This window comes from Leuciscus leuciscus (genome assembly GCF_965113295.1).
Source record: "Leuciscus leuciscus genome assembly, chromosome: 16".
NCBI lineage: Eukaryota > Metazoa > Chordata > Actinopteri > Cypriniformes > Leuciscidae > Leuciscus > Leuciscus leuciscus.
This window is the reverse complement of record NC_138740.1, coordinates 8,275,043-8,347,131: the sequence shown is the minus strand read 5'-3', so window position 1 is coordinate 8,347,131 and position 72,089 is coordinate 8,275,043. Positions and strand designations below refer to the sequence as shown.

The following is a 72,089-nucleotide window of genomic DNA, read 5'->3' as shown; positions in this document are numbered from 1 at the left end:
TAGCGTAGATGCCATTCTTCTTATGATGTAACGAGTACATCAGGTCAGGTCATCATAGTCAGTTAAACAGCTGAGAAAGAAAACACACATGTACAGTATAAGTAGGCTATATTGCATCAGTGCATTAGGTCTTAAAGTGACAGCAGCCTAATAATCCTGCTGCTCTCTCAAAGGACAAAGGGGAAAAAAACGTACTGCTCTCGACTGAATACCTTTTGTGACTTTAATGAAGATTAATCTGTTTAATTTAGTAATTAATGCAGTGTTATTTTACATTTGATAATTGTGATTAATTTATAATGGCCCTTTTGCAACTTTTCTCTGTATTTATTTCAGATATCTGTCAACAGGAGACTCATTCCGATCAATAGCTTTTAGCTACAGGGTGGGTTACTGCACAGTGGCAAGGGTGGTAAAAGAAGTGTGTGAGGCAATATCGTCTCTCTTGGTCCAGGAATACATGCTTGGTGTCTCACCAAAAGTGGCAGATGCAGTGGTGTGAAGGCCACTTGCATCCTTCACAATTTCCTACGTTATGAGGATGCTGATGCAGAGGAAGGAAGTTGTGCCCCCCTGCCATCAGAGCCACAGTTTGCCATGCAGCCCATCCAGCGAGCTGGCAGCAACAATGCCTCTAGGGAAGCACTGGAAATAAGCCAAAGGTACACCACCTACTTCTCTTCTCCAGCAGGTGAAGTTGCATGGAGGTATTCTGTCATCTAATGCCTCATAATTACTCCCACCACCATCAGGACCACTGCCATCAGTGCCATCCAGGATCACCACCAATAAAAAAAAATTAAAAAGGCTCTTTTAAAGCGTAACTCTCTCCAAAATGCAACCTAGGCTCTTTTTGTTAATCTACCCGAGGCAAACTTTCGTTTAAAAGCATAATTAGAATGGAAACGCCACTTTAAGTTTTACCGTATTTTCGCTTTAGGTTAAAATGCCTTGTGAATGGGAGTGAATGGAGCACTTTTATGATAGCATCAAAGCCCGTCTACGGAAAGCCTGTTCACTCCAACGCCCTATTAAGTCCTATTGGTTGTAGTTCCAATCTGAGTTCCACTGGGGGCGCTCGCCATGAGTGCAAAATGAATGGGAGTCTATGGGGCTAGACGGCTTATGTCCTTTCGATTTCTTACAGGTTGAGTTGTTGTTGCCCATAACACACTAGCATTCTGCTAATGAACGCTGATTGGTCAGTGAAGGACTGATTACGACCAGAGATGCCGCTTGATGGCATCGTGGCATCCGAAGCGGGACCAGAAACAAACAAAACAAAAACTCATCTAGCACGTGTATTTACCTGTGTCAGCTGTGTTGTGTGTTTACCTGTGTCAGCTGTGTTGTCGATGCCTCGAGAGAAAAGAAAGTGCAGAGCGCGAAAGCACCAAAGTGACTGAAGGATTGCCGTGAAGCAGTATCTCTGGTCGTACGATGTGTATGACGTCATTGACATTTTGAAAGACTTTTTAAAGCAAATAAGTGACTCTAAAAAATCTAAGACCAAGCAATGTGTAATTTCTTTGCATCCCCTTTCGAAAACAACATTCAAATTACTAGACAAAAAATTATATTCTGAGAAAAGTGGATTTTGATGTGTATAGCGCCATAGACCTCCATTCATTCTGCACTCGTCCTGTGAGCGCCCTCATATGGAACAAAAGTGGAACTGCAACCGGAAGTTTATTGAGTGGCACTTCTCCCCTCATTAGACTTTCTCTGATAGCATCCAAAATCACTATTTTTAAAACACTAAGGAGGCTCGATACGACATGAAACTTTGCTCAAAGTATCACCAGGGGCTCTACACATGAACTCGAGCATTGAGAACATTGTTTGTGTACACAGAGTTTACTGAAAAGAAAGATTTTGAACAACTCACTGTAGCTGTGTCCACCGGGATTTTGACAGTCAAAAATAGTCGATTTCCGAATGCGAATGAACGGACTCTGAATTTTAGTATTGTTTCTTATATGAGGATCCTTTTTCAAATACAAGGTCAATATTAATTTTCACTAACGAGAAAACAACAAATTGTCCGTGAATTTATATTGAAGTAAGCTTTAGGAGCTTTCCTCCCTGTTACGGAGATTGACTATTTTTGACTGACAAAATGTCGGCGGACGGAAACACAGCGAGTTGTTCAAAATCTTTCTTTTTAGTAAACTCTTTGTAATTCCAGTTTACATCCGGTGTTTTAATCCGTCTCTTTTGTCCACTTCCAACCACTTCTGTCCTGATCTCTTCGAGGGGAAAGTCTATGGGTGGGTAAATGTATGGGGTTTATTCAGATCTTTCAATCTAATGGACAAAATAAGCCCACACAATTTACATATGAACGCGACCGGAGCCGACAGAAAACACAAGCAGAGCATCAGCTTTAGTTTCTGATCTGACAGATGCAAGCCCAGCCGAACTACTGTGAGTGTGTGTTAGAAATCAGGGGTCCGTTCTTCGCTTAATACATCCGCACTGTTTTTCTCCACAGCAGAGCAAGAGCTACACTTATGTTACCTGTTTAAAATGTGCTTCCACTCGATCCAGCCCGATCTCATGAAAGTGTATAGCACGAATTTGATTTCTCATACCATTTATAATCTCTAACCACGACGCTCCGACTTTTAAAAGATCTGCTTCGCACTCCATACTCAGTTGGATAAGCTTTCAGACACCGGTTCACATGGAGGGCTTTCCCCATAGCGTCATCGACACAATGTCTCGTTCCCTGTTCTCAGGAAACATGTTACAGTCGTAACCTGAGACGTTATAGTTATCATCTTTAGATTAATCAAAGACTGAATTTAGTTACCTGAACCTAGATTAATCAAATCTTAACAAAGTGACCTAAACATTTTACTAGTAATCACACGTTTTATGTGTAATTTTACATGTAACGTTACAATAAATCGTATGTATAATTTAATTCTTTTCAATTTGAGTTAATACAGGTGGAGCTGGGAAAGGTGTAGTGTTTCTGAAAGCTGTAACTACAACAAATGCTGACAAAGTAATTGAAGGTTGAGCACGCAAGCTCATTGGCTACTCATACAGCAGGAACCAATCTGCTGTGCCCTACAGAGAATGATGGACCAATCAGCCTGTTTCATGACATCACTTTTTATTTGTTTTTGGGGAACTATTCCTATAAGCTTCAAGATTGACCTAAATCTTTCTAATAATACAAAAATAGCATCTTTAACTTAAATAACCAATGGGGGTGTCAGGCAACAAATTGTATTATTATTATTGCCCACAGACTCTAGTCTCATTTATTGTAGGGTTATGTTTTAGACAGGCTGTGTAAGTTTGCAACCATGTACAGTAGATGGAGATTTTAAACCTTTTTAGGAACTGTACGGTTATCCGGACCACACGTGTGTCTTTTAGTCCCGTATAGTCCGTATAGTCATCCCTGATTGGTCTTAACCCCAGTGACGGGTAGGTTTAGGGGCGGGGTTAGGCCATCGTATGATTGGTCTTAACCCCAGTGAGGGTTAGGTTTAGGGGCGGGGTTAGGGGTAGGCCATCGTATGATTGGTCTTAACCCCAGTGAGGGTTAGGTTTAGGGGCGGGGTTAGGGGTAGGCCATCGTGTGGTCCAGATAACCGTATAATACCCCTTTTTATTTCGGGAAGCACAAAAATAGGCTTTAGCCTTTTCACTTCAAAGTTTTCTCATAGGTTGAGACTTTTTTAAAGCATTTCTTCTTTTGTATTCATTGAAAGCATTTATTCAAAGGGGACATATATACAGATTGGTCATTTATAAAGCACTATATACATAAAGATGACTTGTCTTGACTTTTAAAACAAAGATGACTTGATGACTTCTTTCCAGTCTTCAGTCTCTCATGTTCTGGCTCAGACGTGGACAGGCTCTGATCTCTAGTGTGACGGCTTGAGTTCCTGTCAGGATGGGGTTGGACTTCAGGCTTCAGGTCAAGTCTCGAGCTCGAGCCCTCCACCGAGGACAGCAAGTATGTTATTTCCTGTCCAATACAAAGATTATATAAGCAAGTCATCTCATGAATGTTTTTTTGTTTTGTTTGTTTATTTAAAAAAAAAAGAAGCTGATTTACACAACAGAATTGAATTTTTTCTTTTGAACAATTGAACAACTGATTCTGTTTATTACCATGAAGCTGCTTTGAAACTATGTGTATTGTTTAAAACGCAATATATATATGTTTGTGTGTATATATATATATATATATATATATATATATATATATATATAATAATCTAAGAGAAAACTATATTTTGTTGTTGTTGGCCTGGCTGATGTTCTTACCTTCAATGCCAGGAAACCAGGTCTGGAGCTTTCTTCTGAACTCAGCCTTCTCTTCTTCAGCGTGTTTAAAGTCAGCTACTAGTGAATTAAATGTGCTTCCTGGGGAGGCAGTGGACATGAGTGCTTCCTCTTGGGACGAGTTGGGCACAGGTACTTCCTTAGGGGACACAGTGGTCACTGATGCTTTAGGTACAGGTATTCCCTGTGGGGACCCGTCTGGCATGGGTGCTCCCGCAGGGGACTGGGCAGGCACAGGCTCTCCCTGCTGGTACCTAGCAGGAGTTGGGGCTCCTTGTGGGGCCTCCACTATTCCCCACTGGCCTGAAGTGAGCCCACACCCGTTCTTCTCAAATGATGAGCGTAAACGATCCTCTACCTCCATTATTGCCCAACACCTCCCTGCACGGAGGGCTGTGACGAGCTCATGCTCACCTAAGGGGCTTAAGGGTTCTGTTTCTCTGGAACAGGAGGGCATGGTGGACATGCTCAGTTTGATGGATAAGCATCTTTGATGGCTGTAAGACATGTTGTTAAAAAAAAAAGTGTATAACCGAATGGCTGTTCGTGTGCAACAGTGAACTATCTGTGAAAAACTGTGAGAGAAAGAGAGAGGGAAGAGAAGAGATGACTTAAGTACACCCAGGAGCTCCGGAAGCTGGTTGCCTTAGTTTTATAACATTCATTAAATGTATCAATCTCTTTATTTATTATTATTCTTTACAATAAGCGATATGCCCAGTGGCAGTCCATCAGAGGAAGAAAAGGAGACAAAAATGATAAAAAATTAATATAACAACGAAGTTGATGAAGTTAACTTGTGTTGTATTAAAAAAAATTCTGTATTAAAAGTGTTGTTATTATACTTTTATTTTTAAATATACTAAAGTAATTAATTATACAGTGAAATATTTGTTTAAGAACTTCGGAAACTACCTTGACTATTGACAAGTTGTGTTGGTGCTCGACGTGATTATAACGCGTATCAAGACTTTATCTAGACTTTAATTATCAGCAAATATATACAAATTATTTGTCTTAGTTTTTATTTGTCAATTTATTATTATATAATTGTATAATTAAGTAGGCTATAATTATCCCCAAAAAATTAATAAATATATACATATATAATATATATATATATATATATATAATGTCTTAAATACAAATATTTAGACATTTTATATAGATAATTATAGCCTACTTAACCCTAAAACAGGCAGCGTGACCTGAGAGTCTTTTTTGGGGCATAAGAATTTTTTTCCCCATCAAATCCTTTTTATCATTTATCACAGCCTGGTCTGTCTTGAGTATGCTGGTCACATAATTTGCTTCAAATTTTTTGTGATAAATTAGTCATCCTGACCTAAATCCAACATGGCTACCGGTGATGCAGGACATTCAGATTTTGAGGAAAGTAAATATATATTAAACTTACTTTTCTTCTGGAAAAATAATAATAATACTGCTAACATTAATTTTGAACATTGTCTTAAGGTGCTGAAGAATAAAATTAATTAATATGTTGTTCATGTTGTTATTTAGCACGTTTTGAAATATATGCGACTCCTGAGTCACGTTGCCTTTTTAGGGTATAAAAAAGGGATTCATTTTGACCATCTTTGTATTTTGAGTTTTTAATTCACTATATTACAATTAAATCCTAATCTAATCATGACAAACTATATATCGTTGGAAAGGTCTAAGACTCCTAAATATATATTTTAGCACTGTTTTTTGTTACAAACTATGTAGGAACAGTAATAGATAAATTTATGACAAGTGCACCTCAAAAAATCTACATCATAACAGGAGTTCTGGCGTTTGTCACAAAAAAGTCGACGCACACACTTTTGATAATTGAAACTTTGGTTTTCATGCTAAAAGTTCATAATAAAACAATCTAGTATTTGTCAATAAAAAATGATCAAATAATATTATACTCTATATATATTATCCTCTAAAATATAAAATTATCTTTTTTATCACTTTTTTATTACATCATATTTTAGTAGTTATCATAAATTAGGTATCATTTGAAAGCTTACAAACTCAGAATTCATCCTGTGAAAAACGTTTTGAAATTGGACATTGCGTTACCATAGAAACGGTACTCTAAATTCTATTATCGGGCTCCTCCCCTTTTGGGCGTAATCATGTTTCATAATTTATGATCAAAACCTTTTCTAATCTTGACAAAATATTGTCAGAAAGGTCTGAGTCTCAAGGTTCAATATTTTGTGATAGAAGTGATATTTGGACAGAAGTGTATTAATTTGTTACGGCAGAATGCATACAATTAAATTCAATGGAATGTATGTCACCTGGTGGTTATTTTTGGTATTACGCCTAAACAAAATCTCATGGGAACTTAAAGTTTTGTGATATCAACTTCAAATTTGGAACACAACTTGATTAGATGAGTTCGTAAGCTTTCCAATGATATATAATTTGTCAACATTAGATCAGATAGGCCAGTAACAGTTAACAGATTAATGACTTGGTCCTTACCCTAATCAGGCAACGTGAACTGGGAGTCACAACTCATAAAATCCAAAATATATCAAATATTTCAAAAATTCTTTTGGATATGTTTTACTTAAGTCCAGATGATACAAAAAATGACTCGATCCCCTGGTCAATAAAACAAAATGCATTTGATTATAATTAACATGACAATGTGTACAAAAGTAAAGTAGCCTAAATTCACGTTTATTTTTACGTTTCTGTCAATCTGAGGTCGGTGTCGTTGCCACAACGCGTTGCTATTGGTTGCGTCAAGTTGTGTGTGTCTTTCTTCGGATGAGGGTCTAAAACTCCAGAGTAGTGTGTGTGTGTGTGTGTGTGTGTGTGTGTGTGTGTGTGTGTGTGTGTGTGTGTGTGGACGGCAGGCGGAACCGTAGCAAAAGTTATGCGTTTTAAAATGAAAATGCACTAGTGTAAACGTAGGTATTCCACATTCTGCCCGGGAACCGATGCTCTCGAGCCAAATATAGTTATTTCAGTGGCCTATGTGGCTCGACGGCAGGAAGGAATAACCAAACAATTTTTAAATGTTTTTTTTCCAATAAAAGTGTCGATTCAATTAAAAATCCACATATCACATATTTTAAAATATGACATAATTCAATGAAGCCTGTTTGTCATGTATAATACACCGACCAATCATTATCTGGCACAAGTTAAAATTTCATTGGACAATGTGAAGTGGAGCGGTAATTTTCCAGTCATTCATAAATCGTTTGAAAATTCGATGGACAGACGAATTTACATTTATGAAGCGATCTGAATCTGCGTCAATGGATGCTAAAATCAGTGGCGGAGCTAGACTTTTAAAACAGGGCTGGCAAAGGGGTGGCAAGGTATTCTTTTGGGGGGTCAATATACAAAGTGTTCAATTACACTAAAAATAAATTATTTTCCACAAAATGTATATAGATTAAATTGAAGTTGTTTATTTTCCAAAATGTACACAATTATATATGTATTAAGTATACAGCAAAAATAGAACAAGTATTCAAAGTGCTCCTTGGACTAATCAAGTCCAGTAGTAAACAAAAACTGAGGTAAACTTGGACCTGTCAAAACAAGGCAGGACAAGGCAGTTGTACACATTCAAATATGTACCAAAAGAATAATAATAGAACAACAATACAAAAAAACATAGAGCCCTTTAACACTGACTCTAATGATAAACTTCAATAGTTGTACCAGGTATGACCTGCATCTACCCAGTGGTATGACATCACTAAGTTCACAAAAACAAACATTCAGAACAGCATAATTCTGCGGTTCTGGTGAGATGAAGCAAAATGTTTTACAAAGTCCTCCATATTAATGGAATATGCCCTCCTTGACTCAACACTGAGTATGCACAGGTGACTTAATCTATCATCTGCCATTGTTGTCCTGAGGTGGGTTTTTATTAATTTAAGGGCAGAGAAACTTCTTTCGCAGGATGCAGTGCTAACTGGAATCACAACCGAAATTTTACTAAGCCTAAAAAGTTCATGGAAAACCTCTTCCAAAAACCCCACAAACTCAAGTAGAGAAGCTGGTCTCTCTCCACTTTTCTCCCTTCTTAAAAGAAGCCGTCTCGTTTGATGAAGCTCATGCTTAAGGTCTTCTAAATCTGACTCGAATGTTTTCCCCAAAGCAAGCAGGGGTTCCTCTTTTAAGAATGATGGGCTTTTGGGGTCAAGAGACTGCACTCCTTCCATTATCTCACAGTTAACTAATTACAACTAATTACAAAGCACTGCACAAACCCAGCACCAAAAGTCGCATTAATGGGTATATTATAGCTCATTTATAAAACAATAAGCCGGTCTGTCACAGGCTGAGGGACATTGCGATTTAAGAGACAGATTTTGAGATTGTCTGATTTGAATGTTTTTTTGTTGTTTTTTTTACCACTGATTGATTTGTAAGAATGCCTCATGTGAGATTGACTCTGAGATTGTAGCTGGTTTTCTACTCTCAGAATATGATGTTGATGATGATGATATTATAATAAAGCTAATAAAAGATTTTACAGGATCCACCTCTTAGTTTCTTCAGCTGTTTTAATTCAGTGATGTATAGAAGCTTGTTTCCGCCACAGAATAAAAGGTAATTGCGCCTTTTTAATCTCACAATTCACATTTCGAAACTCCTTATATCCTGCAATTCTGATTTTTTTCTCATAATTTCTAGCCTTGATTAATTTGGACAAAAATCATCCCTGCACAATGTCCATTGCATTGTGATGGTGGGAGTGGTCCTATGTGTGTATATACAATGCAGTTTTCTCTAAGCGGTTCTCAGAATTGCGTCCTTGGGACGAGGGCACGTTAATATATATATGATGTGCATGGATAAATCATTTATAATAAATTATTTCTTTATTGCAATATTCAATAAAAACAAGAATTGTCCATTTCATGGTGACTTTAATATGTTGTTCAGGCAACACGTGCATACTATGATAGTTCCAATACGCAAACCAGGGAAAGATTGCACAAATCCAGGAAATTATAGACCAATTGCTTTGACATCTAACATCTGTAATATAATGGGGGGAAAAAAGGTAAATGAAAGGTTAATGTATTATGTGGAAAATAATACATATTTTTTCAGTGAGATTTTTAAAATGCATGCTTGGTGCCGCCCCTCGAGCTGGCCGATTTTCATTAGTCGACGCCAGACCATTAATCTTTCAGATTTAGGTCTGGATTTCCAGGCTAGAGTGTAGTGGCATTTTTCTTTGATATAGAGAAAGCATACAACATGATGTAGAGAGAGAAGGGCTGTTAATCAAATTAGGCAAGTTAGGAATTAAAGGTCAAATGTATAGATGGATCAAGGATTTTTTTATTAGGGAGAGCAATAAAAGTTAGAATAGGAAACAGATATTCAGAGAAAAGTTTATGATCGAAAATGGAACTCCACAAGGAAGTATAATGAGTCCTTTATTATTTGCTATAATGATAAATGATGTATTTGAGGATTTGGAGAATGGGCTGGGGTTTTCACTTTTTGCTGATGATGGGGCAATCTGGAAGAGGGGAAGGAACATTGATTTTATTGTAAAAAAATAAATAAATACAGGAGGCTATTACAATAGTTGAAGAATGGTCATATTGATGGGGTTTAAAATTCTCAGTTGACAAGACAAAGATAATGTTTTTTTTACAAGGAAAAAAAATTGGAGGTGAGGTAAATCTAAAATTATATAATAAAGAACTGAAAAGAGTGAAACATTACGTTTTTAGGGTTGTGGTTTGACGAAAGAATTACATGGGCGATGCATATCCAGAAAATATTGGACAAATGTAAGAAAGTGATAAATATAATGAGGTGTTTAGTAGGAAGTGGATGGGGAGCAGATAGAATGGCATAAAAGGCCATATATAGTGGGCTGATTAGATCTGTAATAGATTATGGTTGTGTGGTGTATGGATCAGCAGCAGATACGTCTGTCTCTTAGACAGTATACAGCATCAGGTATTGAGACTATGTACAGGAGCTATAAAAACTACACCAATTATAGCACTACAGTAGAAATGGGGGAAATGTCATCAGAAATGAGAAGGATACAGTTATCACTGAATTATTGGGCCATAGTCAAGGCCATAGTCAAGAGCATCCAACACAAGACAAAGCCCTGTTGGGAAAAAGAGAGGAGGAAAACAAAAAGCTTCGGATGGACAGTCATACAGAAAGCAACAGAACTTAAAGTTAATCAGTTAAAAGTTAGTCCAACTAAACCACTACCAGTAATAAAACCTTGGTTACTTTCAGACGCCACAGTAGATTTTACAAAGAAAAAACAAGAAAAGAAAAGAAAAACAAGAATAAGGAATGTAATTCATGTAATGTGCAGACATATATTAATGAGTACCACAGCTATGTTCAGATCTACACAGATGCATCAAAGGAGTGTAAGATAGGAGTTGCTTTTACTGTTCCAGAGTTTCAGTTATCAATAAGGAAAAGGATCAGTGATGAGTTATCTGTTTATACAGGAGAAATGATTGCACTATTATTAGCAACACAGTGGATAGAGGAGAAAAGACCTTTGAAATCAGTTGTTTGTTCAGACTCAAGTTCATCATTGGCTAGCTTACAATACAGTCATTCGGAAAGTAGACCAGACATTTTAATAGAAATACAGCAAACATTATACAGAATTCAAATGATGGGACTTAAAGTGATATTTTTATGGGTACCCGACTACCCGCACATATTGGTATCCAAGGAAATTAAATGGCAGATAAGGCAGCAAAAGAAGCCATAAAAAACAATTACATTAACTAAAGTGTTAGTATAAGTAAGAATGAAATCAAGAGTATTATTAAGGAAAGGTTGAAGGTAAGGTGGCAAAAACAATGGGATATGGAGAAGAAAGGTCGATGGTATTACAGAATTCAAAGGAAAGTGGGAGAGAAGTGCAGGAAAAAACAGGAGAGATGAGATAATATCAAGGATGAGATTTTTTACATGAAATGGGTAAACATGATACGGGAAGGTGTGAATTTTGTGAGCAAGAAGAAACTGTGGAACATGTTATGCCATACTGTCAGAAATACAAGCCTGAAAGAAGGATTCTAATGCAAAATCTAGAAAAAATAAAAATTCAATTCATACTAGGAGATATTTTACAAAATAACTCGGGAAATTAATGTTATAGTTTTATTTTTCAGTATCTTAGAATAACTAATTTGTGGGAGAGGATATAAAAATGTAATTTTGATCCACACTCCATACCAGTCGGTGGCGGTAATACACCATTTTGTTGTTTGTCAACCGCCAATAAAATCTTGAAGAAGAAGAGTGCATGTCAGAGCACAAACCAAGCCATGTAGTACAATAATTGTCTGTAGACCTCCGAGACAGGATTGTATTGAGGCACAGATCTGGGGAAGGGTACAGAACAATTTCTGCAGCATTTAAGGTCCCAATGAGTACATCATCCGTAAATGGAAGAAGTTTGGAACCACCAGGACTCTTCCTAGAGCTGGCCACCCGGCAAAACTGAGCGATCGGGGGAGAAGGGCCTTAGTCAGGGAGCTGACCAAGAACCCGATGGTCAGTCTGACAAATCTCCAGCGTTTCTCTGTGGAGAGAGAAGAACCTTCCACAGGGTTCCCACACCTCGGTTAACCTCAAATTCAAGTACCTTTCAAGGACTTTCCAGGTCCAATACCCTCAAGTTCAAGGACTTAATGTGGGGACACGTTTGTTGTGTCCAACAACAAATGTTGAGGTACCATCGTAGTAGTTTTGTGCACATGAACGTCATGGCAATGTACAACACAAAGTACCTCACGCGGGAAACACTTAACGTAACGCGTAAATGTGCGTAACTAACGCAAATCATGCAAGCTAGAATGCATAAGCCACGAAGTGTTGGCGAAATAACACATAAGCGGACCGGAGGGAATAATATGGAATTTTGCACAAAATAAATTCAAGCACTTTCAAGGACCTGCTTTATCTATGTATGTTTACTTTCAAAAACTTTCCAGGGCCTTGAATTTATTTTATTTTTTCAGATTCACAAACTTTCAAGGATTTCAAGGACCTGTGGGAACCCTGCTTCCAGAAGAACAACCATCTCTGCAGTAATGAATGAATGAATGAGGTATTTATATAGCGCTTTCATATGTACTACTGCTGTACACCCAAAGCGCTTTACAATCATATCAGGGGATCTCTCCTCAACCACCACCAGTGTGCAGCATCCACTTGGATGATGCGACGGCAGCCACAGTACAACGGCGCCAGTGCGCTCACCACACACCAGCTATAGGTGGAGAGAGGAGAGAGAGTGATAGAGCCAATTCAATGTAAGGGGATTATTAGGAGGCCATGATTGGTAAGGGCCAATGGGTGGAATGTGGCCAGGACACCGGGGTTACACCCCTACTCTTTACGAGAAATGCCATGGGATTTTTAATGACCACAGAGCGACAGGACCTCGGTTTTACGTCTCATCCGAAGGACGGTAATCCACCAATCAGGCCTGTATGGTAGAGTGGCCAGACGGAAGCCACTCCTAAGTAAAAGGCACATGACAGCCCACCTGGAGTTTGACAAAAGACACCTGAAGGACTCTCAGACCATGAAAAATAAAATTCTCTGGTCTGATGAAACAAAGATTGACCTCTTTGGCCTGAATGGCAAATGTCATGTCTGGAGGAAACCAGGCACCGCTCATCACCTGGCCAATACCATCCCTACAGTAAAGCATGATGGTGGCAGAATCATTCAGAGGCAAGAACTGGGAGACTAGTCCGGATCGAGGGAAAGATGAATGCAGCAATGTACAGAGACATCCTTGATGAAAACCTGCTCCAGAGCGCTCTGGACCTCAGACTGGAGCGACGGTTCATCTACCAACAGGACAAGGACCCTAAGCACACAGCCAAGATAACAAAGGAGTGGCTACGGGACAACTCTGTGAATGTCCTTGAGTGGCCCAGCCAGAGCCCAGACTTGAACCCGATTGGACATCTCTGGAGAGATCTGAAAATGGCTGTGCACCGATGCTCCCCATCCAACCTGATGGAGCTTGAGAGATTCTTGAGAAGAATTGGAGAAACTGCCCAAAAATAGCTGTGCCAAGCTTGTAGCATCATACTCAAAGACTTGAGGCTGTAATTGGTGACAAAGGTGCTACAACAAAGTATTGAGCAAAGGCTGTGAATACTTATGTAAATGTGATTTTTCTTCTTTTTTTTTTCTTCTTTTTTTTTATAAATTTACAAAGATTTCAAACATACTTCTTTCACGTTGTCATTATAAGGTATTGTTTGTAGAATTTTGAGGACAATAATGAATTGAATCCATTTTGGAATAAGGCTGTAACATAACAAAATGTGGAAAAAGTGAAGTGCCGTGAATACTTTCCGGATGCACTGCATATTGATGATAACAAATGTTAATGTTAGGTGCAATTACTCGTGATTAATTACAGAAGCCTTAACTTTTTTTTTTAAAACCAATCGACAGCCCTAATCCAAATATGTTTGATGCCACCATTACAGATATTGACGTGAGGTCACAAATAAGTAGATCATGATTCAGAAATTAGAACAAGAAAATATTTTTTTAATATTTCAGAAAAAAGGCAACTAAATGTACAAACTAATATTAGTAAAGTTGAATCACATTGTGCCTTTCATGAAACAGAACAATTTTGTGTGTAAATTTTACGCAAAAACATTCTTGTGTAAAATGTTGAGTTAAATTTTTTTACATAAATTCAATTTAACTCGACAATTAATGCAAGTATGGTTTTGTGGACGATTTACTGCTAGGTGCTTAGATTTGGTACATGGAGACTGAGTTTAGATCATGCTAATCAACTGTCTAATAAATTAAACTTTGATTCTATGTCACCTCTGAATATAGACTAACAGTCTTTCTTCTCTCATCTGATCTGAGGCATCAGTGCAGGTAGGAGTTGAGTGTGTTGATACTGCACTTTGTGATTTCTGAGCACTGGTCCTGGTTCTTCCTGATCCTGTAGAAATGCTCCACATAGTTGGATCGTCCCAGGAGCTCGACAAAATCCTCGTCGTGAGTGATAACAAGCAGCTGGAAGTTACGTTGACGAGAACGACTCTTGATTATCCTGCAAAGAAACCAATGGCACATCTTTTAGTGAGTTAAAGTGTCAAAAGGCAAATAAAAGTTCTTGTTTTGTCATTTTGCTCTTGCTGTAAATACATTGTGTTTCCTCTTTAAAAACTGGCTGTATTTATGCAACAACAAAAAAAAGACTCACTCCACCAGTGCATGTGCCAAGGACTCTATATTCTCTCTGTCTAAATTGGTGGTGGGCTCATCCAGCGCCAGAATCCCACAGTTCAGACAGAACGTCTCAGCCAGTGCCAACCGTATTATGAGGGAGGCGAGAACCTACAGACAAACATGCAGAAAACATTTAAATGGGAACCTTGGGTGATTCTAAGAGAGATTTTTTTTTCACTGGAGTGATAGAGAAACACAAGATACACGTAGATGCTTTTTGACCTTTTGTCCAGCACTGCAACGTCCCCGCATGTCCAAAGCCGTGTCTCCTTTGACCATTACCACTCTATAGTTGTAAGTCCTTCTTTTCAGGCCGGCAGAGGCGTTCTCATCCACATCAGAGCGAATCTCTACGTACTCAATGTCTGTGGGAGATCAGGAGACATACTCATGGTAAAAGGTCACTATATATAATAAGTATCAAACAATCAAACAAAGATTTGACACCTTATCAAGCAGGACAAAAGATTCATGAAAACAAAGCCATAATTGCAGACAAACATTTGTGTGTAAAGGCAGACCTTGTCCCCTGTATGTGCTCCGCCATAAATCTCTGATGATTTTATTAATCTCCTCCATCTTCATGCTGTGAAACTTCATTATTGTTCTGTAACAAAAAATAGCTTCATGAATATTCATATATACTAGGAATGCACGATATATCTGTACCATATCTTTTTTTTTTTTTTTGGTATCCGTCGATATTGGTTATTTAATTGTGCATGCTAGCCTTGCTGCAGTATTCTGTGTCATAGGTGTTACTCAGTGTTACGCTAATATTAGTCTCTCTGTTTATCCTGAGGTTTACCACAGTCCCCCGGATCCAGGGCGTATCCGTATCTAATGAAGGACCTGCTCCTGGACACAACGACAACGCAGTCCTGAAGTCTCAACTAGTCTCTCCCCTGTGAAGGCCTCCTTCCCTTCACCTCTGTACAGATAAAACGCTGTCGGGATAATTCCAGTTCATGTGGCTACGCGGAAGCAATACATTTTTTTAATCATTTTTCAAGGCTTGTACCTTGAAACCTATTTCATGGTTTGTGTTCTCGAGTTTTGTGCAAATGTGCGGCCGGATCGCATTGAGGATTTTCTGTTAGAACAGTGTCGTGTTAGCGGCCCCTAAGTAAATAACTAATGATCGTTGCGACAGAAGTGAATCAATCAAAACTAACTTTAGCTGGACAATAACTTTATTCTAGAGCTGCTGTAAAGCCAAAACAGTCTCTGTTACTTTAATTTCCTATTATCACTGTAAAGCTGCTTTGAAACAATCTATATTGTTAAAAGCGCTATATAAATGAAGTTTACTTGACTTGACTGGAGGATTTGGTGCCAACAGATCCTGAGTGTCATTGACAAATATCTTATAAAATGTGCTGCCGCTCCCTATACACAGTAGCCTGGGAAAACCCAGACAACTTCCGGCAAATTCAGATTTGCTCGAGAAGTAGTCTGGCAAAGAGCTCATTTAAGCCCATTTCTAATCCGTCGAAATCGCGGCATCAATCAGAAACGTTGAGGCGGGCTTTACACGATGACGATCGCTCTGATTGGTTTTAGGTCTATCCAATTGCGCCCAAAAAGCATTTGAGTGACGTCGGTTCAACTTTTAAATGCATTATTATATTCAAATTGCAAACACATGAGGACAGTCTCCATGAAAGACCCACTGGCAGATGAACGTGCTGCTACATTTCTCTCCGAAACGGTAGGAAATTAAATTAGATTTAATAGAGGATTTTAACTGTGACACGATGATTAAAGGGATAGTTCACTTTGAAATTAAATTTTGGTATGTTTTAGCTTACCTCAAGGGCATCCAAGATGTAGGTGTCTTTTTTTCCGCAGTAGTTTCAATTTTGATATTTTTAGGTCAAACCGTTCTTGTCTGTCAGTCATATAATGCAGGTCTATGGTCATTATCTCAAAGAGCATGCACAGAGTCCAAATTAAAACAATTCCCCGTCGTCCAAATGAAACAATTCCCCATCGTAAGTACACATTGATGGCCTAAGACACGAAACGAGCGGTTTGTGTGAGAAAACGAACAGTATTTATATCGTTTTTACCTCTTGTACACAGCCGCGTCCAAGTGATCTGAGAGCGCGGGCGGGTATAGATATATACAATAGAAGTCGCCTTGGCTACTGCAGTTCATTGGAACGAAACCGTAGCCAATGCGACATCTAGTGTATATATCTATACCCGCCCGCGCTCTCAGATCACTTGGACGTGGCTGTGTACAAGAGGTAAAAACGATATAAATACTGTAGTGTTATAGTGTTATGACTGTATAAATACTTATCCCCGGATAAGCGGAAGATGATGATGATGATGATGACTTTACAATAAGGTAAATAAACTAATGAGCTGCACTTCTACAGCATTTGTTAATCTTTGTTAATGTTAATTTAAACATTTACGAATACTATTAAAATCAAAAGTTGTATTTGTTAACATTAGTTAATGCACTATAAGGTAACATTAACAAACAATGCACAGCTGTATTTTATATTTACAAATATAAATATAATTTACAAATGTATTGCTCATGGTTAGTTCATGTTAGTTAATAGATGAACTATTGTTAACAAATTAAACCTTATTGTAAAGTGTTACAAATTTATCTTCTTTGTTAGTGCGCATAAAACATTAAAAGTAGTCGACAAACAAAATGGAGATAAAATCTCTTATTTTATGCAATATTTACTGAAATATCCAAATTTACTGAAGTTATTTTATTTTATTCTATTCAATGATAAGCCATATCCGGTGTTTGCTAGAAGCAATGTGACAAACCCTGAAACTTTGAAATAATCTGTTGTGGTTTTAAGAGAGTTGCACAATTTGGCCTAAAAACTGCTATTTCTGGTGCAAACTGAATACAGTCTAAAATAGAGATTATGCAATAAATGCTGTTGATTTATTAATTTATTCACAATGGAGCAGTAATGAGTGACTAATAGACCACTATAGCTACTGTGTCTCAAGTACTGATTATTCAATATTTGGAGTGACATGACTATACTGACAACTGTGATCTTTTATAAAGTAAAGAAAAGTCATTGACAATTTAAACTCGATATCTTAAAGAATAAGAATAAGAAATTGAAGAGTAACGGCTGGAAAGTCAGGATAACGCCTCTGCACTGTAGATAGGCTGATGACGGCAGAACGATTCAGACAACCACAGGCCTGCTGATGTAACTTCTGTGAAGACACAGGACGATACCGATCTAAACCAACGATAATGATTTGTGACTTCCTCTGTATATTCCTCAACAGAAACCATAATTTTTTGTAAATTTGATTTTAAATTTGTGCAGAACAGAGACCAATGAAAATGAGATCAAATTTGGACGAGTCAAATGAATGTAAATTGTACACAGATCTCGTAAACTATAAATGAGTGGTCAGTGCTTGTGCATCGAACCACTTAGCCAGGGTCTTCATGCAGGAGAGAATCAACATTAAAATATGATCTGAACCAGTATAGTTCCACAAGGACCTGAGTTTAGTGTTAGTACTAGTCCCACAATTGTGTGGAAAAATATCATATGCAAGTGTATTTGCCCATGTGACATCACAGACCCTGTAATATCCTAACAAACTGCTTTTGTAGCTCGGTTAAATGCTTTTGTTTTAATGAGGAGGATGTTTTAACAACTTCTAGGGTATTTTAACGGTATAAAGACCTCTTATGTGTCAAAAGGTCAAGGGAAATTTGATTTCTCATGTCATGAGCCCTTTAAAGTACAATAACAATCAAAGGCATTTCCTGCAAATAAAATGATGCTTTCTTTATTACTTTTCTGCAATTTTACCTATGTTGTAGCTTACTCTAACTTTACTGGGTATTGCAGTGATTATTGTTTGTTCTTGTATGAAAAATTGCTTGTTTCTCTTACATAAAGCGCTTTGTATAATATCATCTGCTGAACAATTTCTTAGTATTTTCTGAATAAATATACAAAAATGTGTATAGTGTGTAATATAATGTTTTGGACCAAATTTTGTATACATTACACAATTATTTTACATGGCAAGATCACCATAGCAATGGTTATAACATGTTAAGCGATTTAGCATCTTTCTGTGAAGTCCTTGTGATATTAAGCCCACCAGTTAGTGATGATTCAACTACACCATTAGTGCTAAAAGTTGAGTCAGACTTCCTTCAGTCTAGGTCATCGCACACATGGGCTGTTGCTGATTGTTGATTCTTGTTCTCTGCCGAACCACATCAAAACCAAACCTACACACTCTGACAAACCGCTACTTGAAATTACCCTTCAGAAAACCCCTGATAGCAAAACCTACTTACTGGTCTAGAGCTTTATAGTAGATGTCCAGGTCCTTATTGGCCAACTCTGTTGTTCTCATGACAATCATTTTGTCTCTGTAGAGATCCTCAGCCCGGCTATATTGATCCTCATTGAGCTCTTTACGAAAACGGAGGATCTCGTCCTCGTAGCCTTTCTGCCGACCGACAGCCACACTGCGGTTCTTTTTCAGGTCATCCAACTTTCGCTCGACTTCTCGCCGCTCACTTGACAACAGAAGATACACTCTTTAAGATACACACTCATTTGAACTCTCAGCCTTTGTGAACATTTAAAGCGGCGCTATGCAGTTTTGGCAATTCCTTCGTTGTTTTCTCGCCAGTTTCTCTATAGAGCTCCCCCTACAGCTTCGGAATAGATATTTGACAACACTGTCGTCAAAACTCATTGGTGACTCTCCCCCATCCCATCTTCTAACTCTGGTCATGTACATTTGTTTTCAAAGAAGCCGGCGAACGCATGGAGCCATGTCCACTGAGGTGTGTATGATACATAGAAGGCCAGCATTTAAATGTTTAGATAGTGTATGTGTGCAGTGCCGTAAAGCAATTAATTACATCCCGAGACCTGATATCACACGATACTTCCTGACGCTGAGGTCAGGCCCGCCGGCCCAAAGTTGCAAGGGTGATTTTTTCCGCTCACAGGCGCTAAGGGGGTGCGAGAAGACCACCATTCAACCCGAAAAAAGTCATATAACCATTCCAATGACTCCGAAGCCATTCAGTTATGGTAAATTAAGCTAAAAAAAACTGCATAGTTCCCCTTTAAACAAACTAGGTTTCATTAAAGTAGCAAGGAGTAAAATCTATGAGTTGGTGAGAGAGATTCATTTAGAGTTATGGTAACCAAAGAACATACTCAGCATATAAAGTCTTCTGAGCTTCAGAAAGTGTCAAACATCATCAGGACTTCCTAACTGGCACTTGGTAGTTGTATATAAGAGGTATAAGTTATCTCATACTTGCGCAACTGCACGACTTGCATGTTTCCCATCTCCTTAAGCAAAGCCTCAAGTTTTCTAGATACCCCTTTCAGCTCCTCTGCACGCTTCCGTGAGGTCAAGTTATCTTGTAGGCAGCGTTCTTGAACCTGTTAAAAATCACAAAATCATATATCATTAAAAATGGAAATGAATAGCTATATTGTATAATTAAATTATACTGTAACGCTAAATGCCTATAATTAATGGCTAAAATGGTGAAAAAATCTATTTCATAGAGACATCAATAGCAGTTTTGGTATCGGTGATATTGGCCTTCTTTCATTAAACAAATATTTAAAATATAGGCTACTGTCTTTATGTTGTTTCTGCATTGATTTGGAGAATATGAAATTATTACAAATAAAAAAATATATAAAAAAAATTAACGTTAGGTACGATTAATCCAGTAAATGAACGCACTTATATATACAGTACTGTACAAAAGTCTTAGGCACTTTAGTATTTTCACCCCCCAAAAATTTATTTAAGCCATGCAGTTATTTGGATCTTTTGCTGTAGTATGTCAGTAGGAAATATCCGTTTACATTTCTAAAGATTCCTTTTGCCATTAATTGTAATAATCCAGTGATATTTTAAAATGCACAAGGAGTCTGACAACAGCCGGTGCTCCACACGGAGATCTGATCTCACCATCATCAAGTACATCTGTGATTACATGAATGCAACTTTAAATGACTTCTGCAGTCGCAAAATTATCCAACCACCCGAGTAGCCCTAACCCTAACCCTAAACCCTTGAGTGACCGCAAAAGACCTGCAGCAAGACTTGGTGGCAACAGACACTGAGGTTTCAGCTTGCACAGTAAGGTACGTACTAAACGCATGCGGTTTTCATGCCAGAACTCCAAGACGTACACCACTACTAACCCAAAAGCACAAGAAAAGTCAGCTCCAATTTGCTCAAAATCATATAAATAAGTCACAGAGGTTCTGTGGAGCGATGAAACAAAACTGGAAAAAAAACTCTGCCAACAGTTAAGCATGGTGGGACTCTGTGATGCTCTGCGGCTGCTTTGCATCCTCTAACACTGGAAGCCTGCAGTGTGTGGAAGGAGAGATGGATTCATTAAAGTATCAGGAAATCCTAGTGAGGAAGCTAAAGCTTGGGCGTCATTGGACCTTCCAACAGGAAAATTATCCCAAGCATACCGAAAATTCCACTAAGGCTTGGTTGCAGAAGAAGTCCTGGAAGATTCTATGGTGGCATCACAGTCACCGAACTTCCATAGAAAATATCTGGTGGGATTTGAAGACGACGGTTGCAGCACGCAAACCCAAGAATATTACTGAAAAATATTCTAATATTCAGAATTAATGAATATTACTGGGGTAATATTGCTCATGAGGAATGGGCTAAGATTCCTCAGAAACGCTGCCAGAAGCTGCTGTCTGGTTAAACATCTCGTTTGCAGCAGGTCAAACAGCATAAGGATGTTCTACTAAGTAATGAAGATGCTTGCCATTAAAGGGTTGAATAATTTTAGAACTGCAGAAGTCATTAAAAAGTGGCATTTTCAGTTGAATTTGGGGAAACCACTTGAAAGATTTGTTGTGTTGAGCTATTTAAATTACCTTTGTTTGATTTGTTCATTGCAAACAGCTGAAAGTCTGTAAATATTGCCAATAAATCTGATTTGCAATGGGGGTTGAATAATTTAGATTACAACTGTATATATATAGGCCTATGCAACAACAAAAGCAAAAACACATAAAGCTTTGCTTGACCTTCTGAGTGTCAATATCTTGTCGGATGTTGCCCATGTCTTTATTGGTCTTCTCTCGCTGTTTTTCAGCCTCGTGTAGTTGTTTGTCAACCTCTTGTAGCTCAGTTTCTTTTTGCTAAATAGGAAAAAGTTAAAAAAGAAAATAAATGAGAAAACATACTTGCATTTATTAGGAAACGAGAGCTAAGAGATGCACATTATTTTGTCGTACCTCTTTGTAGCTGTCTTTGCCCTCTTCAATGTACTTGGTGATCTCTCTTTCAAGGAGGGTCAAGTTTTTAACTTTTTCCTTGAGTGAATTTATCTAAAAGAAAGTATAAAGTTTTAGTCAACTCTGATGATAAGCAATGACTTTGGCTTGCATTAAAGTAAAAATCCACAACCTTTCATGTAATACATTGTGGTGAATAATTTCACAGTAAACATAAATAAGTCACATAAAACCTAAAACACAAATGCAAAAACAAATTAACCAACACCTTTTCTTGCCCTTCTTCCCGTTTCTGCATCCTGCGCTTTGCAATGTCCTGTTTCTCCAGCTGGAGCTTCTCCAGAGTTTCAGCTAGAGGAGACATCTGCTCCTTTGCATCCTAATAAACACAAATCATGACACACCAGTAAAAATATGATTACATTATCGTTCAAAAGTCTGGGGTCCGTAAGATTTTATGTTTTTGAAAGAATTATCTTATGCTCTCCACAGCTGCATTTACTCGATAAAAATACAGTAAAAAAAAACTGTTGTGAAAACTGTTTTTCTATTTAAATATTTATTTAAAATGTAAGTTACTCCTGAGATGGCAAAGCTGAATTTTCAGCAGCCATTATACTATTATACTAAAATGTATATTACTGTCATTTTTGATCAGTTTGATGCAATCTTACTGAATAAATACATAAGTAATCTATAGATGTTCCCTTTTATGGGTTCATATAACGCTGAGTCAGGAGCTGAAGCTATGGGAACAGTAAACCACATCACTACACTACGAGATAACTGCTGGTTTATCAGTCTGTGATTGCAAAAACACAAAACACTGACAAACATGAATAAATAACACCCCGCTCAAGCAAAAAGCAAAAAAAACAACAACAACAACAAAACTGGGAACCTGGGGTCAGGTTAATATCAAGATTATAAACTGTTATAAAAGTGTCCAGAGGTGAAGATAACCCACACGCCTCATAAGCTTTACAAATAGCATTTCTCACCCAATGCAACATCAGCTACTCAGACCTACACCATTATGGTCTTGATGGTCAACTTAAACCTTTAACTCTCTGGGGTCGATAAACGAACCGGTGCATTCTGTAACTGTTGGATTTTTTCCACATAGCAGCGAAATCGACTTAAAATACTCTTAACTGGGAAACACCTATGCAATCTTTTACATTATCCCAAGACTCAAAGGGTGGAATAGAAAAGGGCAACACTGCAACCTAGGAACGAAATTAAGCTGATGCAGCCTTGGGTATATATATCCTAACCTAGGTCATAACAAGACCTTTGCCAGGCCTGTAAATCTCTGATTCTCTCAAGAGAGGACAGAGCCAATAACACTGTCTTAAGTGTCAGACTCTTCTCTAAAGCTGATTCCATTGGCTCAAATGGAGAATCTTTTAACCCTTTCAAAAAGATAAATCCAATGAGGGAAATTGTACAGAGCAGAAATGTCTTGGCTGCCTCACACCTTGATAAAGCAGAAAACCAGAGAGTCAATCCACAGACAGCGAATCAGATCCAACTGTCAGTCTCTGCACCACGATGCAATAAGACAACACTTGAAGGCACATATGTGCCTCGTAGAGGGTATCCTACCCTTTCTGAAGGTTTAGTCTCAACTCAAGCCCCTGCAAATCAGAACCAAATGAAAATACTTAAATGAGGGCCAATTGAGAAAAAACAAAACAAAACTGGTAAAATCCAACCTGAGGAAATTCCTGTGCCTCTGGACAATTTTAAAACAAAAATACTCATCCTTCAGATAGATCGTAACAAACCAATCTTCGGTTTGAATCTGAGGAACAAGTGTACCTTCAACCACCTACATCTCAGACACAGTTTTACAGATAGTGGTGAACTCAGAAGCATCTGAGATTGTGATTGATATACCCTGATGGAGATCCTAGAAGAAGGGCAAAGGCCTGCAGGGCAGATATGGTTTAGGTGGCCTAGAATCGGTCTGATTCTCCAAACCGAAATATATTGCACCACGAGCTAACAGATCTGCACACAAATCATCATGTGCAAACTCATCCGGAGAGGCTTTCAGCATGCAATTTAGAGAGCGATAGGGAAAGCATGACAGAAATTCATGGGCTCACTCTCCATAGCCTCCACTATCCCCTAACTCAACAATCAGATCCCTAAGCTTTAGGACATGCAGCACTTCAGCAATAGCAGAACTAGTTAGAGAGGGATGTCCAATCATTGTTTCCTCAGAGAAAAAAACTAAGCACTTTCATTTTAAAATTCTTGCAGTGCTGACAAGTCATTAAAGGCGGCTTGAGCATGATGATAGCCCAAGCACTTATCATGCGAGTCCTCGCTCGTAATAAAAAAGGACACAGAGCCACATACTTACGAAATGCCATTGTTTTCACCCAGAGGATAATAATCTCCGTGATGAAGGCCACCAAACATGATGAATCCATTCAAATCAGAAGAAACACACTACATGGCTCAGATTTCTGAAGAGCAGAAATCTGAGGAGTGATGCCATGATAACATCCTGGTGACACATGCCTTAGTGACCGGTGCAAGCACAATCAGCCAATGAATTGGTGTGATTCTATACAGGTTTCAGACAATCTTCATACCTGGAGGGTGTTTCGATAATGTCAGCTAATGACGCTGCATCGAGTGAACCTATGAAAGGGAACTTTTCTCATTATGAATGAAAGGCACATTAAAGTGGAGAGGCGCTCCTCACTCGAATGTCTCGTTGGAGCGTCTGGATTTCAGTGGAGAACTCCACACACTGCTCCTCCAACTGTTGACGCTTCTGCATGTTGCTGGAGATCAGGAGCTTTTCTCCACGAATCTCGTTTACGCTGCTTTTCAAGGCCTGGATCTGCTCCTGCTGGTCCTGGATCAGTTTCCTTTTCAGCTCGATCTTACTGCAGGCTAAACACGAGGAGCATCACATGGAGACACAGTGATAAACAGGGTCATATACAGTAGGTGTTAGAACTTATTTTACCAGTATTTGGGTATTTGACATGAAATACTTTGTTAACATTTGCTGTGGTGTGACATGCTACATTTAAAATAAATTCCAATAGCATTTTGCTAATACTTCTTTTATATTAACAATGCATGCAGTTTCTTTTATATTACATTACTTTGTTTAGTCAGCCACATATTTTAATTTTATGTGTTTTTATTTTATTTTATTATTATTGTAGGTGCATTTAAACCTCTCCTGTAAATTTAAAGATTATCCCTAACTGAGATTTAAATCAGAGTTTAAAGTAATGGAGCAACAAGATTAAAGTTAATTTATCTTAAATGTAAAATAAAACTAGGATCAAAATGATAGTTTAAATGAGAGCATGCTTATTTTTAAACAAATTTTAAAGTTTGGTGCAACAGAATTACTAGATACACATAAGCGTAATCCCTATTGGTGCAACCTAAGTAGTGAAAGTGATTAAAAGTATCGAAAAAATACCTTTTCCTATTAGCATCAATCTATCTATCTATCTATCTATCTATCTATCTATCTATCTATCTATCTATCTATCTATCTATCTATCTATCTATCTATCTATCTATCTATCTATCTGAGTTGGTCGTTCTGTCTATCTGTTGATACAGTACTCAGGATATACAATTTCCCTTATAAATTTATATAAATATAAAATAAGAATATCAAAGAACAAATGACACGTTTAAATTAATGTACATGGCCATTCAAAAGATTGGGGTCAGTAAATGAATACTTTTAATTCAGCAAAAGACTATTTAAACAGATTAAAATTGACAGTAAAGATATTTATTATGTAACAAAGGATTTCAAATGCGGTTTTGAAATGCTGTTCTTTTGAACTTTCTATCCATAAAGACTCCTGAAAAAAGTATCATGGTTTCCACAAAAATATTAAGCAGCACAACTGTTTTAAGCAGTACCAAATGAACTGAAGGATCATGTGACACTGAAGACTGGAGTAATGATGCTGAAAATTCAGCCTTGCTATCACTGGAATAAATTACACTACTATTTTTGTATATATTAAAACAGAAAACATTATAAATTGTAATAATTTTCCACATGTTTTTACTGTATTTTTGATCAAATAGATGCAGCCTTGGTGAGCACAAGAGACTTCTTTCAGACCCCAAACTTTTGAACAGGAGTGTACATTCACATGAGATTCACAAAAAGTGTTTTGTATTCTACATAAAGAGCTGAACATACTGGTGTCCAGGCGGTGTTGGGTCTCTTGTTTCTCCTGGCTGACCTGCGTCATGGTTCGGCTGAGGTCAACTCCCTGAAGCTTGGCTGCATGCTGAGCGATCTTTCTCTCCACATCCTTCAGGTCAAGCTACATATGACAGGAAACATTCTGATTACCCACAGTTCAATAAAAATACTGCGTTGTGCTAATACTAACTTGTGCCACATCAATTACTGTTGCATCCACGTTTATACTCTATTTCAAGTGAGAATAATATATCGAAAGCCATTTATGAGAACTATTCATTTATAGCACACCTTTAAGCTAAGCTTCTTTTTTTTTTAAAACATGGAGAACACTATAGTCTCTGGACTCTGTCCCGGACACCAAAATTGTAATGATTCATAACAATTTGTTTTTAGATTTCTATGGAGATAAAGGTTAAGATCCTGATTTTTTCAGGAGTAGTACAGCACACCATGAGAGTATATTAGCACAGTTTGTTTGCTTTTGGGATCCAAAGGAGCATTTGGACCTGGAAACTGTAATGTATGAAATCAGACTTAAAGGTGCACTTGTGCAGGATTTTCGGGGAAAAAATTGTGTATAGACTAATACTAAATAATGCCTCTCAATCACGGTTTATGGTCCACTAGAAGTGTGCAGCGGTGTTTGTGTCTACAAATACACTACTGCCTATATTTTCATATTTTCTTCCTGAATTCCTGTGGAATGTGTAGCCCCAGCCAATAATGATGCGTGGCACAGGTGAGGACGGGACTTCATCATGTGAGTCTGAAGCTTGGTTAAGTTGTCCGGTAAGTTGCTACTGCCTTGTTGACAGCTATCTGTAATCCGTCAGAATACTAGGCATTATAATTATGTTTTTATGATGACACGTAATTATTGTTTATTAGTGAGCTAGACTGATGATGGCTAAACTCGCTCGCAAATTACAAGCAGTCATCTAATTATTTGCGTATCTGTTCTTAAAGCCCAATTTATACTTCTGCGTCGAGTGTACGCCGTAGTGTACGTCGTAGGGTACGCACGTAGGCGACGCCGTCGTGAGCATTTATACTTCTGCGAATGTCTGTGTTGCTCTGCAGTTACACCGCCGAAACGCTAGTTGGCGCGGGTGGGTTTTAATGTTCCAGTTCCACTGTGTTTACATTCCTCGCGGCTGTTTTGAGTTTAGGTTTCTACGAGCAATGGCGACTGAAGGAGTCATACAGATGGCTGTATTTCCGCACTTCTTCAAGCAATCTCTCGGTCACTTGGTCTATTTCCATGGCTCTTCACTGATCTTCGGAATTTAAAAATGGCGGGCGGGCGGTGCAGAGTGCAGAAGATCCTTCCGGAAATGCGTAGGAGGAAACACGATGCTATCCAGCCGACCAATCACAGATCTTGCGGTCCGCGTCGCCGCGACGCGTAGTTACATTTTTGAGGAGGTGCGCGTCAGGGTACGGCGAAGGGTACGACGTATGGTACACGTCAACGCGTATGCTACGCCGTACCTTCTACGCGAACCCGACGCAGAAGTATAAATTGGCCTTTAGTATACACAATGCTATTTTTGGATGATTTTTTATAACAAAACAGCTCATTGCTCATGTTCCCGCTGGTGTTCTCTTGAGTCGTTCGGCTGCGTGTGCAACTGATAGACAGGGAGAGGGCTTGTGTCTCTGGCGGTTTTCAGCCTGTGAGGAGGGGCCAAGTTTAAATGTTGTGTTTACAAACAGTAACTGAAAATCCTGCATTGTGCACCTTTACAACCGGATAACAACTTTTGCTCTATTCTTCATAAAGCTACTACAGTATATGACTTCAGAAAACTTGAGATTTAGTATATAATAAACTTTCAGTATTGTGTATTTTTAATAAGAATCCCAAATACTGCAGTTTTCTGAATGTTCTATGTGATAAATAAATAAGTCTTTAAGTAAATGTTGTGTTGTTCTGATGTGCTGCATGTTACTGGATTTTATTTTCTGTGTTTGGACTGGCTGGAGATGAGCTTAGACCTGATAGCGATCCATGAGGGAGACGTCCTGCAGACAGGCCTTGGCGGTGTCTTCCTCAGACATCAGTGTGCACAGCAGCGTCTCCTGCTCCTCAGTGTCTCCTTTCAGCTTCTCAATGTCTCGATTCACACGCTGGAGTTTATTTCTGAGCTCTGGCAGCTCTTTCTCCTGGAGCTCCACTATAGACTGCCTGTCAAGACAAAAAATATTCATCAATATCAATATAAGGGGTGGATGGAAGGAGGGGTAATCTGGTGGATGGATGGATGGATGGGGAATGAAGGGGTAAAAAGGAGGAAGTATGGATGGAGGAATGAAGGGGTAAGTAAGTGGATGGATGGATGAATGGATGGGGGAATGAAGGGATAAACAGGAGGAAGGATGGATGAGGGATGGAGAAATGAAGGGGTAAACAGGTGGACAGAGGGGGGAATGAAGGGGTAAATAGGAGGAACGATGGATGAGGGATGGAGAAATGAAGTGCTAATCAGGTGGACAGAGGGGGGAATGAAGGGGGTAAACAAGTGGACAGAGGAGGGAATGAAGGGGTAAACAGGAGGAAGGATGGATGAGGGATGGAGAAATGAAGGGGTAAACAGGAGGAAGGATTGATGAGGGATGAGGGATGGAGAAATGAAGGGGTAAACAGGTGGACAGAGGGGGGAATGAAGGGGTAAACAGGAAGAAGTATGGATGGATGGATGGATGGATGGATGGATGGATGGATGGATGGATGGATGGATGATGGATGATGGAAGGATGGAGGAATGAATAGATAAACAGGTGGATGATGTGTGGATAGATGGATGGGTGGGGAATGAAGGGGTAAACAGGTGGATGATGAATGGATAGATGGAAGGATGGGGAATGAAGGGGTAAACAGGTGGATGGATGCAGGAATGAATGGGTAAACAGGTGGATGATGGATGGATGCATGGATAGGTGAAGTAAAAGATGGATGTATAAACATGAAATAAAGGATGGATAGTTAAAGTGATAAACAGATTGAGGAATGGACAGATAGATAGATAAAGTGATAACTGAATGGCCAGAAAAGTGTTATTGCCTGATGGGCTTCAGTGCCATCATTTCATCACGCCTGCGCTCTTTCCTCTTCAGGTCCTGCTCGGTGTTCTTCAGTTTGTCTGGGACGAGCCGCAGCTTGGACTGCATGTCATTAATGATGTCCTGGAGCTCGGCCTCTGAGGGGAACACACGCTGACACACGGGACAGCAGGGCTCGCCCTCCTCCGTCAGCTGACTGATGAACTGACTGTACACGGCGGTGGCGCCCGCCAGCATGGCTGCCAAGAGAAGACAAAAAGATAATGAGAATCAGTGCTGGGGGGAACTCATTACAAGCAACTTGAGATATGTAATCAGATTACTTTTTCAAGTAACTTGTAAAGTAAAGTTTAAAATTTCCAACAAAATATCAAAATTACAACAAAATTACGAGAATAATGAGAGCTCTCCTGTCCCAATGTTGAGAGAATCATGAGTAAGTGGAGAGGTGTTGTGTGTGTGTGTTTGTGTGCTGTGTGAACATGATGCTTATTGCAGTTCTAGACTAAAAGTGAGCGTGCATTTACTCATCTCACTTGCACAAAAAAAGATTCAATATTTCTCAAAATGAATAAAATCACTGAAATGCAGAATCAGAATACTATGCAAACCTTCAATAACTAAATATGTTAAATAAAACATACATTTTTATGCATTTAATCTCACTTTATTGACCAATGTACTTGTTTCTGACCTTTGATAATGTAGAGAAACAAGTAGAGAAACTTGTGCATGCTTTCATCACCAGCAGGGTGGATTACTGTAATGGACTCCTCACTGGCCTTCCCAAAAAGACCATAAGACAGTGTCAGCTCATACAGAACACTGCGGCCAGGATTCTGAGCAGAACCAGGAAATATGAACATATCAACACCAGTCCTCAGGTCTTTACACTGGCTCCCAGTTACATTTAGGATTGATTTTAAAGTATTATTACTGGTATATAAATCATTCAATGGCCTAGGTCCTCAATACACTGCAGATATGCTCACTGAATATAAACCCAACAGATCACTCAGACCATTAGGATCATATCAGCTAGAAATACCAAGGGTTCACTCTAAGCATGGTGAGTCTGCTTTTAGCTATTATGCCAGCCGCAGCTGGAACCAGCATCCAGAAGAGATCAGATGTGCTCCTACAGTGGTCACATTCAAATCCAGACTCAAAACACTTCTGTTTAGCTGTGCATTTACTGAATGAGCACTGTGCCACTGTTCGTCCGACTGTTTGTACTGTACTGTATTTTATTTTTCTGTATATATAACTGTTTTAATTATTCTTATTTATTTTTATTCTTTTTATTTCTTCTATGTAAAGCACTTTGAATTGCCATTGTGTATGAAATGTGCTATATAAATAAACTTGCCTTGCCTGCCTTGCCTTGCCTTGATGATTCAGTTAAACCATAAGCAAAAATGACTATAGATTTTTTTTTTTTTTTTGGTTAAAGTAAGTGTTAAACTTTTAAGTTTTAAGTTTTATTGGTTAAAGTGTTAAACCTGCATCCTATTCTTCCATTATCCAGAAATGGCAGCAGAGCTGATAGGTTTGTCTGAGCTGCGCCCTCTACTGTACAGCTGTGAATTTCCTTCAGCCTGAGGCTTATTATTTCACTTTTGGTGTGAAAGGGTCTTTACATTTGCCCAAAAATATAACTTTTTTGTTATAAAAAAAACAAGCCCAGCCCAGGTGCAAAAAAAGTAACGCAAAATTAACATAACATAACATAAAAAGTAACTAAGTAGCACAATTAGTTACTTATTAAGGGAGTAACGCAATATTGTAATGCATTACTTTTCAAAGTAACTTTCCCCAACACTTCCGATAATTACATTCAAAACACGGAAGACTGAGAAAACCAGGAATGTTCTGAATTCACACACATACTGGGTTGTGTAACTGCTGTGGACTTCATAAACTCAGCTGTGTGGGTCCCAGCTTGATATCTTATCAGACTTCATATCAACAGTCATTGCTCTACTTGGCATAAAGAAAGTCTATATCCTGTTTACCAATAAACAGTAATTTACCGTCAAGCAGGCCCACACAGAATCTGCATCTGAAAAGCTTCAAAGACTTCAGCAGAATTCAAAGGCCATCATACACAAAACGCGTCCCTCGACCCTAACGGGCTCATGTATGATTTGTCCATTATATTAGCATTTTCTACCAAATGTATATGATTTTTTGTATTATTCTGAAGATTTGCCAACAAAATGAGCACAGTATGTAGATTTAGTGTGGATCTGAAATGTTTTGTGAGAGCATACCTCTCTCTTTAGAGGACTTCTCCAGCTCATCCTCCAGTTTACTCAGGTCTGACTGGAAGTCCTGACTGCCGCACACGTTGAAAAGTCTCTCTTCATAGTTGACCAGCTGCTCTTCCTTATGTTTGATTTCTGCCATGATGTGAGTCTTCTTCTGTTCTCCAGATGCAAGCTCCTTACTATGAAAAATAAAAATGAAAAGTCTTGTCTAGTAATGCTAGTTAATTTATCTGAAGGCTGCAAAGGATGTATTAACATTTATTGGGAATTATCTCAGCACTGTTAAAGTTAGAGTAAGTTGGAGGATAATTACATTTTATTGTGCAAATACAGCATTTGGAAAACATTCTCCGATATTATCTTCCACATAAACATGTATTTTATTGATGTGTGTGAACTTACGAACAGTTTATGTACACTACTACAAGTGCAAGTCATATCTGCCATATTTGCTAGACAGCCCTATTTTAGACATGTCTGTGTAAGCTAAACGTCACCATTTGAAAACTACACTGCATGTTCCACTGACCTGAAGATGACCTGTTCCTCAGGAACCCGGAATCGAAACCAAATATGTATACATTTTAAGTATGTGGGTGGTTGTACAAAGGCCAGTATTTTCTGTTACATCAGTGTCAATGCATGTGTGTATGTCGCTCATCACGTAGACATTTCAATTATGATTAGAACGGCATGAAACATTATAGGCCCTCACACTGAATATCATCATTTATGGCATTCTCTAGCTTATTATAATAAACGTTTGCGGAAAAACAAATCAAAGGGCGACAGACTTCATTTTGCTGAGCCGTTCTCTGGTGGAGTTGATCTCTCTGGTTTTGGAGTGGATCCAGTCTGCCAGCTCGCTCTTGCTTGGAAAGTGTCCTAGCAGAGACACCAGCTCTTCATTGTGTCTCGACTTGATCTTCCTCACTTGCTCTTCTTTCTCCATCTGGAATCCGAAGCAGAGATAAACTATTTATTTTCTAGTTGGATAAAGCTGTCTCTTTGCAAGCCTCTGTCTGGCATAAGCACTGATCATAAAACTGCTATATTAGAAGTATATAGATCACACTATCCAGACATTACTGTGCTGTATATTCTGTATACTGCCATAACTGCCTAGAAAGAATGCCTTTTGGCCTAATGACGTCCAGTTAATATCTCACAGTTTGCTCTGATTCAGCACATTTTGATAAATGTAATAATGGGAATAATTTGGTTCATCCATATACTGTATATAAAAATCTGCAAACTTCTAAAACATAAATAGTAGCATATATTGTCATTGCTAAAAGACGCTTGCTTTTTAAAAAGAGTATGAAAACATAATTTCTGAAGGAACTATTTTATAGATTGCACATGACCTTAATAAATAATTATTTCAAAGCAATCTATTCAATTAAAGAAATTAATCTGAAAAATTATCATAGTAAGAAATGGATGACCAATGTTTGTAAAAGATGATGTGTTTGATTGACCATTCATTTTTAAATTCAGATTTCCAATCATATCTTGCTTTAGGCAGCATGGAATGTTATAAATTATTTTGATGCCCCATCAAACATTTTAAAATAAACCTAGCATTAGTTTTAATTTTAATAGGCATCAGTTCAACTTTTTTTGTTGAAACTGAAATTTAACACAATGTACAATTGTAATAGTGTACAATGTACACTATTGTTATAAATAGTACATTTTTTGTGATGTAAAAATGACAAACTAAGGTGTTTATAAAAGACTGGAGGATATTAGGCGGTCAGGAAACTGCAGAAAGACTGTACTGACATCTAGTGTTACAGTTATTTACTGCAAACATTGTGCTGGCAAACTCAAACACATCTAGAACTTAACACATTTTGTAGGATATATTGTGGTATCTCGAGATTATTAGCAGAATTCTGATGTCATCTCTGCACCCCTTTATTGTCCAAAGACATTTGTTTTGTTTGTTTGCTGCATTTGTTTCAGAATTAGGCATAAAGGTGTTATCACAATGGACGAATTAAGCATTTAGAAAGCGCTTTTCTAATGTACTACTACAATACTGTACATACGGTCTCTCCTCAACCACAACTGGAGAGAGTCTGGACTTCGGTTTAACGTCTCATCTGAAGGACGTGCTTTTTTTGACAGTATAGTGTCCCCATCACTATAGTGGGACATTAGGACCCACACAGACCACAGGGTGAGCAGTGCCCCCTACTGGCCTCAACCTAGTTTTCCCAGGAGTCTCCCATCCAGGTACTGACAGACTCAACCCTGCTCAGCTTCAGTGGGAAACCAGTCTTGGGCTACAGGTGATATGGCTGCGGGCGAGAATGATGTGTGTGTTCACCTTGGTCTTCTTGAGCATGTCCATCTCTGCATGTGCCCTGGTGTGTGTGTTGAGCAGTTCCATCTCCTGGTCCAGTCTGCGCTGGGCAAGATCCAGTTCAGTTTTCTCCTTCTGTAGATCGATTACTTCTGCCTTCAGACTGTCCACAGTACAGGCCTGCGTGGCATTATCAAGCTCACGCTCCTATAAACACACATACATTAAGAAAAACACATACAAAAGCAATGCAGGGTGTCAATGATGGTAGTTTTGTTGGTTGCGGTGTTAGTATTGTTTTCTTTCTACAATTTATTTTCAGATTTTAGGCCAGATTTATTAAACAGGGCAAATTAGCGTGAGACTGTAATCCTGACTGACATTAAAAATAATGTCGCAAATACCAGTAAATTGAATACCGCAGATCTTAGTAGATTACGTTGTATAATTTATTTAAATACACTTCTCACATAAATTTTACATCTGAAAGGGAAACTCCTACATACGTATGCAATAAGGTCAGCCGCAAAAATGACTGTGTCTGTGTCTTTTCATCGCTATTTTCTCACTGTGTGTCTTCAGTAAACCTCAAAGTAGTTTTTTACCCCAAAAGAGGGATTGAGCTGGTGCAAGCTGTTAGCTGACATGAACGCGCTATATACATAAATGTTTTCCATAGTCATTTTAGTTAAAGGTTCAGTTGGTGGAAACCAACAGAACATTGACAAATGAAATACGTTTTGTATGCGCAGGTCACACAAGCGGACTGAATTTGTTTTGCACTACTCAGTTGTTCCATAAGGTGGCAACACTGGCCCGGCTGTTGTTTCACAGTAGAAAACGAAACTAAAAGAGACGGAACAACAACAACATAGAACATACTGAAGACTGCAACAACAACAAACATACATTGACAAGCGTTTGTGTGAGGGGTGTTATGAGAAAGCCGCAACTTTATTTTAAAAGACATTTTTATCAGTCATAACTTCTGGAGAAAAATAGGGCAAACACTGGACATAGATGAAACTTTCTAGAGTGCATGTGTCGACCGTCTGCATGCTATCAAATGGAGTATATTTTGAAAGGCTACGAGTTCGACTGTACGCATATGCTAGCGCACGTGTTAAAAAAAACTAAGTATACTTTGGGCTTAATGCTCAAAGCAAGTTTAGTGGTGTAGTGCAGATCTAACCGCTTTCTGAAGCTCAGTGTCCAGCTCCTGCAGTCTGCTAGAGGAGCCCTCCAGTTTTTGGAGATCACACTTGATGTTCTTCAGTTCCTGTTGTTTCTTGGCCTGTATGTCTCTCTTCAGCTCAACGGTGCTCTCTAGACCGGTCTTCTTATCACGGAGATCATTGATGCTTTGCTGTTTCTGTGCCTCTTTCTCCTGCATATCTTGCTGAAAACAAGAAATTATTATTAAAAATGGCAACATGCTATATACTGATACTAATACTGAACTTTTGAAAATATATGAAGTTTCAGGATATTTATAAATATCTGAATTAATATTATTGAATAATTTTCTGTTAAGCATTGAATAATACAAAAATAATATAATTAAAGTGTTACCCAAACATTACATATGTCTCTATATTGGATAAAACACTTCATAAAGTGTATAAAAATTGGCAATGCAATATATATATATATACAGTGTATATATGTATATATATATATATATATATATATATACTGTATATATATATATACATACATACAAAAGAGCCTGAACTGGGTGGTAAATGACGTCCTGCAGTTCAATTATCTACCATAGTTTGGTTGAGGGCTTCAGTGTCCTGGTCCAGTCTCTCTTTGACTTGTCTGTGGAAGCTCTGGAGTTGTCTTTCGTTAAGAGGAGTCCGATCATAGCCCTCCAACTCCAGGGAAGACGCTAAACTCTTCACCTGGGTGTCCCTCTTTTTAATGTTTTGTGTGTGTCTATCTGCCTCCAGCTGCAGACGGCCTTCAAATGAACAGAAACAATGACGATGAACAGCTCTGAGAAAGAATAAACTTTTTTCCTGCTAAAAATGCATTTTGAGCAAAATCACTCGATGTGAAAGTATTAGCCTAGTTATTAGTGCATGTCTACAAGTATAGTGTACTTTAGGACTGGAATAACTAATCTATAAAAGCAAAATTTCTTAAGTGAAGTAACTTTGCAGTAGTAGTTATTTCAATTTAAAAAGAGGATAAATGATGAAGGCCACAAAGTGGGAGAAAAGCAAAAATATATGTGTTTAACGCCAAAAGCTCGAGACGAGAGCACTTTATATAAGAACTTAAGGACGTCACTATTCTTCTATTGACTCTTTTAAATACTACAATCAACGAAACAACCATTTGATATAGAGAACACATTTCCACCACCACCACACAACAATAAATTAATAGCAAAGGAGCAAACGACTACCTTGCTCAACTAGCAAGTCATTTTTGATGCGGTCCATCCTCTTGCACTCTCGGCCGGCCCGTTCTAACTCGCGCTGGCACTCCGTAAGTCTCCGTTCCTTCTCTTTGACAGTCTGCTGGTGGTTCTGATACATGTCCTGCAGCTCATCATCTGAGCCCTGAAACACCTAAAAACACAGCACAACACAGAGTCAAGGCGCCCCAAGGAATGAACACACGGTGTGCTGCAAGGCTCTGTCTTAGGCCCTTCGTTTTTCTTTCCGTACATGCTCTCTTTAGGTGATATGTTTTGAAAACATGGTATTACGTTTCATTGTAATGCTGACAACTCTACATTTCTCCAGACTCAAGACATGTTTAATATTGATGATTGTCTCTCTGTTTTATTACAATTTAAGAAGTAAACTTTGGGGAAAGAAAGAGGGGAGGAATAAATCGAGACATGACTCAGGTTGAACTCAAATCTGTCACTTGGGGACATTTAATTTAATATTCAACAATATTATTGATCTGCCTGCATTGACACCATTATCTGAGAACTGAAGTGAGCTGGATGATGACATCACTGTTTTCACCAGAGCTGCTATATATATATATATATATATATATATATATATATATATATATATATATATATATATATATATATATAAATTAACTAAATTACTAACTTTTTTTTTACACCAAAAATGAAACATCACTGAGCTTACTTAAGCTGGACTATGACGCTGTTTTCTTCTGGAAACAAACTTTGCTGCACTATTTTCCTGTTATCTCTGTAAAGCTGCTTTGATAACAAACTGTATTGTAAAAAGCACTATATAAATAAATGAGACTTGACTTGACTACCAGTGAACCAAAGCATCAACACTAATGTGACTTCAATGGGAGCACTGTTGAGAACAAACACATAGTATAACACAAAGAGTTTATTTGGATCCCCAATAGTCCAGAAGAACCCTTAGGTAAATTAAGAAAATTTTATGGCTTTTAGTAAGAAAACTTAGTGGATGGACCTCTTTTATTTTCAAACAATATAAAACAAATGACAAAGATAAGCAAGCAAACGCAAACCCCTCATTCCAACATCAGATGAAAAACAGCAGCAGTTAATATACCAAAACCATAAATTACTGAACATCCTGTACATGTTTTCTATGCAAAACACTTCCTCTGCTTTCGCATGATCCTTATCTGGCATTTATGACTAATACTGAGAAGCAGTGAAAGCTTCATAACTGATGACTGATATAAAAAAAAAAAATTAAAAAAACCTTGGGTTACCTGCTCCATCTTTTCCTCTAGTTCCCGGTTATCATCCTTCATCTGTTGCTTCCTGCTGTCCAGAGCTTTGATGTCATTATCCAACTTCATTATTTTGCTGAGGCTGCTGTCTATGTCATACAGTCGGTTCTGAAAACATGGGGAAAGTGTGTTTAGTGAATATACATCACATGACTGCATGAGTGTATGGGCTAAAATTCAACTGATGTGCAGTCAACAAGCACACATTTGGACTATTTTACAGTGGGGCTCATCTATCTTTTGTTTTTAACTCAACTGATCATAATGTGAAGCTTCTGTTTTTGCACTGATGTCAGACTTATCAATAATTTAGAATCAATTTTATATTTTAGTTTGGTATCAAAATAATGAGTATAAGTAAATAACAAGTATAAAAAAAAAAAAAGTATTAATCTTGATGACCTTTTTATTAATAAATAATTTAAATGACTGGATTATTTAAAAAGACACATTATTACATGTTTATGTAAATACATGTAAAACATATTTTTGGGATGAATTTGCTGCCAATGACAACAACGATATGAATAAAATCTTATATCACGATACAAGTAATTTATTTCATGATAACGATATATATCACCATATATATCATTTCGCTTTAAATTAGGTTATGATTACAAAAATGTTGATACCATAGAAATGTCATAATTCCTGTCACAAAAAACGAATACTAGGCTTAAAATGTTTGTTTTTTTTAAACTCAAGCTCGAAGACATGTAAACAGTCAGCGATAAAATAAGAATACGAAACCAATTTCCAAGATATATGACCAAAAAAATTTATAAATAAAAAATAAAAAATGCAGAAGAATAAATAAATAAGAAATGCTACATAAACTGTATAATCAAATAATAATAAAAAACTTGTACTGATTAATCATGTCTACCGGCCCACCCATACACCTGCCTCTATTAAATAGAATTTTAAATATTCATTATCCAAAACAATAAATTCCCACAGATCTCAAAAATGGAAAACCTCTATTCTAAAATCCCACAGAAAATAAAAAGAAAACCGGATCAGCCAACAAATTCTTGGTGTCTCGCCTTCAGTGGGTCAATCTGATTCTCGATGCGTTGGACATTCTCTTTGGATGAAGAAAGCTGAGCCTCTTTAGTGGACAGCAGCTCTCTAATCTCTAGGGCTTTATCTTTGTACTGTTTTAGGTACTTGAGGTCCGTACTGCAGAGAATAACAGTCCGGGCCTGCTTCTGTCTCAACTTCTTCAGGGTCTCCAATACCATATTGTACCTTTAAGCAAAAGGTTTTGGTTATTTTCGGCCATTCATTTGTAATGCCAGCTTAATATGAGTAAATGACACCACAGGACAACAAGCCAATATGCAAAAAAGTCTGTTTAAATAGACACTCATTTATCGCCATCTACTGGTGTAGGCCTACAGAATTAGACCCATAGTGTTCAAAGCTTCTCTGGCATGATTGTTGAGAATTTACAGTATTTACAAAACATATATTGTGTAGATAATACACAACAGTCCTTTATAGGGTAATAATATGCATTAAATGAAGGGGAAAAGGGGAAAAGAAATAATTATATACACATATCAAACTTCTAAAAAGACTTTGGAATGGGATGATGTTTTCTTGTAGGATATATATATATATATATATAGTGGTGTGAAAAAGTGTTTGCCCCCTTGGTAAATATGATCAAATATGGCTGTAAAAAATAAATCTGCATTTTAAATCCTTTTGATATCTTATTTTAAAAAATGTGCAAAAATCTAACCTTTCATTGGAGTAAAATAATTGAAAGTGTGGGGAAAATCACATTATGAAATAAATGTTTTTCTCCAAAACACGTTGGGAACAATTGTTTGCCCCCTTTTATTAAATACTTTTTGCAACCTCTGTTTTCCAAGATAACAGCTCTGAGTTTTCTCCTATAATGCCTGATGAGTTTGGAGAACACCTGACAAGAGATTAGAGACCATTCCTCCATACAGAATCTCTCCATCCTGTTGGTATTTGATCGAATCCGTGATGCCATGTATCTGAACAAGATGTCCAGATGGTCAGATGAAACAAAAACATTAGCTTTTTCGGCAGCAAACACTTAAGATGGGTGTAATATTTTTTATATTATAAAAAAATATATATATTTTATTACATATTAATGATTAAAACTTCATTTGAATGCTGTTATGGGGATGATATATCTATGCAGCAAGAATACCTTTTCCTAGATCTTTTGAGATAAAATAACTTGATGAACTCATAAACTGACTGAAAACATCCTTCACACTCCAAAAGCATTATTGCTATAAAAATTACTAGACAAAAATTAAAGGCATTCAGTGCTGTTGCCCATTAAGCATTTGTGAAGGGGATCGTCTAATTCTAAGTTTCAGAGAGAGGATGTAAAAGGAAAAACTAAAACATATTTTACCAAAGAGTCATATGTGGACAAAAAAAAAAAAAAAAGAACAATAATAAAAAGTACAATATGACCCTTTTAATGAATGAAGCTTCAGTGACAAAGCCATTGTCCAGATAAAAATACCTTGTGGCTGAGAAAATCTCATCAAACTTCTGCTTGAGGGCTTTCCCTTCACTGAGAGGCCAGTTGGACTCCTCTTGGTGGCAGAAGATGACATGGCTGATGACAGCTTTGGAGACGCCCAGGGATGAGATCATCTCACGGTCTAGTTCAGCACATTTAGAGCTCTGGATCTCTTTCTCTCTGTGCCTGACATCAAGAGAGGTCAAGATGTATTAACATCCAACAAGAAAACAAGTCCTTCAAACAGGGAACATAATTTACACTTTTCATGGGCCAAGTGGGAGTAAAGGGTTGGGAACCGAGAACCGGAAGTGTTTTTTTAAAAATGCTGGAACCGTGCGAAATTACTAAGTTTTGGTTCCAAAAACGGTTCTGGTGCGATGTGTGGGCGAAGTGCTGGGTGCTTATCCTTTAATAGCAATGTCTCACCTCATGAATATTATAGGGCACCTATTATGCAAAATCCACTTTTACATGGTATTTGGACATTAATGTGTGTTGGCAGTGTGTGAACACAATCACCCAACAATGATAAAAATCCACCATCTCCTTTTACTTTAATCCCCATTAAACCAAAGCAGTCTCATTAGATATGCCGTTTTGATTCACTGAGCAGTGTGACATCATACTGCTCAGGCCCCGCCCATGGCCGCTGACTGACAGTCCTGCATTACCATAGTTTCCGCCCTCAGCGAGTTGTACGCTATCCGCCATTTCCTCTGCGCTCGAGCAGCTCTAGTGACAGTGTCTTGTAAGTAATCCCGGTGTTCTGTTGTTGGATGTAAGAGTGAGCGTAAGAGTCTTCATTTTCTCCCATGTGCCGCAAAACATACCTAAATTAAATGTCTGCGCAAATCAATTCACTCCATACTGCACTCCTCACGACGGACCGATGGCTCACGGACATTTCTCTGCACCACATTTCCCTTCAGCCTAGTCTCATACCGATCATTTCACACACACACACACACACACACACACACACACACACACACACACACACACACACACACACACACACACACACACACACACACACACACACACACACACACACACACACATTATCCGTGTCTTGTGTTTTGTCCTTGTGTCTTCGTTCGTTTGTTTGTTTGTTGTCTGGGAGTAGTCGGTCTTTCGGCGGGTAAACGCTGCGTCGGCCAAACAGGTTGTGCACACATGTACAAATATACTTCACTGTGGACTGTCTTACTCATTGGCACTGTAAATAAATTACACCCTGCATAGGAGTGCTGTGTGAGTAAGCCATGTTTTTTTTTTTTTTTACGGACTCCAGTTACTTTTTCCCTTCCCCCCAAAGTGGTGGCAACGGTGGGATATCAACTCACAAAACAGCGCCAAAAGGACGAAAAACCAGGGCTGGGTTGCGGTCACAGATGAAGAAGGCGACGATGGAGAATGTGGCTTGGAATTCGGCAGAGACTACAGAGGAAGAGGAAGTGATGGCAGGGCTTCCTGATACCTCGAGAAAGTCCAGGTCACTACGGACTGAGCCAATGACTCCAGACGCTACAGCTGGTGAGGGAATGGTTTCCGAGCTGAAAGGAAAGCAAACAGTAGCAATAACAATTGCTGTTTTTGGTGTAGAACTCCTAATAGCAATGCAAATTGCTGTTTTGCTCTCTTCATTTTCTTTAGAAAATTTGCACTCTTCTGTGAAGGTGATCTAGAAATGAGCGATCACTTGACAACCACTCAGCTTAGAAGCAAAGTATGTATGAATTGAGTATACCGGTCCTATTTATACCCGTATTGTCTGGGTGGGTGTGATTCGACATGCATATCTGACTGGCCAATGTCCATTGGCTCGTTTTGTTACCACTTGGAGGTGATCGGTCTCCCAGGCGAGACCCCATTACATCAGTATCATCGTAACGTCAAACATGACTGACTGAATGGGAACATAATATTTTTACAGTATTGCTACTTTTACTGAATTTTTGCTCAAATAAATGAAGCCTTGGTGAGTATAAGAGACTAGTAAAAGACAACTTACTTGATGAAACCCTCAAGGAATTTGAACTCAGTTTTCTTTCCCTTCTGTGTACTTTGCATAGACTTCTGGACTACCACAGCATCGCCATTCACATCTCTAAACTGGAGTCTGATCCGTGCCTGTACATCCGTTTCATGAACATCCTACAACAGACCAACATTATCTATAATTAAAACTCTTTAAAAACTAAGTGTCATACTGCCCAGCTCTTGCATTGACAATACGAAACAATGTTTGCAAGTTTGAAAAAGTTGAATAAGACAAGCAAAAATATGTGTAATTGAGAACATTTCTATAACAGCTTATATTTGTTTACTTGAATTACTCCTGTCAAGGACCTACTTTGGGATCGTGGACAAAGGCGTTTCCTTTACTTCCTGGTGGAAAGTCTCCTGAAGTGATGTATTTGAGACACTCAATGATGGTCTGGAAATTCATAAAAAGAAATAGTTAATAGCCACCTTATTCCTGCGCCCCATGGCGAAAGGGTTACTCTAAAAACGCTGTAACAAGGTATGTTGCTATGGGAAGAAGGAGGTGGGAACCGGCGAATGTTCACACACTTTATATTTGTAGAAACTACAAATGTAGTTTTTTTGTTGTTGTAAAAAACTACAAAATTGTAGTTACATAATTCCTGTTACACATGTGTACTTACACATACCATTCTGTGGGTCGTTACATGTGTAGTTACACAAACATTACAGCTGTGGATACTATGTACCAGTTTGTAATTACACTGTAGTTACATACTATGTACACATGTAGTTACCATGTACGTTCACAGGTATTAGGGCCACTTAATGTAAAGTGGGACCACACTTTATTTTACAGTGTCCTTGTTACATAGGTTACATGTACTTACCATAGTAATATGAGTAAATTATGCATAATTACATGCAATTAACCCTCAACCAAATCCTAAACCTACCCTAACCCTATAGTAAGTACATGTTGTTAATTATTATTACTCAGTACTTGAATATATAATTACACTGTAACAATGACACTGTAAAATAAAGTGTTACCTAAAGTGTTACCAAGTATTGCTACTTAAGTACTGAAAAATAATATGACTCAAGTAAGAGTAAATACGTCGTTTGCTTAAAAACTAAAAGTAACTACGTTACAAAGTACTTTAATATTATTTTTCTATTTTTACCCAAAATGGGGAGATGATAGCGGTATGGATCGCTAAACACTCACATGTCATCCGTTTCATTCATACTGGAAGCCCAGTACTGATTCATCCCTCATGCAGAAAGTCCACAAGTGAGATTCATAGAAGTATAAAACTTATGACATTTCAAGAAATGCCTTATATGGATATAATAACATGCAAATAGAGATGTTTTAACTGATGAAACATGAAGACAAACAGATGATAGCGATAATATATCTGTTCATCAAGCTATCTCAGGTATTTTCGTAAGAATGATGTATATGTCTTTAAAGGGATAGTTCACCCAAAAAGGAAAATTAGCCCCTGATTTACTCACCCCCAAGTCATCCTAGGTGTATATGACATTCTTCTTTCAGACGAATACAATCAGTCCAAAAAATGTCTTGGCTCTTCCAAGCTTTATAATGGCAGTGAATGGCTGGAGAAAATTTGAAGCCCAAAAAAGTGCATCCATCCATGATAAAAGTGTTCCACTTTTACTCCAGGGGGTTAATAAAGGCCTTCGGAAGTGAAGCCATGCGTTTGTCTAAGGAAAATACCCATATTTAAAACTTTATAAACTATAATCACTAGCTTCCGCCAGACGGCCGTACACATCGATTTATGGTGGAAAACCCGTGACCTGACACACAGCGTAATGACGAACGTGGAAGCTCAGAGGAAAGAGCTAAACAAAACATCGGTCACGAATTAGCCATTTTGAAGAGAAATGTCGGAGTATTTCTATATAATAGAAGAGGAGCTTCAGTTTGTTGCACAGCCCTATTTGTTTAAACCGCGAGAGGTTTCAAAGCTTACGATACTCCTACATCCTACATCATGCATCACGGGTTACTCTTGTGACGCAAGTCAAATTGCGTAGTATGCGTACGGTCGTCTGGCGGAAGCTAGTTATTTTAGATTATAAAGTTATAAATATGGGTATTTTTCTTACAAAAACCCATGGCTTTGCTTCTGAAGGCCTTTATTTACCAACTGGAGCCGAGTGGAGTAATTTGTTTTCCTAATTTTTTCCAGCCATTCACTCTCCCATTATAAAGCTTGTAAGAGCCAGAATATTTTTTAATATAACTCTGATTGTATACTGAAAGAAGAATGTCATATACACCTAGGAGGACTTGAGGGTGAGTAAATCATAGGCTAATTTTCATTTTTGGGTGAACTATACTTTTAATGCAATGCTATAATCAACATAGCTTGTATCATAGAATATAATAAAATAATATATTCTCACTCTGTGTTAAGAAGCAACATGAAACCACAGAAGTCACTTTAAACACGACTGACATGTATTGTGTTTTTGGAGCAAAACATGATATTAAACTCATAAATTGTAGTGTTTGACGGTATGCTAAGCAAACATACTAGCTTTCCCTGTTGTCAAGAGCGATTGTTTTATTACTAATTTTGAAAAGTAAGACCAGGTAAGATCATTTGAATGTTTTCATTTGAATCATTTCATAATTGAAAGCAAAGAAGGTTAAGTGAGAGGTCCGATTAAAAAGAGATTTACAACAGTATGAATAAAAAAGTGGCAGTAAAAAAAATTTAAATAATAATAAATAAAAATTAGTGGTGTATGGTTAATATGTTAAATAAAAAAAAAAAAAATTTCGTTCTACCGAAAATGTGCTGGGAGCCCACTGTTGCTATAGTAACGAACTACACTTTTACATGCATCTGATTGACAGATAAATCATGCGATCTTATTTCACTGTTGTTGAGATTTTTTCAGCTTTGTACAAAGTGTGCTTCGTACATTTAATGTATTGTATTGTTAAAGAGGGCGAAATTTACCATTTAATTGAACTGTGCACATTTATTTTAGACACTTACATATTAATGGTGCTGATGATTTTTAGAGACCCCCACAGGTGTATGATTTTACTGCTTTCATGGGAGCTCATCCTCTCTCTATAAGAGCTCATTTCTTGCTCCGTGTCCGTGCATTTTAACCGGGAAGATTTTAAAACGAGCCGTTCATTAATAAACACGCAAAATCGCTGTGAAAATACAGACCGGAAGTCAAAAGACAACGAGCGCAGCGCTGAAAAGGGGCGGGGCTACATAAGGTCTATAGGCTATATATCATGTTATACATGAATATCAGTCACGTGACCTCTTACGTCATCCGCTCTTTTTCCAGTTGACTGCCGCCATCTTGAGTACCTACCTAGTACTGTCTATGGTACTGACAAGCATTAACTAGCTAGCTTGCTACTATTTACAGCTTCGTACGGATACAGTAAATGGCTACGAAAGACAACATTTCGCACCTCGACTGCCATGAAACGAAACGCTACTTTCAAAAAATAATATCGTTATAACGCGATCCCTACGCGATACCTGATGCGTACTTCAAGCCTCTGTCCGGTGCTACCGAACAACCAATCCTGGCATTCAATTATATTATATGTTGATCCGACTATTTTAAGCGTGTATTTAAATGGTCCAGGGGCAGAACTTTTGCCAAGCGTGTCAGAGGTTCTGGGTTCTGTGTTCTAATCCGGACTCATATATTTTTATTTTATTTTTTTCTCATCAAAACCGATTATGTTTATCAGTGGTTGTATATCAGGCAGGGACACGTTTGTGTGCAGTTTGTTTTGTAATTTCACCGGAACAAATAGAGAGTCTCTCCACATTGAAGCACGCATCCGAGTGAAGGCTGTGCGCGAGCCACAAACAAACACAGTATCCGCACCACTGATCGCAGCGGCAACGAGCACTTTGATCACTTGATTTCAGAAACAACACATTTCAGCGCTAGATCGCCTCTTATTTAACAAACGAACGAAATGAATGCTCTGCTAGTTAACTGGAGATGTTTTGATTATTTGTATTGGTACATTCCTGCCGCGAGATGTTTCAAAAGTGGTGGGGACATGTCCCACTCGTCCCACCCGCAAAATACGGCATCTTTTTTCGTCCTGAGGTAGCCTGTAAAAGGATATTTTGGGGTCTCCTTTTTTGTTGTTGCACCCTACCGCACATGTTGAAGGCATAGCTAGCTAGTTCCTTTGCGACTGACGTGAATCAGGTACTCAAGATGGCGGCAGACAAGTTCTAGAAGTGAGTGACGTCAGTGAGGAGACGTTGGTGACATCATCTGATATTCATGTATAGCCAGATATGACGGCACTACTGCAGCATCACCACAGGTGAGCAGCTGAGAAACTCATCAAGCCAATGTGCAAACTATCGCAAATCAAAGTGAAAGTAAGTCGCAGACGCTTAACACACAATCATCTTCATTAAAAGTAAAGAAACTAAATATGATTAAGATCTGGGCTAATACAACCAATGCTGATATCATTATTATCTCTGAAACCTGGCTTAAAAAAATCTGTATCTGATGAACTTATTTCTATTGAAGGTTTTAAAGTTTATAGAACTGATCGGGTTGGCAAAGGAGGTGGGGTTGCCATATATGTGAAATCCAAGTTTATAAGCTCGGTAACCCTATCACTAACTAAAGCTAAACAGTTTGAAATTCTGACCGTGAAAGTGAATATTTCAAAAGATGCTGATATTACAGTAGATGGGTGTTATAGACCTCCATCTGCTTCAAAGGATGCTTTCCAATCTATATCCGAAATATTACATGAAATTAATCACTCTGAATTTATTCTTATGGGTGATATGAATTGGGACTGGCTTTCTGGGAACTTATTAATGAACCGACAAGAATAAATCCCAAAGCAGAAATAAAATCTACTCTCCTAGATCTAATCATAGCAAACTCAGTTCATAAATATACCTCAACTGCCGTATTTTGTAATGACGTTAGTGACCATTGTGCAGTCGCTTGTGTAAGAAATACAAAAATCCCTAAGGTAAAACCGCACATGATCCTAAAAAGACATTTTAAAAGTTTTGAACAACAGGCTTTTCTGCATGATCTGTATCATAGTGAACTCAGCAGGGTGTCTTTGTTTTCGGATGCTGAACTGGCATGGGATTTTTTTTTCATTTAAATTTTATTTCCATTGTAAATAAATATGTACCAATCAAAAAGTTTAGGAAATCAATTAAATCTTTGTCGGGTGCACGTGTGACCTCAAACCTCCCAGAACAGATTCTTATTGGTTCAGATGAAATAAAAGACAAAGCAGTCATAGTCAATCAGTTTAATAAACACTTTATTCAGGCTGGATTCATATTTAATCAAACCGTAAATAAATCTGTCCCATGTCCTGCCATGTCAGCATCTGAAAATGTAAATCGGGAATTGTTTAATTTTAAACCGATTTCAGTTTCAGAAGTTCATAAAGCCCTCAGAGACATTGATCACAAAAAGTCAGCAGGTACAGATAATCTGGATCCCTTTCTGTTAAAAGTAGCAGCTGATATTATTGCTGAGCCCATAGCGCATATTTTTTATTTGAGTCTTCTTTCAAACTCCATTCCTAAAAGTTGGAAAGCAGCCTATGTTCTCCCTTTACATAAAGGTGGAGACCTATCAGAATTGAATAATTACCGTCCAATATCAAAACTTTCTGTTTTGTCAAAGATCTTGGAATCATTTGTGAATGTACAGTTAAAACAGTAATTTGACTGACAAAAACATTCTAAATAATTTTCAGTCAGGGTTCAGAAGTGGCCATAGCACTATCACTGCTGCTACATTAGTGACAAATGATATTATTGGGGCCTTAGATAAGAAGCAACATTCTGCTGCATTATTTGTTGATCTTTCTAAGGCATTTGATTTGGTTGATCATGGATTGTTATTGACCAAACTACGTTCAATTGGTTTAAGTGAGAAGGCTGTTGCATGGTTCCAGAATTATTTTGTAGATCGTACTCAATGTGTTTATGCTGAAGGTTATAAATCAGATTTTCTTGAGATAACTAAAGGTGTCCCTCAAGGATCAATCTTAGGACCCATTCTGTTTTCAATTTTTATAAATGATTTGGATAGAGATCAAGCCAAATTACATTTATACACTGATGATACAGTGGTTTACACCCAGGCTTCCACCATTTCAGTAGCAGTGCAGGAACTTCAGACTGCGTTTCAGGCATTGCAATACACATTATTGAGTCTAAAACTGGTTTTAAATACACAGAAAACAAAGTTTATGGTCTTCTCAAAAGCTCGAGCACAGCTACTTGACAATTGTGGCCTTTTCTCATTAGATGGGAAATCAATTGAGAGAGTGTCTTCATACAAGTACTTGGGGATATGGATAGATGATAAGCTTTCCTTCATTGAACATATTACTGCTTTAGTTAAGAAACTTAAAGTCAAGCTCGGCTTCTATTACAGAAACAAATCTTGCTTTACTTTTAGTGCTAAGAAGAAACTTGTGGAAGCTACTTTTCTGCCTGTTATTGATTATGGAGATAAATTGTACATGCATGCTGCATTTTCCATCCTGCGTCATGTTGATTCAGTTTACCATGCATCACTACGATTCATAACAAATACAAAGTCCTTACCCATCACTGCATTCTTTATGATTTAGTTGGTTGGACATCACTTAAAATTCGTAGACAACAGCACTGGTATATCTTTATTTATAAAGCTATACTTGGCAAATTTCCACTGTACCTCTGTAACCTCCTCTCTGTCTGCTCTGGTATCTATCAGCTACGCTCCTCAAAGTGGTTCCTTTTTAATGTTCCACGAGTTAAAACCGAATTGGGAAAAACTGCTTTTTCTTATTTAGCACCTTGGGGGTGGAATAATCTACAAAAAGAGCTAAAGTTAGAAACTCTTATTTCCATAAATGAATTTAAAACTACTGTAAAGAGTGTTGTGATGGAGACATGTTCTTGTTTTTCTTAAAGAGTCTCATTGTGTTTTATATTTTTATTTTTAACATTTTGTACTTTTTTTTTATCGTGAAAATGTAATTTGGTGTTTGTTATGTATGCATTTGTTGTGATTTGGCTGCTACCTTGGCCAGGTCTCTCTTGTAAAAGAGATTCTGAATCTCAATGGGACCTCCTGGTTAAATAAAGGTATAATAATAATAAAAAAAGAAACTAAATGATCTTATCAGTGCTGTTGCCGCTCTCACCTATTGCGGTCTTTGATTTTGAATGAATGATGATCAATAAAATGAAGCTCTGTTGCTTTCCATTAAATCTGCATATAGCATGGTAATTGAAGATCAGATTTAAATCTGTTTTGCGAAAACACATTTATATGTGACCAGGTGTAAATGGAATTGTTTTGATAAATCAGATAGCTATCTGAGCAGTAAAAATGCATGGTTTGTGCTGCTTAATCATTTAAAATGTAGCAAGCTGCATAGCAGCTCCAGTAGTAATGAAAAGATTTATTTTGTGATTTATATAATATAAATTTATACCTGCTTGATAATGCTGTGGCCACATTGGACCAGCGGTTTGGAAAATGGATGGATGATTCAGCTGCGGCTTCATCTTCTGGTCAGACGTGGGAATTCATTCAGCATGCGACTCTCACAGTGCATTATGGGTATTCTCTAGCCGTTGAGCATACATCAGTACACTCGTTAGTCGTTATTGCGGTGTATTGTGGGATTGAATGAGTGTTTTAATGATGTCGACTCCACTATGGTTTAGGACACCAGTACAAATGGCTGTCCCTTCAAATATTGCCCTATGTAAGGGTATCCACCTCATTCCTGACGACCTTACTACGTTTTGAATTATGGGTGGCACTTCCGGTTTGGGGAACAATAGGTTACTTGCGTAACCCCGGTTCTCTTATAGCATTAAGTGAGGTGTCTCACTATGGGATACGCCCCTTCCGCGGATTCCTTAGAAGTCCTATTACATTACGCCCGCCCCAATTTGCTAGCAGACTTGACGTAGTATCTGGGAGTGTCTACCCCACCCCTCAGTATAAGAGGAGCAGCACTACGTCATTACGACATTCAAAACAAGCACACCTCTTCCTCGCTTCACACAGCAAGCAGGGTGATCTGGTAAGACACCTCACTTAATGCTATCAGAGAACCGGGGTTACGCAAGTAACCTGTTGTTCTCTTTCAAGCATACATTTCGGTGTCTCACTATGGGATATTCTAACTCCCGTATTGCCAGATAGCCTGCCTCGAAGTCTCCTGCCAACCACAGCAACGCCTCTAGGGCTGGACGAGTCCTGAATCATGACTCAACTTCAACGCTCAATACTGCATGTGCTAAAGTTTGAGCTGTAACATCCAGTTTATAGAACCTTGCAAATGTATGCGGCGAGGACCAACTCGGTGTCCCCGTTCTTGATTTCACCCAAGATACGAACAGCTGATCACTCTCCCTGAACCCTCTGGTTCTTTCCGTGTAAATGCGTAAAGCACGCACTGGGCACAACTCATTTAGCTTTTGCTGTTTTGATGAAGCAAAAGGTGGTGGATAGAAAGCTTTTAGCTCAAAAGGAGTGACAGAATGAACTACTTTGGGCATAAATGCAGGATTAGGCTTCAGAACTACCCCTGCATCCCCGGGCATGAACTGCATACATGCTGAATGCACTGAATACACGTGAATCTCACGCGCTTCGCCGAAGCCAAGGCTAACAGCAGCGCCGTCTTAAACAACATTATTTTTAAATCAATCTTGTCCAGTGGCTCAAATGGAGACATTGAGAGAGCATCAAGTACCAGTGCTAAATCCCATGAAGGGGAAAGCGGTTTTGAAACTGGCAAAGCGCGACGCGCGCCCTTCATGAACCTGCACACGCCCTAAAGGATGCTGCCCCACGGTTTTATTATCAAAACTTATGTGACAAGCAGAAATAGCGGCCAAATACACCTTTATGGTTGAAAACGCTTTCCCTTGGTCTATCAAATGATAGAACGACTGCCACTGAGCACTGAAAAGGAATCTCATGCTTAGCTGCGCACCAGCGCTCAAACACGCCCTATTTGCATTCATAGAGAGACATAGTCGACTAAGCTCTAGCATTCTGTATGGTTCTGATGACATTGTCAGACAGACCGGTTGTATTCAAATTTAACCACTCACAGGCCAGGCCCATAGTGCCAAGCGTTCTGATTGGGGATGAAAGATTTCCCCCCTGCCTGCGACAGTAGATCTCTGCGTAACGGGAGAGACCACGGGTCTTCGTACAGCATACGTATGATCTCCGCCAGCCAGTATTTCCCTGGCCACTTCAAAGCTATTAATATCAGCTTTAATCCCTCCTCCCTCAGTGTTGGGGTGTTGGGGATATTAACGCTATCGGTGAGAAGGCATAAAGGAGAGTGCAGGGCCAATCGTGTGCCAGCGCATCTATCCCCAGAGGCGCGCTCTGATCTTTCAGAGAGAAAAACAGAGGACACTGAGCATTGTCGTGGGATGCGAACAGGTCCACTGTTGCTCTGCCGTATATTTCCCAGATCTGTTCAACCACTTCCTTGTTCAATTTCTACTCCCCGTAAAGTGGATTTCCCCTGGCCAGCAGATCCACACCCTGGTTCATGACGCCCTGTACGTGCGTCGCTCTCAGGGATGAAAGATTGGCATGGCTCCACAAAATCAGTTTGCGTGCCAGCATGTGCAAGGGAAGTGATCTGAGGCCTCCTTGTCGATTTATACATGCCACAACTGTAGTGTTGTCCGTTCTCACAAGAACATGATGCCCTTTCAGAAAAGGAAGAAAATGCTTCAACGTTAGAAACACGGCCAGCATTTCCAGATAGTTTATGTGAAGATTGGTCAGATGATGACCCCATCTTCCATTCACTATCCTGCCCTTGTGAATGCACAGAAACAGAATGCCCCCCCCCCCCCAACCGGACAACGACGCGTCCGTCGTTATGACTTTTCTGTCACCGAGTCCAGTGACAGCCCCAGATATGTTATAGACTGTGCGGGAATCAAAACACTCTTTTCGGTGTTTAGCTTTAAGCCCAGTTTCTGAATGCGTTTTAGAAGCATGATTGTGTGATTTCTCACTTCTCGCTCTGACTGAGCTGTCACCAACCAATCGTCTATGTAAGTAGCGAGACGAATGCCTTTTTCCCTGAGCGGGGTCAGGGCTGCTTCTGTACATTTTATGAATACTCTCGGGCTGAGAGACATGCCAATTGGTAGAACCAGGTATTCGTATGTCACTCCAAGGAAAGCAAACCTCAGGAATTACTAGTGGGGTGAATATATGTTTATGTGAAAATATGCGTCTTTCAGGTCGATCAATGTAAATCAATCGCCCGGGCGCACCAGATTTAGGAGTGTAGAATGAGTGAGCATTCTGAACTTGTACTTCCTTAAGTATTTGTTCAGTGCACGTAGATCTAAATTGGGACGTAGGGCACAAGTTCCTTTCTTTAGGACGAGAAAGTATCTCGAGTAAAACCCACTGTGGCTTTGCTCGTGTGGGACCACTCTTATCGCCCTTTTCTTCAACAGAGAGTAGATTTCGCCCTGAAGAATGTGCTGTAATTCTCCCTGCACTGGAGAATGAATTATCCCTTTGAAAATGCGGGGGGATGTGGCAAACTGCAGCCTGTACCCGAATTGTATTGTCTTTAATACCCAGCGGGACTGTATGCACTCTCGCCAATTGTCTATTTGCAGCGTTCTGGTGCCATCGTGTGGCTGAGTCATGAACGAGTTTCTGGTCTGTACTGCGCATGCGTGGGCACTTAGCGCTTGAGCAGAGTCTGAGTGGCTCATCACCTCTAAGGGATCAATCGCTCCCCGAGGTGATGTTATAATGTATTCTGTGAACATGTTTAGCAAAATTTTTTGGGGCATTATGTTTTCCAACATTATCTGTTGTTCTCAATTTTGAACATGAAAAGTTATTGTGACTAGCGAGTGGGTGTGCACCACTGAACCGTGTCTTGTCCTTTTCACCGCTCTGCTTCCCCCGGCCCAACCAGGCGCTGTTTTCCCCACAGAACATCTTGCACTCCACTCTGACCCTCTGCTCGGAATGTGAAAGTTGGGAGGTGGGCGGGCCATAGCCTGCGTGAAGGTCTGTCGGGGTGGCGGAGGGGGTGCAGTCTGTGTCTTTTTTTGGCATACAGAGTTGCAAGGCCTCGTCATCCCTCTTTTTTTCTTCGCATCTCTTTTGCATCAGTGTCAGAGCTGAGCCGAAAATGCCCTCTGCAACAACCGGTGCATCCAGAATGGCTTATTTTTCTCTGTCAGAGAGATTAAGCCATCATCCTCTCTCTTGGATAACCATTGTGGCCATGGCTTTCCCAGCAGCTTCAACCGCGCATCTCTGAAGACGGAGAGAGAGATCCGTGTTGTGTCTGACCTGGTATGGTAGACACTTCGTCCTGCAGCTCCGCTTGGTATGCGGTCAGCAAAGAGATCGCATTCATAGCCCTGACAGAGAGCGCAACTGCTTTATAAGCGCGTTCCGTCATGCTCGACTGCGAATGGCCAGCTTTAGATGGCAAGGTCGGATTTGCAGCCTCCGTGCGCTTCGGTTGCAAGTGCGTGGCAACTAATGGCTCCATGGGGGACATTCGGAGAAGGCCTTCCTTTTCCATCCCCTCCACATCGAGAACGGAGCCACCCTGCACTGGCATCTTGCTGGTAAACGGCTTGTCCTTCCACGTAACTGCAACCTCCTCCAGGAGCTCTGGGAAAACAGGAAGGAGCTGTCGTGCTGCCTGTTTTGCACTCAGCAGCCTCTTCTCCTCATTGCGAGACTTTGCAGTCTCTGCTACCACGGTCGGCCACGGAATATTTAGTTTCCCTGCAGCGCGCTTGCACACATCTTGCAGATCAACACAAACAAGAGGGGAGGATGGTGGCCCGCCCGCCTCTTCCATTGTGTCAAAAGCATCCAATGAAGCCCTGAAAGGAAGCGTGTTTGAAACAAGAAACTCAATTATGTTAACAATTGCAGAAAAATACTTGCGATTTCTATCTAGCTGTCTCAATTTCCCTAGAGGTGGCGGCCTACGCTGCTGAACCTCATGAGGCGGTGGCACTCGCTTCAGCTCCTGGCGCGGTGGTAGTGTCTAGCGATGAACTCTCGTCCTGTTTTGAATCGGCCACGGAGGCCGTTTGTGAACTCTTGTCCAGTCTCGACCCAGCCGCAGTCGTGCTGGGTTCATGCTGTCGTGAACCGGCTCCGGAGGCCAATTATGAACTATTGTTTTCTCCTAAACCAGCCATGGAGACCATCTCTGAACCCTTGTTGTCCTGCCCTGAAACGGCCTCAGAGGTCATTTACGAACTTTCATCCTGTCTCGACCACGGTGGCCATCTATGAACTGCCATCCTGTTCTGAACCAGCCAAGCAGACTGTCAATTAATTCTTGTACCGTCCTGAACCAGCCAGGGAGGCCAGTTATGAACTTTGGTCCTATTCCAACCCGGTCGCAGAAGCCAGTTATGAACTTTCATGTGATCATATCACAGCCAATCAACTCTCGTCCTGTTCTAAACCGGCCGAGGAGGCTATTTTTGAACTCTCGCTCAGTCCTGACCAGTATGGTGACAGTTGTAAAACCCCAAAAGATTAGGACCTGCATAGACCCTCAAGATCTAAACAGAGCAATACGAAGGGAACATTATCCTCTTAAAACGCTTGAAGTTGTTGCAGAAATGCCCAGAGCCAAGATATTCTCTGTGGTGGATGCAAATCAGGGATTTTGGCAGATCCGGCTGGATGATGGCAGTTCTAAACTCTGTACATTCAACACACCCTTAGGGGGGTACAGTTTCATAAGGCTTCTTTGTGGGATTTTATCAGCTCCAGAGGTGTTCCAAAGGTGTTTGTCTCAGCATCTGGAAGGAATGGAAGGAGTTGTTAATGTAATGGATGATATTCTGGTGTGGGGAGAAGACAAAGACTCACATGACTGCAGACTGAGGAAGTTGTTAGAAAAACTGAGAAGCATAAACCTAAAACTGCACAAAAACAAATGCAAGATTGGCCTAAGTGAAATCAGCTACATAGGTCACGTGCTGAGCAAAGACGGACTGAAACCTGACAATGAAAAAGTGACAGCTATTCTTGAGATGCCGGAGCCACAGGACAAGTCAGTCCTGCAGAGGTTCTTAGGCATGTTGCAGTACTTTGCAAAGTTCATCCCAAATCTTTCAGAAGTAACTGCACCTCTCAGAAAGCTGCTGGAAGGAGAAACACTTTGGCACTGGGAGAGTGAACAACAAGACAGCTTCAATCGTCTGAAAGTGCTAGTGAGTACAGCACCAGTGTTGAAATTTTATGATGTGAGCCAGCCGGTTACCTTGTCTGTGGATGCCAGCTCAGAAGGTCTAGGATCTGTGATTCTTCAGGAGGGACAACCAGTAGCATACGGCTCAAGAGCACTAACAGACTGTGAACAAAACTATGCACAAAACTATGCACAGCTGTTAGCAATTGTGCATGGCTGTGAAAAATTTCACCAATATCTGTATGGACGCTGCATTCAGGTTGAGTCCGACCACAAGCCATTGGAGATCATTTTCAAGAAGCCACTCCATAAAGCTCCGTTCCAGACTTCAGAAAATGATGATTAGACTGCAAAAGTATAGCCTGATGGTGAGATATGTTCCAGGAAAAGAGATGATTGACAGCTGTGATTAACAGGTTCTCTGAGCGAAGTAGTCACTGAAGCACCAAAATACTTTTTTTCGGGATCTTCGGAGGACTGAGGAGATTGGAGCTTTAAATTTAATATCTACATTTCTATAATTAATTTAAAAAAGTGCAGGAGCGTGTGCTTGCAATTGATTCTGCGAGAGTGAGGGCGGGGCCTTGATTTCACGGCTTCCTTCCTGCTCACTACTGCGCACAACTACTGCGCGGACTCAGATCCCGAGATCGCTACTGCGCAGACTCAGGTCCCAAGATGTCAGCGCCATATCGGGACACTGGCAGCTTCACTTCTCACCAATGGAAGAGAGCGAAGGGGCGTCGTCCATCTTTTTTTACAGTCTATGCTCCCGGATAACAGGAAATGAGCAAAGAGGTGGGGCGTGTGTGGAGGTGAGGTGCCGGGCTATCTGAAACCACGCCCCCTAGCTCGACGTGATCGAGTTAGCTCAGGCATAGGAGCTAATGCTATATGCTACTGGCCTCGCGCTAAAGTGATAGCTGACTTGAAGTAAAGCCAATAGTTAAAAAGTTCATGTTTTTGCCCTTCGAAATACTATAATAGTTAAAAGACATAACTAAAAGTGAGACTATGTATATCGTGATGCATTATTATTCTGCTAGTTAAAAATTGATTATCATGCAGTAACTTACAGTATTGATCTGAGCGTGTGTGAGTGACAGTGATTAATGAGCATGTCAGCCAGCGCGGCATCGCACGTCAAGTTCGTAGAGAGCTTTATTCAGTCCATTTTAAATTCTGATTTTGGCCGCCTCTCAAATAGAATAGAATAGAATAGAATAGAATAGAATAGAATAGAATAGAATAGCCTTTATTGTCATTGCACTGTGGAGGTACAACGAAATTTAGGGTTCTCTCACAGAGACACCCTTGCACCACACAAAAAAGGTAACAAAAACTACAAGGAACAATAAACAACATACATCAGGACAAAAGACAAATAGGCTAAACAAATGATGTTCTCTCATTAAAATGTAAATAAAAAAAGACAATATATATATATATATATATATATATACATAAAATCCATTTAAACGTTAAAATCTTAAAGTGTCTGTAGTTATTACAGAGTGCAGGTAGGAGGAGGTGGACTAATTGCACTAATTGTCTGCTCTTCATGGGGTATGGGGTGATTGAGGGGGGGCGGGCTTATGTGTGCAAATGTCCATAGGTATTGGCAGTTCGTAATGGGTTAAACCATAGATATTACCCAAGAAGTTCAAGTAAATGCACCAGAAATCCCCGCTCATTCAAAGGTGTGCATCTATTGCATGGAGGGAGAAAGCACTGACACTTGCAGGATTTCATCTGACGGTACTTTTTATGTAACACTAAAAAGTTAAATAAGCATATCTAGTCCATCTGTTCCGTGAGAGCAGCGGTACCGCAGAACGAGTGTAGCCTCAATATCTATAGATGTTTTTAAATCTGAACTCCAAAAAGCAATGAAATTGTCAAACATCCATGAGTGCATGTTCACAGAGGAAAACAACTGAAAAACAGCGCTGGTTGTTCTCTCGATACTCGACAACGACGGAATCCAACGGCGTGGGCGAAGGTATAATGCGTGAACTAAATTGTATGAAATAAGCACAAACATAGCAGAGATGCCAAATTCAGAGGCTGGGATTAGTTGAGGTGACGTGACGCTAACAGACACAGACAGCAGACAAACTGCTAGTATTGACGGCAGCCGCAATCCACCTGTCACTCAAGGGCCACGCCCTTAATTATGGAGAACTTTTAGGCTTAATATAATTTAAACGATTGAGTTATAAAAAAATGTATCCCGCTCACAGTATTTTAACATGGTGGAGATACAGATTTGACTCACTTTTGCATCCAGCCTGAAGCGGCCAGTCGATGAATTGCAGTTTAATTCACTTCCGTGTTGGCTTCAAGAGAAAGGCCCTGTCACAAATGGCACACTAAGCACTCGTGGTCTTCCTACGAGTCCGCACTTTCGTGACGTAATGGCACTTTGACTGTCGGGAAGAAGTCTGCTGCGGAGTCCGCATCAGTGCGTGCTCGGCAAAAGTGCGCATCGAGGGCACATATCGACTGCAAAGGGGGCACTCGCGAGCACCCTTCTGAGGCCTAAAATGAAAAATGGGACACCCTACGGTCTCACGGACTTAACGGACACGCGCATGTGGCAGCCATTGTAAGTCCACAAGACCGAAAGTGTGAATGAAGTGTGCCATTTGGGACAGGGCCAGAGACAGGGGGTGCTTCTCATTTCTTATTTGTGCATCCTCGTTACCTTTCCTCGCGTCTCAGCTCCACCCCCTGTAGGATACGAGGGAAGGCTGCAAGGAAAGAAAAGGAGGATGGAGGAATCGAATGAAAGCTTTTTTTTATCCATTGGAATACTTGATCACTCGAGTGTCACTTCACAGCGTCATCAGCAGCGCTCAAAGGATCTGCCCTTATGTTGTTGAAGTTTGTTTATTTAAGAAATTCATAATAAATAATAATAAAGCAAGATTCCCTGTTGAAATATGTGAGGTGTGGTTTATATAAACTGCAAAGGTAAAGTATAAATTAAAATGATTGTGACCGATGTGAAGGGGGAGGAGAATGGACTATATGCACGCGCATAAAGATAAGTCAGCTCGTAAACTTGCGGTAGAACGTCATTTGATGTTGTGGTACTTTTAGGTTAGTGGGCGGCACCTTCAAATCCGTGAGGTAAAGACTCCTTGAGACTCTAGTGGTTTTTAATAGATAAAGTTTGAACTAGAAGTTATTTATTTAATTTATTATTTATTCAATACGTGAAAATAAAGTAATGATAACTTAAGTTAACGAAATGAAAAAGCCATTTAAATTTCAGCGCTGTGAGGGGACATCAGCTGAGCACTGTTGTGTCCCTCAGTGCTCGTCCTCAGCGAAATTTATTTCAATCATTAGTTTTCATACTTTCCCTTCCGACGTAAAACAGAGAAAGAAATGGATAATAAATATAAGAAGAGACAATTTAATTATATCTCACCATACACAGGTGTGCAGTCGGCACTTTGTGCCAGAAGAGCTCAAGGAGCCTGCTGAAGTCGGAGGGAGGCGAAGGCTAAAGCCTTGTGCCGTACCTGTTCTGTTCCCTTGGAATAATTAGGCTACTTTCTTGGAGAGAGGCTTGGGGTTTGGGAAAGGAGAATGACTCGTAACGCGCCGCTCGCGCTTGCGGTCTGAAACGGCCGAAATTCACAAGGTTTCCTACATGTGCGTTCCGTGTGCACGTGTGATGCTGATGTTGTGCGATGTTAATCATGTGGCGCCCGAGTGCATTTGACCGGCATAAAACCGGTCACCAGCTGATCAATCAGTTCATCTCTAAAATATTAGCATTAAAAGTAGGCTATAATGTTCAGATAGACTATGCAACAAATTATTATAATGCTATTTCATAACAATACTCATATTAACAAATTTTTTTAGCTATTTTTTTTACCCCAACTTGCTGCGGTCCCCCTCCAAAATTTAACAACAGGTATGAAATGTCAGAAAGAGAAAAAAAACTTAATGGGAAGACGAGCATAGACTGCTGCAGCTTAGTGGATAAATATATTTAGCCTATTTATTATTAAGATTGCACAGTTGGAAAGAAAATATATTTATAGGAACATTTCAGCAGGCTCAAGATAATTAATACAGTGACCATTATTCATTATTTTAATCAATTCGCAGCCATAAAACGTGATAATCTGCATTCTCATGTATGTGCGCTTGTGCAATAGTATTCCGTCAAAATGGCTGACACGCGGCTAGGGGTCACGTGACTGGGAGATCCCTATAGCACACTCTTTCATCACCATCCAGTTTGCTGTTGTGTTCCTCCCCTAGACCAGTGGTTCTCAAACCTGCTGTCTTAGGTTTAAATGTAAATAATGACTGACAGCAATATACAAACCGTTTTTCCAGCTCCATTAGGTCCCACAAGCACCGTGAGTGGGCTGAAGAAGGAGATCACTTGTTTGTCTTTATCCTCAACTCCAAAACTCCTCACTCCTAGAATACTCATCCTTTCCATCTTTGACATATTGGACCAGTGCTTTGACTTGTAGCCTTGAAATGATATAAAAGTCTAATTAAATATCAGTGCACACAATCAAAACTTGTTAATTTCTTGCAATATTAATGAAAGCCTGTTAAGTTAATTAGATCGTACACCTAATTACTTGGACAAGAGGCATTTATATGGTTCTCAAACAGAGTCATTTTATAATGACGACAGAGTAGAGTGCAGCTGGGCTAGCAAAAATACAGACAAATATCAACACAGCTATAAAATAACATTACATTTGATTAGAATACCTCAGGACAAATAACGCTGTAAACTCCACGTAAACTGCGCAGTGCAGTACTTCCGCAGTCAACTCAGCGTCACGAGAATCATCTAGAAACTACATATCCCACAATGCAATTTTATTATAATAGAAAAGACGTTAACAGCGATTCTTTTCATTTAATGACGAATACATAAAACATTATATATTATTATAATTAAATAACACTTAAAAATAAGTTTTATTCACGCCATGACCATAGAAATACAATTCCATTTAATTAACTTGTTTATCAAAACGCGTATGAATTGCTTTCTGGATTAGCAGCACTCAAAACATATCAAATGCTCATGCCACTAAATGCATCTTCCCTGAAGAAACTGTCGGTTAGTTTAACAGTATCAACATGAACACTAAATTAAACTAAACATGAAATGGTGAAATGGTGTGAGATTCAACATGTAGCCTACACTACCAAAATTCTAAGTTTGGTTTGTAGATGTGAAATTGTCGCATATTCAAGGAGAAGATTTCAAAGGTGTTCAGAGACCTGCAAACCTCCACCCACAATCGCTCAAATCTTCCCTCTCATGCTGTTTCTTGTCTGTAAGTCAGTGGCGCCTCCAGAAATTTTTCATAGGGGTGGCCAGATGGGGCCACTTAAAATCTTGGGGTGGCACACCAAAACTATAAACCATAATTTCAGAATTTTTTTCTACTGTTGTAGTAAACCGGCCTGTAGTAAACTTTTAGAAAGACTTAAGGAAACTCCTACTGATATACTATATGATGGTTTATTGTGTTATATTTAATGTTACTAATGATATAATGTGCATAGACTAATAACAGTACAGTTAACATTTTGAGTTGCACAACAATTCTGTTGTATTTTGCAATTATATTTGGCATAAGGTGTACATTTATTGCAAACAAAACAGTTACTGGGGAAAAGCAGATACTGGCAGATACAAATATATTATATTTATATATTAATGTCAAGAATTCAGAAGTGTATTTATATAGCCTACACTACAAAGAAATAATATACAATTAAATGATGCTTATTTTAAATGTATTGAGCAGGCTAGGTATAAAAAATATAGGCTTTTAATAATCTTTCAGTGCGCAAAACAATGATAATATGAAACGCTTCAAAACAGAGCGCACAAAGCGCGTATGCGCATCGCGGGTGCAGAATGATGTGCTCAAAGCAACATGGAGTCACAGTGTTCAGCGCTGCGCTCATAGGCTGCGCTGCACAACGTGCGCATTTAAAAGTTCACGGCACAAAGCGAAGAAATGTCGAGCGCACAAATCCTAGTGTCTATCTGTCCAACAGTTTATTGATCATTTGTTTCACAGTTTTAAATTCCAGTTATTGTGCGTTTGATGCCTATTCATAGTCCTTGTGATGTGTGTGATCTAACAAGCACACGTGACGGCAGTGAGTCGTTTAAAAACAGCAACAAACTCCAACAAAATAAAGTCATTTTATGCAAAGCCACAGCCTTTTATCTACAGATAATGCATTATAATGTGAATATATCATATTGGAGAGAGTTTTACCGTGCATCCAACCGGAAGAGGCGCGCGCGCTGTTTGAATACTGAATGGAGAATGATTGACAGCCACAGAGGAGAGAAAATGAGTTTCCGTAAACTTTAATGATGTAAATAGACTTCTGTCCGTCACATTAAGCTATGGAATGACTTCAGATGCCTTTGTCACCCAAACTGACGCGGGAGTCTTCTTCGTCTTCTTTCTTAACTTCTTTTGAAATTGTTGACCGACGGGTACGGGCTGAGCTGTTGCTGTCTGAGCGCGCAACAGCGGCATGGACGGAGGGGCGGGGGAGTACTGGCGGCTACTGTGTGCGATCGAAGGTCTAGAGCGGCTTAATTGCCTGCCTGGCTGTGCATTAGGGATGAAATGCATAACTGATGCTACTAAAATTTATACTGGCCAGCGGGGTGGCCAGTGGGGTGGCCAGGAGTCCGTGGCGCCATTGCTGTAAGTACTCCATTTGCAGGTTTAATATACAGTATGCAATTTAATTATTTACATGAGTGTAGGTTAAGGTTATGTGTGTGCATGTCAGAGCAGAGGGTTGTTCCATAAACAAGCCAGGCTTATTTTGGTTTGTCAGACTTATTGTCGGTGGATTCTGTTTCATAAAGCAAACTTAAAATAGTTCAAACTCAGTTAACCTGGCAATTTATGCTGGAAAACTAGCCTGGTCCAGGGCAGGCTAACTGTCAGGCTAAGGCTAGCTGTTACACAGATCCTCTAACATTAACCAACAGGAACACAATGATATTACCACTGACACTCTCTCATACCATTATTGGACTTTATTAACCACTATTAGTCCAAAAATAAATACACAGTATACAGAAAATCAGCATAACTAAGGCTACAATGATACATGAGACAACATATATATATATATATATATATATATATATTATATATATTATATATATCTGAGAGGATATATTTTTTTTTTTACTGGCTGAATGTTTTGTGTCTAAGATTTAATTAGATTGTTTTAAAGATTTATGAATACATTTCTCTCTGGTTTTGTTTGGCAGCTGTAGTACATTTTTTATGGTTATCAGAAGATCAGAGAACAAGTTATTCAAGTAATATATTTTAAATATTAAATAAGTAAATAGATAAAATTACAAATAACTATTAAAAGGAACCCTCTGCTCTGTTAATGCTGCTCCACACAAACTTATCATTAACATGTGTGGAGCATCGCACACTCATCTTTGCCTCTCAGTGTCGCTTTTAGTTAGAATTACCTAATGATTATTTTTGTTTTAACATCATAATAGTTAATATTTAACATAAAATATGTTATTTATGTTTTTTTATATCATGTTAATTTTTATAATAACATGTTATATAAATATCCTCATAATATAGTATGAATAAATATTATATATAAACACTATAAATACAAAACTAAAAAATAACACAACTGTTTATCTGTAAAGACTGACTTAACATGTTATTTTGTAGTGGTTCGGAGTCATCGGATCAGAGGACCAAATCCTCTAAAAGATGCAGAGATTTTTGTTAAAATGGACAAGGACAAAGACATAATAACCTGGAGATATATAAATACTGTCAAAGGTAAGTTATTTTTTTGTTTCCCATAAACCTTAGCCTTTCTCTTAAAGGTACAATATGTAAGAATTTTGCATTAAAATATCCCAAAATCTCAAGGCCAGTGTTATATATTTTGTTAAGTTGATTACTTACAATATCCCAAATGTTTCCAACTATTTTTAAATCGTGAGAAAATTGCGATTTTAACCAAGGAAACGGGGCGTTAGAGCAGGGGGGAGCTGGGAGTCGCCAGTCAATTGCGTCATATCCGCGTCACCCTCGGTTTCCGCTCGTACTGCATGGAGTCCTGGACAAATGCGGAAGTTGTAGGCCTAGTTGTAGCGTCTATCAAGCTACAAACTTTAGCTTGTTTCTTGCAGTCGTTATGGTACACAATTATTCTTTACCGATTGCTGCTGGTTCTGTCGACAAAGCATGCTTAATTTTATATTTTCCAAATGTAGCATTCGGTAATAGTTATGTTTATGTAAGGAAAGTATTATTGCTTTAGATTTGTGTTTAGTTTATTGACATTGTTTATCACGTCTGGTGTTTATGGCCATGTAAATAAACATAGCATGTGTTATACATAAAGATTAATCAGTATTTTGGCAAATGATGTGGGTATGTTCGAATGTACTTTTACAACAATTGTTTAGAACATGTAAAACTGCGCAGCGTTATCACAACAATGAATTCAACAAATACAGTAACATCTATGAAGTATTAAACCTTACTTTTCTTGCGGTTAATTCATTTTAATGAAATAAAAGTGTGATGAGGTTTAAGAGTCAGGAAGGAAGAAGACGCGTCGTCGTGACTGGGACTCGTACTTTATTAAAATAAAGCAAAACAAACAAAAGCCGCGCACAACGCGCATTCACTGTGGCAACCGTGACGGCACAAAACAGTTCAAAAATGAGAGCTCGGATCCACCGGTTTTCTTCCTCTGCGTCCAATTTTCTCCCCAGTCTCTCTCTCGTTCCAGCGCGGCTTATAAGCTCTCCACGCCAATAATACTGCAATAAGACACAGGTGCATTTGCACTTGACCTACTTGCTCGTCTCTTTTCTCTCCCATCACAGACCGCGCTGAACCCCCCCCGCCACAAAAAGCATGTCATTAAACGCAACATTTATAAAAATAGAACTTAGCCTCATCCATGAACATGATTTTTCGATTCCCGTATGACTGATTTACATCCACGGTGGAGTTTAAAACGACAGTTCCCATCATTCCACGCTCCTTCACATCGTCATCAAGCTACGCCGTTGTTGTTGTTTGGAATGTAGCGCCCTCTAGCGGCAAAAATTCTTGCATATTGTACCTTTAATTAGTTAGTTAACTTCTATTATAATACACAATGGTCAACCAGAAATACAGTCTGTGACGTGTGTAACATGCATGCCTTGGATAATCATTACGCGTTTACAGCCATTCGTCATCTTGGAAAACAGTCTCGACTCATCGAGTCACGAACGCCGTGCTAAGTGAGCTGGTCCATAGGAATTACGTTTGTAAAATTTAACGTAGCACAGCATTCGTGACTCGACTAGTCCAGACTGTTTTCCTAGATGATGCCTGTAAACGCGTAATGTACTGTCTTTATAAAGTATCTTCTTATTAAACTGTCTGTACACTTACAAAGTTCTCAATGCTTCGTTTTGCATGTAGGGACCCTCATTATGCTACCGTGTTAGTGTGAGGCTATTTTGAGCCTTGTTAGTGGTATTAACTAGCGATTTACTTTTACTTACTCTGTGCCCCATATACTAGCGTTATAAGATCATCTGTTTTTAGAGATAAAAGTCTTTACATTCGATTTTCATGAAAACGCATCCCAGGGAATGATCGACTCGGTAACCATGTGTTAATTACCTCACATAATGTATTTAGTGCATCACTAAGTAGTAGATTTTAGAAGGCAGGCAGCAAATGATGATTGAAAATGGTTTGTTGTAACGTTAGCTTGATGGAATAGATGGATAGAATTAGGAGTGACCTTTGTCTTGTTTAATAATAATACAAATGATGAAGGTAATAATAATATCATCATCATTGATTTTTTAAAAATTATTACTGTCAATATTAATAATAATAGTTGATTTTTTTTTTTGTTCAAAGGACTTTAAGTTTCATATCTTAAGTTTGTATTTTTAATATACATTATATTTATCAGAACTTTAATATATTCTGTTCTGTTGTGACACTAAAGTTAATTTAAAAAAAATTTAATTTATTTTTAAACTGCATTATATTATTTTAGTAAGGCTGAGGACTCTTAAATAACTACAAATAACTAATGTTAGGGAAAATCTGTTCATGTTTTGTTACACGTTTCTGGATTAAAATATATATATATATCGAGCCGATATATCGGAATATCGGATTTTTAAATCACCAAATATTTGTATCGGTATCGGCCTTAAATCCTTTATCGGTCGGGCTCTAGTGTAAAACAATAGTTACTGCTGAGTCACATACAATAGTCATACAAGTCCTCATTAACCAAATAATGTCCTCATAAACCATGAGTAAACACACACAAGTGTTGTAAAACAATAGTTACTGCTGAGTCACATTATTGTTCCTTTCTTTTTGTTTCTGTCTTTCAGTTTGTCCATGTCGCTCCAGCCATGACAGGAAGTAAAGTCACGTCTCCTAAAGAGGTTCGTTAATACTTTTGTCAATGAAGTTTCACACACGCTATAACATGATCTAAAGTAAAATTTTCTTATTGCTACTAAATGTGATATAGCAGTACACTATTGTTAAAAACACTTGTGTGTGTTAATCGTACCATGAGTACACCATGAGTAAACACACACAAGTGTTGTAAAACAATAGTTACTGCTAAGTCACATACAATAGTCATACGAGTCCTCTTTAATCAAATAATGTCCTCATAAACCATGAGTAAACACACACAAGTGTTTTAACACAATAGTTACTGCTGAGTCACATACAATAGTCATATGAGTCCTCATTAACCAAATAATGTCCTCATAAACCATGAGTAAACACACACAAGTGTAAAACAATAGTTACTGCTGAGTCACATAACCAAATAATGTCCTCATAAACCATGAGTAAACACACACACAAGTGTTGTAAAACAATAGTTACTGCTGAGTCACATACAATAGTCATATGAGTCCTCATTAACCAAATAATGTCCTCATAAACCATGAGTAAACACACACAAGTGTTGTAAAACAATAGTTACTGCTGAGTCACATACAATAGTCATATGAGTCCTCATTAACCAAATAATGTCCTCATAAACCATGAGTAAACACACACAAGTGTAAAACAATAGTTACTGCTGAGTCACATAACCAAGTAATGTCCTCATAAACCATGAGTAAACACTAGGGGTGTGACGAGATCTCGCGAGATTAAAACGTGACGAGATTTCTCGCCGAGGTGAAAAGTTGTCTCGTGAGTTCAGTTGTAATGTCAGCGTGATGGAGCGTATGAAGTGTTACGCATTGAGCGTGACAGTCACTCATTTTGGCCTTTATCACACACTCAAATTGTATTTCTCACGCGGAAAAAAATATTTATATATTGAATATGCCGCAGCGCCCTAAATGTATCTGGCCGCGCGCAGCTCTCACTATGGAAACGGCAGTAATCAAGCGCGTCGCGTCTGATCCGCCAATCAGTACAGTCTTGTATCTGGGTAACACCTATTTTTTACAGTCTATGGGTAACACCAATGAAAAAAAAAAGCATATCCTGGAATTGTTTACTCGATTCTGCTCATAGACAGTATAATATTCTGCTACATCTTCCGAAAATCGTTCACCCACAGAGAACGTGACCTGAGCTCCGAGCATCATTTTGAGTTTGAACACAGAGTAAGTCATGATCTCCTGTTTTAATGTTACAACAAATTCTCAACTTGTTCAACACAAACGATGACAGGACTCCTTGTAAGAGAATGTTTCCCAGATAATCAGTTTTTCATGAGTGTCTATAACTTAACCTAAAGTTTTTTACAGCCTGTAACGTTACACTGACAGACAGCACCTGCTCAGAACAAGTAGTCTAGTCATATTTTCGCTATCACAAGATGACTGACATATTTTCACATTATAAACATCTCTTTCTCTCTCCAAATATAGGCTTAATAATTTTATTAGCACTAAATAAAGTATATTGCATAATTTATGTTTTATTTTATTATTTTTATCACTGTGAAGTAGGGCTGTCAACGAATATTCTAAATTCGAATATATATATTCGAATAGTTTTAAAAAACAGAAATTCGAACGTGAAAATAAATATTCGAATGTGAATTTCGAATATGGAAAAACACGCCCGCGGAAGCAGAGGCGCGGCTGTCTGCTTTGCGAGTGGGCGGGCGCGCTGCCTGAGGCGGGACAGGTCACACGAGTCGCACTGTCTAGCACAGCGTCACTGCTGAACGTTGACAGTGCACTCCTTTTTTAATACAAGCACCAATAATGTAAGTAGCCTTTTTCTTTTTTAATAGCACTTTATTTTTGATGAACCTCAGGGTAAAAGTTCTTTGTTGTCACATTTCTCGGAATTGTGTGCCTCATTTTATTTAACGTTAAACAGAAAAGTTCCATGTTTACCACAGCACAGCTCGCTCGGAGCTTTCAATGTCGGTCCTATACTGTAAAACTTCAATTAATGTTAATAAATTTGTTTCAATCACTGAATGAAGCCTGCTATATTTGGGACAAGAGTCGCGACCTTAAATTGCTTGCACAAAACTCTTGATCAGCACTCAACATGTGCTCATTGTTGTTCATTTAAACCGTTATGCGCAGAGAGAGCGAGGGCGCGAGAGAGAGAGTGCCTGCGAGTGAGCGAGAGTGAGGTCTGCGGTCTTGGCCATTAGTTTATTTACTTGGTTTTGTGTTGGTAATACATTGTCAAATATGTTTAAACTTAAATTAACTACCTATACATAATACAAGTAGTTATGTGTGTCTCTTTGTATTAATTTGTCCTGTTATTGACGTAATGCAGGATGCGTAATGCGCATTGACAAAATGCGCAACCAGATGTTCGAATAGTTCGAATATTCGTGTGTTTTTTAGAGGGAATATTCGAACGTAATTTTTGAGCAATTTTGACAGCCCTACTGTGAAGCTGCTTTGATACAATCTGTATTGTAAAAAGTGCTAGGCTATATAAATAAAGGTGACTTGACTTGACTATAGGTCACTTTAAAAATCATATTTTATAATTATATCCTACCCCCTCCAACATGCATGTCCTGTACTGCATAGAATTAATTAAAATAGAAGTAAAATAACATTCATTACAAGTAGCTTTGAAAATGCACCTAAATTGTATTGCATTTTGTAATAAAATACTATTTTCCATTCATATATTTCATCATTGAGGATTTCTTAAAAATTGTGTAAAAATCTCGTCTCGTTCTCGTGAACCCAATCTCGTGTTGTGTCTCGTCTCGTGGAGTAAGCGTCTCGTCACACCCCTAGTAAACACACACAAGTGTTTTAACACAATAGTTACTGCTGAGTCACATACAATAGTCATATGAGTCCTCATTAACCAAATAATGTCCTCATAAACCATGAGTAAACAAACACAAGTGTTGTAAAACAATAGTTACTGCTGAGTCACATACAATAGTCATATGAGTCCTCATTAACCAAATAATGTCCTCATAAACCATGAGTAAACAAACACAAGTGTTGTAAAACAATAGTTACTGCTGAGTCACATACAATAGTCATATGAGTCCTCATTAACCAAATAATGTCCTCATAAACCATGAGTAAACACACACAAGTGTTGTAAAACAATAGTTACTGCTGAGTCACATACAATAGTCATATGAGTCCTCATTAACCAAATAATGTCCTCATAAATCATGAGTAAACACACACAAGTGTAAAACAATAGTTACTGCTGAGTCACATACAATAGTCATACGAGTCGTCATTAACCAAATAATGTCCTCATAAACCATGAGTAAACACACACAAGTGTAAAACAATAGTTACTGCTGAGTCACATACAATAGTCAAACAAGTGTTCATTAACCAAATAATGTCCTCATAAACCATGAGTAAACACACACAAGTGTAAAACAATAGTTACTGCTGAGTCACATACAATAGTCATACGAGTCCTCATTAACCAAATAATGTCCTCATAAACCATGAGTAAACACACACAAGTGTTGTAAAACAATAGTTACTGCTGAGTCACATTATTGCTCTTTTCTCTTTGTTTCTGTCTTCCAGTTTGTCCATGTCGCTCCAGCCATGACAGGAAGTAAAGTCACGTCTCCTAAAGAGGTTCGTTAATACTTTTTTCAATGAAGTTTCACACACGCTAAAACATGATCTAAAGTAAAATTTTCTTATTGCTACTAAATGTGATATAGCAGTACACTATTGTTAAAAACATTTGTGTGTGTTAATAGTACCATGAGTACACCATGAGTAAACACACACAAGTGTTGTAAAACAATAGTTACTGCTGAGTCACATCTAGGGATGTCCCGATCAGGTTTTTTTGCCCTCGAGTCCGAGTCCGAGTCCGAGTCATTTGATTTTGAGTATCTACCGATACCGAGTCACGATCCGATACTTCTATAATACATAAAAAAAAGAATAAAGAAGAGCGAAAAAACAGATCCAGGATGTTCCTTATTTTTTATTTAATTCACCTTATTTTAACATTCAACAACTCTGTTAACAAACAGAGTACTTCTGTGAGGTAGCTTGAACAATCAAGTCATAAATAACATAAATTCTTCACTTTTGGACTTTAGTGCAACAGTAAATATAAAAAAAAGTCTAATATATAAACAAATAGCACCTCAACTTAAAATACCCGGCAGGCATGTAAACAAATAAAATATAAAAGTGCCACAGTGTTTGCAAAGCCAGTAATGTGCTTTTAGGAACAGCACTCCTAACTCTTACGCAGGTTTCACACTGCACGCGTTAGCAGAGTATTTTAACATGGGATTTTTCGCCGCCCATGTTAACAGATTAGAGCATTCACACCGCACGCAGAGGTGGCGCGGCAGTGCGTAGCAGAGCAGAAGCAGCAGTGCCGCGATCGTTTCGGCGCCGAGTCTATTTTTGCTGCGCCGCTTACGCTGAATTAAAGTGACAATCAATCAATGCATTGATCATGGCCAAAATACACCGCAGTTTTATCCAAAAAGTGCATTGATGATATCTATTGTGTTTAAAACAGTCAATCAAATGACCAACAGCAATTTAAAAAGAAAACAAATGTCCAAAAACAAACTTGTTGCCAGAACAATAAAAACAAAGATGAACCAAAAGTTATATAAATGAAATTATTAATAAAATAAGCTTCTTGACAAGTCTTTTCTCTTAAATGTATTTGAAAACGAAAGAAAGCAATGCCAACTTATCCATTATAGAGTACTCTGTCTGTACACAACCCGCGGTTCAGCCGCGCGTGACAAACGCTGCCAGTGTGAAAGCAAAACGCGCGTGTCCTGCTCCTGCTCACCATATCCACTGCTCCTGCGCTGCTTACGCTCTGCTTGCGTGCAGTGTGAAACCGGCGTAACTCTGTGGCACCGCATAACTATAGATGTGTTCAAAAATAATGAGAATATATATACATATCCGAGTCCTGATCGGGAGGTAAAGTCCGATTCCGATCGAGTCTGAAAACACGTGATCGGGCCCGATTTCCGATCACATGATCGGATCGGGACATCCCTAGTCACATCCAATAGTCATACAAGTCCTCATTAACCAAATAATGTCCTCATAAACCATGAGTAAACACACACAAGTGTAAAACAATAGTTACTGCTGAGTCACATACAATAGTTATATGAGTCCTCATTAACCAAATAATGTCCTCATAAACCATGAGTAAACACACACAAGTGTTGTAAAACAATAGTTACTGCTGAGTCACATACAATAGTCATACAAGTCCTCATTAACCAAGTAATGTCCTCATAAACCATGAGTAAACACACACAAGTGTAAAACGTACTCGGTTACTAACGTAACCTCGGTTCTCACTAGAAGAGGGAACGAGTACTGCGTAAGATATCTTACGCTAGGGGAAAATCCTTTTTCCACGAGATATTGAAGCCAAAAATTATCCTTAATTTTGTAATAATGCAAAATAGGGATGGGCATTCGATTACATTTTCTTAGTCGATCGTCGGGAGAATTAACGATCGACTATCGATTAATCATTAATATTTTTATATTGAAATTCATTATTTCTTTAACTTTTTATAAATTAAAAATGCAATGAAAATACAAAAATACAGTTTGTTTGTCCTCGATGAGATCTTTATTACAAGAAGATCAACTTGAGCAGTGAAACTGGACGTTCGGTAGACTTGAAGATTTCTGCGGTGCTCTAAACCAGCGGAACCTGCAGCTGCGAGCCGGCGTTCTTAAACAGAGACCCATGGCCACTTCATCCGTTTTCTGTGATCGGATAGCTATCTGGTCGTGAAAAGACCAAATCTAAATGCCCTCCGAAACGCATTCGAGACGGATTTAAATCCGATCGCTCAAACCACTTTAGGAGGAGATCTGAGACGCATTCCAGACGAAACTGGACAAGAGTAAATGCATCTGGTTGTTGAAACCACATATGCAAATTTGACTTATCCCAAAAATGATAAGAAATAAACGTGTGAGAGCGTGTTATAGGCTATATGTTATGTTATATCCAGATATGACGACGTTACTTCAACACGCATCACCACAGATGAGCATCAAGCCAACGTGCAAACTATCGCAAATCAAAGTGAAAGTCATTCATCAACATATTACAACAGGCTTGCTCACTGCAATACTGACATTTCCAGTCGCCCGAACTTCAGAGGGGAATGAGAAATGTACGAGAAAATGGAGGTCGGTCCGTCCGCAGCGGGACCAGAAACACTCTCTTTTCTCCTTACGCCAGTGACGCACGGAAACCATAGAAA

At 38.8% G+C, this 72,089-nt stretch overlaps 2 protein-coding genes across 2 annotated transcripts; both read right to left on the bottom strand.

Annotated features, from left to right (window-relative positions):
* Nucleotides 1–3,685: 3,685 nt before the first annotated feature.
* Nucleotides 3,686–4,678, bottom strand: LOC309477520 (uncharacterized protein; the record flags this gene model as incomplete). The annotated part of the gene is made up of 2 exons (XM_082140804.1): nucleotides 3,686–3,994; nucleotides 4,297–4,678. 2 exons carry the CDS (start codon nucleotides 4,676–4,678, stop codon nucleotides 3,945–3,947), a joined length of 432 nt encoding a protein of 143 aa, XP_081996930.1. The 3' UTR covers nucleotides 3,686–3,944.
* An 8,867-nt stretch (nucleotides 4,679–13,545) lies between these two features.
* Nucleotides 13,546–59,782, bottom strand: LOC309477976 (DNA repair protein RAD50-like). Its single transcript, XM_082141517.1, has 25 exons — nucleotides 59,632–59,782; nucleotides 42,351–42,434; nucleotides 42,009–42,151; nucleotides 39,992–40,177; nucleotides 38,514–38,718; nucleotides 37,444–37,572; nucleotides 36,161–36,326; nucleotides 35,517–35,710; nucleotides 34,937–35,143; nucleotides 33,769–33,951; nucleotides 32,225–32,382; nucleotides 31,434–31,609; nucleotides 29,162–29,399; nucleotides 28,096–28,285; nucleotides 26,089–26,215; nucleotides 24,601–24,794; nucleotides 22,147–22,257; nucleotides 21,879–21,971; nucleotides 21,669–21,782; nucleotides 19,903–20,030; nucleotides 18,920–19,144; nucleotides 15,114–15,199; nucleotides 14,815–14,957; nucleotides 14,567–14,700; nucleotides 13,546–14,413 (listed from the first exon to the last, which is right to left on the bottom strand). The coding sequence occupies exons 1-25, from the start codon at nucleotides 59,758–59,760 to the stop codon at nucleotides 14,227–14,229; spliced, it is 3,930 nt and encodes a 1,309-aa protein (XP_081997643.1). The 5' UTR covers nucleotides 59,761–59,782; the 3' UTR covers nucleotides 13,546–14,226.
* Between the last annotated feature and the right edge of the window lie 12,307 nt (nucleotides 59,783–72,089).

Excerpts from the sequence above, each read along its gene's own strand:
- LOC309477976 (XM_082141517.1), bottom strand. The coding sequence starts at position 59,760 with ATGTCAAAGATGGAAAGGATGAGTATTCTAGGAGTGAGGAGTTTTGGA. Across the intron at positions 33,952-34,936 it reads ACACTGAGCTTCAGAAAGCG|GAGCGTGAGCTTGATAATGC; the intron begins GTTAGATCTGCA and ends GTGTGTTTATAG. Across the intron at positions 21,783-21,878 it reads GCAAAGACAGCTACAAAGAG|CAAAAAGAAACTGAGCTACA; the intron begins GTACGACAAAAT and ends TTTCCTATTTAG.